The sequence below is a fragment of the Amblyomma americanum genome, chromosome 10 (assembly GCF_052857255.1).
Source record: "Amblyomma americanum isolate KBUSLIRL-KWMA chromosome 10, ASM5285725v1, whole genome shotgun sequence".
Taxonomy (NCBI): Eukaryota; Metazoa; Arthropoda; class Arachnida; order Ixodida; family Ixodidae; genus Amblyomma; species Amblyomma americanum.
Genome location: NC_135506.1, coordinates 52,452,242 through 52,518,307, shown reverse-complemented (window position 1 = coordinate 52,518,307; position 66,066 = coordinate 52,452,242). Strand labels below are relative to the sequence as shown.

At 48.0% G+C, this 66,066-nt stretch overlaps 2 protein-coding genes across 3 annotated transcripts; both read left to right on the top strand.

Annotated features, from left to right (window-relative positions):
* The first annotated feature begins 27,079 nt into the window (after positions 1-27,079).
* On the top strand, positions 27,080-30,463 carry LOC144106915 (uncharacterized). The gene is made up of 4 exons (XM_077639874.1): positions 27,080-27,364; positions 28,235-28,494; positions 29,202-29,796; positions 30,312-30,463. Exons 1-3 carry the CDS (start codon positions 27,161-27,163, stop codon positions 29,779-29,781), a joined length of 1,044 nt encoding a protein of 347 aa, XP_077496000.1. The 5' UTR covers positions 27,080-27,160; the 3' UTR covers positions 29,782-29,796; positions 30,312-30,463.
* A 7,762-nt stretch (positions 30,464-38,225) lies between these two features.
* Positions 38,226-65,372, top strand: LOC144107918 (BSD domain-containing protein 1-like). Of its 2 annotated transcripts, XM_077641151.1 has the most exons (10): positions 38,226-38,301; positions 38,472-38,529; positions 44,921-45,037; positions 45,729-45,884; positions 48,085-48,195; positions 49,814-50,003; positions 53,551-53,816; positions 54,989-55,298; positions 62,751-62,848; positions 64,930-65,372. In XM_077641151.1, exons 1-10 carry the CDS (start codon positions 38,288-38,290, stop codon positions 64,957-64,959), a joined length of 1,350 nt encoding a protein of 449 aa, XP_077497277.1. In that variant the 5' UTR covers positions 38,226-38,287; the 3' UTR covers positions 64,960-65,372. The 2 variants fall into 2 exon arrangements, with proteins under 2 accessions (XP_077497277.1, XP_077497278.1); XM_077641152.1 differs by lacking the exon at positions 62,751-62,848.
* The last annotated feature ends 694 nt before the right edge of the window (positions 65,373-66,066 follow it).

The window sequence follows — 66,066 nt, the reverse complement described above, 5'->3', positions numbered from 1 at the left end:
CACGACGAAAGGCATGAGCCAAGCAAATATAACACAAGGTCATACGCCGCAAAACAGATATTCTTGGCTCAGTGGTTAGGGCGCTCGACTACTGATCCGGAGTTCCCGGGTTCGAACCCGACCGCGGCGGCTGCGTTTTTATGGAGGAAAAACGCTAAGGCGCCCGTGCGCTGTGCGATGTCAGTGCACGTTAAAGATCCCCAGGTGGTCGAAATTATTCCGGAGCCCTCCACTACGGCACCTATTCTTCCTTTCGTCTTTCACTCCCTCCTATATCCCTTCCCTTACGGCGCGGTTCAGGTGTCCAAAGATATATGAGACAGATACTGCGCCATTTCCTTTCCCCAAAAACCAATTATTATTATTATTCACTGACGCCAGGCGCCCTACCAAGGTTGGGCGACTGCGGTAGCAACCGTCAAAACCAACCTAGGGAAAGGAGATAGCCAACGCCACGGTTCAAAGCAGGAAGAGCACAGCGGACGCTGAGGAAGATGCAATCGCACTTGCCTCTAGCACGCTCATCCCACCCAGCAAATCACTACAATCATGAGCGATTCTCAGCAAGCCTGCAAGGCGTACCTCAATGGGGAACTCTGCCAAGCGGCCGCCCACATCATGAGGAATCGCACTCCCGGTACTCACAAGGGGACCCCGTAGAATATCTGTTACGGGTCCCAACCGGACTTATTTTTGGAATTGTGGCGGAGAGTTTGAAGGTTGCTTCACTTCCGTCACCGGTTGGCCCGGTATTGCACTGCCTCTGGGATCGGCCTTGGTCTTTATACCGCGCGTCTTTACTATCCTGTCTCCCCCCCCCCCATCCCATCTTTGAACTCTCCTACTATCAGCACGTGATAGCGATTGTGGCTCGGCTTAAGCCAGTGGGCAGGCCTGTGCACTTTCCTTTTCCTTCTTCCTGGCAACAACAGACGACGACCGGTACTCACACCCGTCACCCGTCTGTGGATCCCTGCCCATCGAAGGCATAGAGGGCAATGAGGCGGCTGAGAGGATAGCTCGTGGCCATGCATTCCGAGCCCCGTCGCCATCCACCTCCGAAACTACCACCGCCTACCACTACCATAGACTACCACCGCCTTAGTCGCTGGAAATACGGAGCCCTCCACAAAGACCTCACTCGTGAGGAAGCCACTATATGGCGAAACATGCAAGCCCGCACATTACAAAATTGAGCTCGACACAATAACACTCGGCCCGCGCAATAACCAGCAAAGGCATGCCCGGCCTTCCGAGAGATTTCAGACATGCTCCACAGGGTTTGGAACTGCCCCGAGCGACGTAAAACACAGTTTATCGGAACTCAGGCATGAGCACTGGGAGGCGAAGCTGGCTCACACAGAGCTCCCCCATCCAGCACGAGCTAAACGGTCAGGCATAGACGGCCGTATTCGCCAATGGTTTCCCGGAGCTGGCCGAACCACTCGCGTAATTAATTTATGTTGATAAAGTTTATTCTCTCTCTTGATTTTAATGCACGCATCGCCTTCCGCCTGTCTCTAGTTCAAGGACGACATAAGGTAGCAGTTTTTTACAGCACTGCCCTAATAATTAATTATTGGTTTTTTGGGGAAAGAAAATGACGCAGTATCTGTCTCATATATCGTTGGACACCTGAACGGCGCCGTAAGGAAAGGAATAAAGGAGAGAGTGAAAGAAGAAAGGAAGAACAGCACTGTCCGCAATTTCCATATTCCCAATCACGAGACACTTCAAACTCCTTTCATTCATGCAATCTTGGGTCACATTTTTGTTTAAAAAAATGGTCAATATGTAAGCATTAACTTAAAAAAATTGCGCAGCATGTAAGATGGCTGAATATTTCGTCCAGAACTTTTCAAGCGCTGACGAACCTATGAAGAAAAATTACTATATTTGCTTAAAGCCCCACTGCAGCTTTAAGTGTTCCTTGCCATGGCATGAATCCCACGGCATGTTCAAGGATGGCTTTATGCGCAGTTAAGTGGACTGTTTCCCTACCTCGACTTAAATCGAGCGCAAGCAACCATGGTCTGCAGGTTGCAGACACTGGATACTTAGTCATTCTAGACAATCTCTGGTCACCGACGGGCAGAAGACACCGCCTGCTAAAAATTTAACCAGCGAGAAGTCGCCAGCCAGGCGCATATCCTCTGGGGTTGTGCGGTAAACCCGCCCCCACGAATCTTACTGCCAGCATCCCTCCGAGGAGGGATGGAACCAGCTCCAGAAAAGGCCAAACAAGACCATCCAACTGGCGTTCGTTTCGTGGGCTCATGGGGGCCACACGAAGCCCAACTGCCCTAAATCCCGACATTCTGTGGCAATAAAGTTTTTCTCTCTCACGCTCTGTTCCATTCGCTTTTGTAGCGAAAGCTACACACGCTAGCCGGAGCGATTTCGCCCGTCTTGGCCATGTGCTGCTACTGCGCAAGCGCGAGTTTCGCCACAGGTGCACAGGGCGTGACGTCATAGCTGCGCCGCCGTCGCGACTGCCGCCGATTCCGCCGCCTCGCCCCCTCCCCGCGCTGCTCGTTGAAGCCACGACTATAGCTCTGCGCCTTACTGCGCATGAGCATGGGGTCGAATGAATACGGGTAACGATTCTCTCCGCCGTCGTTAGCAAGCCGTGGAAGAAGAGAAGCCTTGCTCGTTGCGGCATCAATGTAGGCTTCGGGAAATGAACTGGACGGACCCTGAAGTCGTTGCTTGCTATAAGGCTAGCCAGGAGCGTGAGCCAAGAGAGCGGCGGAGACTGTGCAGAGGAGCGCGAAGCGCGACTCGCCAAGCGGCGCCGACAGGATGCGGAAAGGAAGAAGCGGCTCCTAGCCGCTTTCGCTACATATACTAGGCATAGCATAGCTAAGCCACTGCTAATTTTTTGCATCACTGGGCTAGCGGCGCGCTTCGCGTACGCTGGAGTTGGACCTTCAGTTCCGCCGCGCGCAATGCTTCTGGGATTTTTCGCTCACGGCCAACGCCAACGAAGGCACCGTCTTTTCTGCGACACGGGCCCTAAACGCTAAAACAATTTTTAAATCGCCGCGGTCAGGTTCGAACCAGGAGTTCCCGGGTTCGAACCTGACCGCGGCGGCTGCGTTTTTATGGAGGAAAAACGTTAAGGCGCCCGTGTGCTCTGCGATGTCAGTGCACGTTAAAGAACCCCAGGTGGTCGAAATTAGAGTCACTAAATAAAGACTTAGAGTACCGGCACTCTTTTCTCCTATTGTTCTGTGCCGCCGCCACGATCATTGGTCAGTTTGCATCACGTGATATTTGTTTACACGGCGACGGTTCATGGGGGCTGCCATTTTGTGGCTTATGCGTTTTCAGTCGGGCAACTGTGGTAGTCCTAGTGCTGCGACGCTGCGAGTGCTGCCGGTGACCGACTCAGTGACCGGGGATCCCGCGCCTCGCAGCATTTCAGCTGCACAAGAGCATACGAGGATGCCGTTTTGCTGCGTTGTTGGCTGTTTCAACTCCCAGAATGATGGAAAACGCTTCATGCGCTTTCCGTTGGGGAAAAATGACGGTGCTCGACTCCGCGCATAACTGCAACTCGTGAGCCGCGATGATTTCGAGCCAACTCCGCACTCCAGATTAAGCCGCTGTTTGAAGCAGTCGCTAGTGCGCCGAGCGTTATTTTACCTCCAGCGGGGTTACCCTTGCCTTAATCACCGTGAATTGCTCAGCCGGAGCGCTCGTATATTTCTGCAGTAAAAGTGTGGAGTAACCGCGACGATACCCGTAGTAGCATTGTATTCGACCACTGCCTACTATGAGCCATTAGCAATACTCCCGCGGTGTTGGCACATTAGCTTCTACAAAATAAAAGCAAGTTTAAAAGACAACGCCTGAAGTGTTATAGCAACAGCACCTACTGAGGAGGCGATCGCCTATCGCAATATATAATATGTAAGGCTAAAGAAGAAGATGCGTCTGATGATTTGAAAAGACGAAGACGAGGTGACAGTGTTCTCGAGAGTTTTTGCCAGCGCTACGCTTGTGTGTCTTTTGCCGATCTGATCCCAGACTGCTGCCGTTGCCGTTCCCGTCGCCCCAGTACCTCGTAATAAACCCCCCGTTACATTTGGTGGAGGAGCCGGGTAAAAACATCGGCCCTGGAGCTCCGTAGTCGTGCTCTCCCGGCGCGCACGATGCCTGAGGACGTCCAACACCAGGCCGTACAAGTGGGCCACGCTGTCATCTGTGCCGGCTCTCTTCGTCAACGGGACCGGACCATTTTCAGCGGGACTGACGAGAACGATGTGGAAGATTGGCTCACATCGTACGAGCGGGTGAGCGTATACAACAAATGGGACGATGTGACGAAGCTAAACAACGTCATCTTTTATCTCGCCGGTGTGGCTAACCTCTGGTATCGCAACCATGAGGCAGATATTCAAACCTGGTCCATTTTTAAGACTAAATTTGCAGACGTATTTGGTCGACCGGCTGTCAGGCAACTCCGAGCCGAACAGCGATTGCGTGAACGATCTCAGCAGGCTAGTGAAAGCTTCACTAGCTACATTGAAGATGTCGTCGACTTGTGCAAGCGGGTCAACGCTCGTATGTCGGAAGCCGACAAGATCCAACACATCTTGAAAGGCATCGATGACGACGCTTTTCAGATGCTTCTAGCGCGCGACTTGCGTACCGTTGCTGAAGTCGTCACGCTGTGTCAAAGCTTTGAGCAGTTGCGCAAGCAGCGGATTCTGACACGCCAGCGGCCACAGCAGGTTGAGTCGCTCGCTGGGCTCACGCCTGCTCCTGACCCCTCGCTGCTACAGCAGATTAAAGACTTCGTGCGGGAAGAAGTGGCACGTCAACTTTCCTTTCTGCCGAGCGCTCACGACCGACCATCATATCTGACTCCAGCGCTCCGACATACAATTCAAGAGCAAGTTGCTGAGGCTCTTCCACCGGCTCATCCGTTACCACCTGTCACGGTTCCGCTGACATACGCTGACGTTGTCGCCAGACCACAACCTGTGGCGGCTCCGCTCACATATGCCGAAGCCGTCGCGAGACCGCCTCCTGTCGCGGCTCCAGTGACATATGCCGATGTCGTAGCAAGACCGCAGCCGCCAATCTATAGTGCGCCTCCGGCGCATTTGCGAGGGCCAGTGGCTTACCGACGACCTACTCCAAGGGTCAGCGATTCCTGGCGCACAACGGACAATCGGCCGATTTGCTTCTTTTGTGGTCTCCCAGGTCATGTAGCTCGGCATTGCCGCCGTCGTCTCCCGGACGCGGAAATTCCTCCCCAAGCTCCTGGGTACTGGCCCCCACCGAGTCAGTACTCTGTACCAGCTGCGCCGCCGCAAAGTCGTACTTCCTCGCCGGACCGTTCTACCCTCTCCAGCCGCCGGCCCTCTTCTCCACGACGCCGGTCTATTTCGCCTATGCGACGTCGCCCCACCGCTAACCAGGAGGAAAACTAGGCGCCGCAGTTCCTGAGGCGAGAACTGCGTCCACAACGAACTTCGAAAGGCCTCATCCGTCAGCCGCTAACCTCATTGAAATTTCCGTCGACGGCGTTTCTGTCATGGCGCTTGTCGACACTGGTGCTGCCGTTTCCGTCATGGACGCAAAGCTGTGTAGTTCTTTAAGAAAAGTAAGGACGCCAATTGCTGGACTCTCACTGCGCACCGCCAGCGCTCAGAACATCCAGCCGTCAGCAGCGTGTACCGCTCGCGTTGTAATCCAGGGGACCATTTATGCCGTCGAATTCGTCGTACTGCCCTGCTGTTCTCATGCTGTTATCCTGGGCTGGGATTTCCTATCGCGCCATGCTGCTATCATCGATTGTGCTCGAGCTGAAGTCGAGTTCTCTCACCTGCCCGAAGCTGTCTTGGACACTGCCCCTCCTGGTGCCTGTGTTAAGGCCCTAGTTGCCGAAGACATTGACCTGCCTCCCTGCTCTTCAGTCCTCGTACCCCTCTCTTGCGGCCCTCTTCGCGACGACACTGTCCTCTTCACTCCGTCCCCTATCTTTCTGCACCGCAAGTGTCTGCCTCTGCCATACGCTGTACTGACTATATCCGCTGGCCTCTCCGTACTGTTCGTGTCTAACCAATTCTCGTTCCCCAACGCCTTGCGCCTAGGTGAATGTCTCGGTACGGTACAACCATTCGCGTCTCTGCTCATCCGCGAAGAGACGGACGACGCGCCGCACCTCTCCATAGCCGCACTCAGCCCACCTACTGCTGCGCCCGATCCCTCCTCAACCGAAGCATTCCTTCGCTCCATCGACGACAACCTTCCAGTGCCGCAAAGGGCACAGCTTCTCACTTTACTTAATCAGTTTCGCTCATCATTTGACTCACATCAAAGTTCCTTGGGCCAAACTTCCACTGTCACCCATGCCATCGACACAGGTGACCACGCACCGCTGCGACAACGTCCCTATCGTGTGTCTGTCGCCGAGCGCCAAGTTATTGAAGACCAAGTCGACAAGATGCTCCAGAGCGGCGTCATTCAGCCCTCAAGCAGCCCATGGGCGTCGCCTGTGGTGCTCGTCAAAAAGAAGGATGGCTCCATACGCTTCTGTGTAGATTACCGCCGCCTTAATAAGATTACGCGCTAAGATGTCTATCCCCTCCCGCGCATAGACGACGCTCTGGACTCTTTGCAAGGGGCCGAACTCTTTTCATCTCTTGATTTGCGTTCCGGATACTGGCAAGTTCCTATGAAAGAAGCCGATCGCCCCAAAACCGCCTTTGTGACACCGGATGGCTTGTATGAATTTACGGTGATGCCCTTCGGGCTTTGTAACGCCCCCGCGACTTTTGAGAGGATGATGGACACCATTTTGCGCGGACTTAAGTGGAAGACATGCCTTTGCTACCTCGACGACATTGTGGTCTTTTCCCCGCACTTTGACACCCACCTCTCCCGTTTGAAGCACGTCTTGACCTGCCTCTCTGACGCCGGCCTGCAGCTGAACTTAAAAAAATGCCGTTTTGCCGCTCGTCAATTAACCATCTTAGGTCATGTTGTCTCTAAGCAGGGTGTCAGTCCCGACCCAGCGAAACATCGTGCTGTGGTTGACTTTCCCAAACCTACCTCCATCAAAGACCTGCGCAGCTTCCTGGGTTTGTGCTCATATTTCCGCCGGTTTATTCGCAACTTTGCGTCCATTGCTGCGCCTTTGACTCAACTGCTGTCTGGAAGTGCGGATTTATCACTGTGGTCTCCAGCGTGCGACGACGCATACACCACCTTGCGCCGTCTCCTCACGGCGCCGCCCATTCTGCGCCATTTCGACTCGGCCGCTCCTACCGAAGTTCACACGGACGCCAGCGGTGTTGGCCTCGGCGCTGTCCTCGCCCAACGAAAACCTGGCTTTGACGAATACGTCGTTGCTTATGCGAGCCGCACACTCACACCAGCAGAACGCAACTACTCCGTAACTGAAAAAGAGTGTTTGGCGATTGTATGGGCCCTCGCGAAGTTTCGACCGTACATTTATGGGCGCCCTTTTGACGTTGTGACCGACCACCATGCGCTCTGTTGGCTTTGCAACCTGAAAGACCCCTCCGGCCGCCTCGCTAGGTGGGCCCTTCGCTTGCAAGAATATGATATCCGCGTCGTGTATCGCACCGGCCGCAAGCATCAAGACGCCGATGCACTGTCACGCTGCCCCCTTCCAGCCGAGATCGCCAGCCTTTCCACCTCCGACGCTTCGCTGCCCTTGCTTCGCCTCAGCGACATGCCTTCAGCGCAACGCATGGATCCCTGGATCACTTCCCTTCTCGACTTTCTCGCCAACCCGACGGCTGCTTCACCGTCACTTGCGCTCCGCCGCCAAGCTGCCCATTTTGCGATCCGTGACACCCTACTTTATCGCCGTAACTACAACTCCGAAGGTCGCAAGTGGCTGCTCGTTATTCCACGTCACTTACGCTCGGAGATATGCGCATACTTCCATGCTGCCCCCCACAGCGGTCACGCGGGCGTTTTCAAGACCTACACCCGCATACGGCTGCGCTACTACTGGCGCGGAATGTACACCTTTATCATGAAGTACGTGCGCGCATGCATTCCCTGCCAACGTCGCAAGACACCTCCCCATCGTTCGGCTGCTGAGCTGCAGCCGTTACCATGCCCTCCACGCCCGTTCGACCGCGTTGGCATTGATTTATACGGTCCGCTTCCATACACTGCAGACGGCAACCGTTGGGCTATAGTAGCGGTGGATCACCTTACACGATATGCCGAAACTGCTGCCCTTCCGGCTGCCACAGCGACGGACGTCGCCTCCTTCATTTTGCACCGATTCATCCTTCGCCACGGTGCACCTCGTGAACTGCTCAGTGACCGAGGCCGCGTGTTCTTATCTGAGGTGGTGAAGGCGCTTCTCAAAGAGTGCAACACGATTCACCGAACTACCACCGCCTATCATCCGCAGACCAATGGCCTCACTGAGCGATTTAACCGCACACTCGGAGACATGCTCTCCAAGTACGTCGCTTCTGACCACACGAATTGGGATCTCGTCCTTCCGTACGTTACTTATGCGTACAATACCGCTACGCAGTCTACCACCGGATTCTCTCCTTTCTTCCTACTTTACGGCCGCCAACCCTCTGCTACTATCGACACTATCCTCCCTTACCGCCCTGATGAATCCGAATATCGGCCTGTTTCCGACGCCGCGCAACACGCCGAAGCCTGCCGCCAAATTGCCCGGTCACTCACCACTGACACCTAGCATCGCCAGCGCTCCCGCCTCGACCAAGACCAAACCCCACCGAACTACACTTCTGGTGCACTTGTGTGGCTCTGGATCCCTTCAGGAACTCCGGTCTCTCCTCAAAATTTCTTGCGAAGTACCATGGTCCCTACCGTGTGCTGGAGCGCACCTCTCCGGTTAATTATATCGTGGAACCCCTCACGCCGTCTCCTGATCTCCGCCGCCGAGGACGGGAGACCGTTCATGTCCAGCGCCTCAAGCCCTACTACGACCCCGCCGTTTTGCCATCATCCTAAGTCGCCAGGATGGCTCCTCTTGTCCCCGGGGTGATTGTAAGGCTAAAGAAGAAGATGCGTCTGATGATTTGAAAAGACGAAAACGAGGTGACAGTGTTCTCGAGAGTTTTTGCCAGCGCTACGCTTGTGTGTCTTTTGCCGATCTGATCCCAGACTGCTGCCGTTGCCGTTCCCGTCGCCCCAGTACCTCGTAATAAACCCCCGTTACAAATAAAACATACGAACAGCGCAACGCTGATTGCGCAGAGTCAAGAAAAAATAACCCAGAATAATCAACAATAACCTGGAATATTTAAGTTCATAACACAAGGGGTGTCTCTGCACGACGAAAGCATAAACTGAAGGCAACAGCTGTACCGTTTGCATCCGTACGGCTACGATCCCCGCCGCAGCGCAGGGTGGCTAACAGCGTTGTTTACAAAATGGCCGGGCCAAAGTTAGCGGCGAGGTCGCCGAAGCGGAAATCTGGCAACAATAATAAACAACAAAATGGCCGCCCCTGCTTACCGCCGTGCTGCAGTGACGGTACTCTAAGTCTTTATTTAGTGACTCTAGTCGAAATTATTCCGGAGCCCTCCACTACGGCACCTCTCTCTTCCTGTCTCCTTTCACTCCCTCGTTTACCCTCCCCTTACGGCGCGGTTCAGGTGTCCAAGGATATATGAGACAGATACTGCGCCATTTCCTTCCCCCAAAAACTAATTTAAAAAATCCTATCTTCTTACCCGCCGCGGTGGCTCAATGGTTAGGCGTTCGGCTACTGATACGGAGTACCTGGGTTTGTACCAGACTGCAGCGGCAGACCGGCCGCGGTGGCTCAGTTGTTAGAGTGCTCGACTACTGATCCGGAGTTCCCGGGTTCGAACCCGACCTCGGCGACTGCGTTTTTATGGAGGAAAAACGCTAAGGCGCCCGTGTTCTGTTTGATGTCAGTGCACGTTAAAGATCCCCAGGTGGTCGAAATTAATTGCCGGAGCCCTCCACTACGGCACCTCTTCTTCCTTTCTTCTTTCACTCCCTCCTTTATCCCTTTCCTTACGGTGCGGTTCAGGTGCCCAACGATATATGAGACAGACACTGTGCCATTTCCTTTCCCCAAAAACCATTATTATTATTATTATTATTATTATTATTATTATTATTATTATTATTATTATTATTATTATTATTATTATTATTATTATTATTATTATGCGGTGGCAGCGTCTCGATGGAGGCGAAAAATGAAATGAAAATTGGTTTTTGGAGAAAGGAAATGGCGCAGTATCTGTCTCACATCTCGGCGGCCGCCTGAATCACGCCGTAAGGGAAGGGACAAAGGAGGGCCTGAAAGAAGACAAGAAGAAAGAGGTGACGTAGTGGAGGGCTCCGGAATAATTTCGACCACCTGGGGATCTTTAACGTGCACTGACATCGCACAGTACACGGGTGCCTTTGCGTTTCGCGTCCATTGAAACGCGGCCGCCGCGGTCGGGTTCGAACCCTGGTACTACGGATCAGTAGCCGAGCGCTCTAAACACTGAGCCATCGCGGCGGGTGGAGGCGAAACGCAAAGGCGCCCGTGTGCTGTGCGATGTCAGTGCACGTGTTAAAGATCCCCAGGTGGTCGACATTATTCCGGAGCCCTCCACTACCGCACCTCTTCCTTTTTCTTTCACTCTCTCCTTTATCCCTTCCCTTACGGCGCTGTTCAGTTGTCCGCCGAGACACATATACACACAAATGGAGGTTTCGGTAGTGTAATGTTGGGTTGAAGCCTACTGGAGGGCTGTGTTTGTGGAGCTTCTAGAGCAGGCAGGCAGGCAGGCAGGCAGGTCAGGGCCACGGGGTGTGTACCAAGCTTTCCCATCGGTCCTACATTTTACAGACGCGGACAGCCCAAGAGGACAAACGACAATTTTTCGTGTTTGTTACCTCTCCTAAGCCCCTACACATGACAGCGTAGTCCAATTTCGTATTGGCTACACGTTCACCACAGGCAACCGATTTAATATGTATAAAAAATATCTAGCAACAAAGGCGTACAATTTATACACGGACGCCACATTGTATCTCCACAGAAAATTGACAATGGAACAAAAAATCGTCGCGACAGTGATGTGCTCAGACTATAAGGAGATCACTTGCGCGCCATAGCCACTGAGCCACTGCGGCGACGAATGTTCTTGACTCTCGCAGACAGGTGTACATTGCGCAAAATCACCACAGGGTACGTCGCTGCCTGCGACAGGGATCTGCTCACTTGCGCGTCGGCACGGGACTTCACGGTAAGTGAAGGAGAGGGAATGGATGTTGCTCTAGCGGCCGCGGAGGGTTATCGCACAAATAAGTACCTAACAATTCTCACAGATTCAAAAGAGGCATACCGTAACTACATTAACGGCAGAATAAGCCATAAAGCACTCCAAATTCTCCTTCGCGCAGGCTTACCCAAAGACCCAATTAGACACACCATTTTCTGGATACCGGGACACACCGAAATAGAAGGTAACCGAAGGGGCGATAGAGTCACTCGCGAGTACACTAACTGAGCTCTCTTGAACGAAGACCCGGAGGACTTCTTGAGGGTAATCCCGACGTACTCCGACATTCTAAACTATTACAAAGGGAGGAGACCAAAATATCCTCCTCCCCACAACAAGCTAAATCACAAGAAGCAGTTTACTGACGGAAGTTGCAAACTGGAACCTTTCCTAATTTTCATATCCTGAGCAAAATGATCCCGAACCAATACAGGAACATCTGCCCATGGTGCGGTGCAACACCCACCCTATATCATATCACCTGGGAGTGCGACAGAAATAAAGCATTCCATGGCTCAGAAAGTCCGAGTGCGTAGCAGTGGGTGTGTGCTCTCCAGCGGCAAAAACCCGAGTGCGGAACAGTGGGAGGGGATGCTCTCCAGCGAGGACCCGGCCGTCCAGCGCGGATTGGTGCGGAGAGCCTACCTGGCGGCATACCTCAGTGGAGCCCTGGACCAGGGGCCCCAACCCTGTTAAGACGGGCTGCAATAACTCATCGGAAGATGAAGAAGACAGCCCGCGACCGCTAATAACACATTTTAATATCAAATATAAATAAAGTTTTTCCTCCTCCTCCTCCTCCAGCGGCAATCCAATCCCCCAACAAGGATTGGTCATCCCTGCCCAGCGAGCAGCCAAGCTCAGCGGTGCCCTGGAATAGGGGCGCCGACACTGCAAGACAGAGCCGTGCCATCACCAGGAAGATGGAATAACTCTGTCGACCGTAATATCTGTTAAATAGAGCAATAAAAGTTTATCCTATCCTATCTTAGGTATTTGACGGGCTGCAGAAGCCCCTGTAGCCCAGAGGATCCCCACAATGGTACAACATCCTGTGGCACCTGGGATTGCACTCATCGGTCACAGATGGACTCGATGTGGGCAACCGACCTGAAGTTTCATATTAGGTCCCGCGTCAGGACAACATAGGCAATTCGGGCTGCCGGCACTGAGCCCATTTTGGACCCAATGCGGGCAGCCCACGTTTCCTGCTTAATGTGTTCCGATCTGGTATGAAGTTGGGAGAGCTGCAGGTAGCCTAGTGCCCCCTTGGAGGGTGGCATAGTTACAGAGACGTACCCTGTAGTGATTTTGCGCAATGTACACCTGTCTGCGAGAGTCAAGAGCATGCGTCGCCGCGGTGGCTCAGTGGCCATGGCGCTCGGCTGCTGACCCGAAAGATGCGGGTCCGACTCCCGGCCGCGGTGGTCGAATTTCGATGGAGGCGTAATCAGACCTTGCGATATCCCGAAAAATCGCCTGATTAAGTAAAATCGACCTTGTCCTTGTTCGAAAGAACCGTTTTCATGCTCCACGAATATAATAATAATTGGTTTTTGGGGGGAAAGGAAATGGCGCAGTATCTGTCTCATATATCGTTGGACACCTGAACCGCGCCGTAAGGGAAGGGATAAAGGAGGGGGTGAAAGAAGAAAGGAAGAATGAGGTCCCGTAGTGGAGAGCTCCGGAATAATTTCGATCACCTGGGGATCTTTAACGTGCACTGACATCGCACAGCACACGGGCTCCTTAGCGTTTTTCCTCCATAAAAACGCAGCCGCCGCGGTCGGGTTCGAACCCGGGAACTCCGGATCAGTAGTCGAGCGCCCTAACCACTGAGCCACCGCGGCGGGCCAACTGCATGAAGCGCAGGTGTAGAAAAAAAAAGCCTCACTGGTAACCGCAGCTGAGCAGGCGTCGAACATACAGGTGTTCACAGCAGCTTATGCAGGCGTGTGCCACGATTAGTGCAACGCCATCAAAATGAATGCTTTCTTAATTTTAAGAAATGCCCCTCTACAAGATCAATCAATAAACCAATCAATCAACCGATCGATCGATCGATTGATCTATTGGTTTATTTCGCGCAAAGGAAAACACTTCACAAGTTAAGGCCTGCCAAATCATAATTGGGCTTCTATGGCAGCGCCTGGCAGACAGCGAAAAGTCACGTGAAGAGCGTCATATACATAAAAGAGGATAAATAAATGAGTGTAGGAGCCGCCGTGGTGGCTGAGTGGTTATGGCGCTCGGCTGCCGGCCCGAAAGACGCGGGTTCGATCACGGCCGCGGCGGCCGGATTTCGATGGAGGCGAAATTCTAGAGGCCCGTGTGCTGTGCGATGTCAGTCCACGTTAAAGAACCCCAGGTGGTCGAAATTTCCGGAGACCTTCACTATGGCGTCTCTCATAGCCTGAGTCGCTTTGGGACGTTAAACCCCCATAAACCATAAGCCAAACCAAATGAGTGTAGCAAAATTGTTATATTTTCCTTGCGAACTCCGTAAATAATATTGCTCAAATCAGTGAACTTAGCAGCGCGTCAAGCGATACACCCGTGTGGACAGTCTTTGTCACCCGTAATAATTTTTCTCCTTGTGTTTCTAGCGTCATCAGAATTTTTGAAAGAAACGTAATCCCCCAATACTTTGAGCACTCATTTGATAAATCGTGGTGTTTATATTTGAAAAGACTCGAACACAGATTTAAAGATACTCGAACACGCATGTAAAATGTACATGCCTGTAAGAACATAACCATTAGTGTTTTGCATTCCACACCTAAATAACTATCTTCAGGCCTACAGAGAGGACTTAAAGTGAAAGAAATTATGTTTGAAGAGAAATAGGAAGACACGTCTTAAAGAGCAGAAACCGTTATTATAATGCAGGCAATCCAACGAATGTCGGCTATTTACGCTTTTGCAGGCATTTACCAGCAAATACCCAGAGCCCAGGACCATAGGCTCAACAGCCGAGAAACATCGTTATTCTCACTGAAGAGAGCCACCACAAAATAAAAAAAAATAATTGCGCGTTTGTTTCTGGGAGTGGGCTTCATAGAATGCACCGAAAAATTTTATTCCGAGGCCAGGGTTTAATTATGCCGAAATGTCAATTGAAGCTCTTCACGTGCGGTTTCCGGCGGCATAAGTGGCAGTAATATATGCGGCAAGCATCAGAGTAAAAAAAACAACCCAAAAACGATCGAATTCCCGGCGAGAAGTGCACTGCGTCGGTGTTGAAAAGAAATAACGAAAAAAGTACACAGCTAAATGAGTTCAAACACTTTTCAGCCGCTTGAACTCGAAATAATGAGGAAGGAAGGTCAGACCCTGTAGCAAACCAATTATCTTCGAATCTCACAGAAATTACCTACTTCATCTCTTTTTATTCTGTTTTCGCTAACCTGCTGGCATTTTTTAAATATACAATCTGGACTGTGCTTTTAAAGCGCTCAACATAACCTTTGGAGATCAAATTTCCTTAGCAAAGACGAAAAGGTGAGCTCACCAACGCCGCTGACGATGTGCCTATTCTTAACTTCCTATAACCTTGCCCGTTTTGCTTTACATTGCATTATCTTTGTGTTTGAACATAAAGGAGATTTAACCGTAACCATGAAGTGTTTGTTATTCTAGCTTTCGAGGGCGCTATTGATTAGCCTTTATTTTTCTAACGAAGATCATGTCATACGTGCTCAGGGAGGCATGCGCAATTTAAATCAAGTGTTTAAGAGAACCTGCTATATGTTGTACGAAAGAAATTGAAGCAGTGTCGTTAATATGGTTGCCTACAGCCAGCATGAGCTCGCCGCGGTGTCTCAGTGGTTCAGTGGTTAGTGCGTTCGGCCACTAATCCGGAGTTCCCGGGTTCGAACACGACCGCGGCGGCTGCGTTTTTATGGAGGCAAAACGGCAAGGCGCCCGCGTGCTATGCGATGTCAGTGCACGTTAAAGATCCCCAGATGGTCGAAATTATTCCAGAGCCCTCCACTACGGCACCTCTTCCTTCCTTTCTCCTTTCACTCCTTCCTTTATCCCTTCCCTTACGGCGCGGTTCAGGTGTCCAAAGATATATGAGACAGATACTGCGCCATTTCCTTTCCCCAAAAACCAATTATTATTGTTGTTATTACAGCCAGCATGAAAATATTTAAATGATGATAAATTAACTAAGGGTGGGCTAATAGTTCTTTCGCAAAACTGAATCAAATACGATTAGAATATTATTAGCAATGTTCGGTACTAGTGGGAATGTTCGTGCAAAACAGCGAACCGCTGGCGGCATTTCTGCGCGAGAGATGCGTATGTTTATGTGTTTATGGCCGGGATAGAACCCGCGTCTTTTGGGTCAGCAGCCAAGCGCCATAACCACTGAGCCACAGCGGCCACAGCTGCGTATGATTTGTGGCCTCCTAGATCAGGCATCAAAGCACCCAGTTTTCCCTTCCCGAGCAGCCTTTCGTGACCAATCATTAATTCAACTGCCACGGTGGGTATTTTCTCACACTCCGGTGGACAGGCTCTGATGACGTCACAAAGTCACGCGACCTAGGTGGCCCACCTGCTTCTTTGAGGATTTTTCGTGGATTTTTCGCTCATAGCTAACGTCGCCGCTTTTCTGTGACACGGAATCCTTAACGTTGTCACGTTAAAATTTTCAAGTTAGGCGTTTTTAGGATGCTCTACAACTGGAAACTGAAAGTTTGGCCTAAATTGGAAAGCTGATAAGTTTGGTGGTTACACATAGCTAATTAGAGAGAATGCAAATAACGCTCGGAGTTTCTTAGCTGAGTGGCCAACGGTACAGTTCCAGTGGCGTCCTCTTATTTTGCACCGCTATATATTTAAATCCGAGCGCAAGTTGTATGGCACACCTTATATTTCTTCTTTCACAGTGATTACTGACATCAAAATGGATCCAGGGAACGTTGCAACCCTCCTTGTACTCGTAAGCACTTACTTTGTACGCACATCAGCGCCCATGCATCTGTGTTAATCACGAAGTAACCTTGCTGCTTTGTAGACGTTTTCTATGCACACGAGCTGAATCAAGTGCCTGATTTTACTATGCTCATCTTTACATGCCGAATTCGTTTTAACGTGTGTGCTTGGAGCAGGAAGTGAGGAGCACCGCCCACTTACTCTATCATTACCATCGTACCGGATGACAGTGCACTCACGAATGACGCCTTTTCCCCGTGAGGTGGTGCGCTCAAGGAGTGCACAAAAATTTGTCTCCACACGCAAAACTATAGAACACGGACGCGCATATATGGGAATAAAAATGGAGTAAATTTCATCTAGCACACTCACTTTTATAAAGGGTGTGCGCTAGAGGTCAGTTTACTCCCTTGTTACTCGTTTATGTTTAGAGTACATTGGCCATGCGAAATAGGTGTGCCCTGCTTCCCTTTGCAGCATTCAATAACCTCTCAATAGTGCGCCAGGGCGGTGCCAGCCGCTGTCTGTTTTCAGCCAGTGGAGCGCATAAGAGGTATAGAGAAGGAGACCAGCGCATGCGCACAGCGGCAGATGCGAAAAGGGTGGAATGAAGATCCCGGGTCCCTTTGAAACTTACTCTTTTACAGGAGTTGGAATCTACAAGTTTGATTGAAACTGTTTACTATTCCGCAACACCTCAGGGAAATAGTTAATTCCATTATTGTTAGATAAATCTCAAGTTTTCCGGCCATCTACTGAGGCGAAAAACTAGTTAGCTCTACCACACTCGCCCTCCTCTAGTTAGCGTGCAGAAACCTGAGCCTAACCATATTGTCTGCTTAGTGCAACCTTTCCACTTTGTCCCTGTACGTTGGTTGCTCGCAATTCAAAATGCGGAGGTGGCGGCTGTGTAACGACAGTCAAAATCGTCTTCCCTCTTGTATCATTTCGGCGGAAAAAAACGCACTGTTGCATACACAACTGTATTACAAAAATGTATATTACAAAACGTGTCCCACATTTACTTCCGATTTATGTCAAACAGTTGGAAAGCGGAGACAGGCGGCTCTGTTCGCTATAAGGCGGTAGGTGTTTTTAAACAAATAACACAATTTTTCAGAGCGGCTGCTGCGTTTACCCCCCCCCCCCTTTTTTTTAGTGGGGGGGGGGGGGGGCGGTACAATCGGAGAGAAAACCCAGTTTAAACAACACCCATTTGGACTTGCAGCCTATGTGAAACATATGCCCACTGTTCAGCCTACCCGAATCCCATAGCACCATATCTAGATGGAGTGCCGATATTGCGTTCCGCCAATCTTTTATGGCTGAGATCCCATCTGGATAATAAACTCTTAAGCCAGCATGGATAAAGAGTATGTTATCCAGCATGATGCCAACGATGATGCCAGCTTAGACGCTGTTATATTGCAGGAATCAATCTATATCTCCGTCGGCCGCCACGTAAATTGCAAAAGATATCGGCCTCTTACATTAATAAATCAAACGCACAGTTCTGGAGCCTAAGCGCCATTGGACTTGAGAGACCATTGAATGTGTTCGCACGTAGCCACCTCTTCAAGAGTTGTGCACCTAAACAGGGCGATCTGAGCCGCCTTCCATGTTGGTTGCTTTTTCTAAGCTTCCTACTCCCAATGTCCACATAACCTCAGTTTCTGGCGTCTCACTATGAGAATATTTATAAGTTTCATTCAAATATATGTTCTGCCTCGGGTTCATTTATTTAAATATGCGTCATCAGACGCTGTTGCATGTTTCTGAAGATACACGGAGACCCATAGTGCGCAGCATGGAGAAAGGCCACAGAGGAATAATTATTGGGCCTTCGACTGAAAATGTTTTGTGTTCGTTCAAAATGTACATTGCTCAACGCTGACACACCGATCTGTTGCTCAGGTGTGACAAATACATATTTATAACCTATAAAATTAAATTGTTCGCACAAGTCCCAAACGCCAGCCTTAACACTTTCCTTTCATCGTCGCAACATATAGAAATTATTTCCTTCTTTTTTTAGTTCTTGGCTATTTTTTACTTAGGGCACCTCGAACTAGTCCTAAAGCAAAAGGCAGTCTGTCCCGTCGTTCGTTGGTTCGCTCCTTCGTCTTCTCATCCTTCTTGCCTTCTTTCTTTCGCACTTTTTTCTGTATTTCAATTTTTTTATGGGGAACGCCGAAAGCAAAGTAATCATAAAATAGGGGCTTACGCTTGGCTTTAAATTTTACAGGTAACCTTGGCGACAGCAGGTAAGAGATTGAAATTGGCTCTGAATTTCAACTACGCTACGCATTTCAATGGCACTTTTCTTTTAAGACACGCTTTCGGCAACGTTTGAAGCATTGGGGGTGCTGAGTAAGTGAGCGGCTTCGAAGAGTTTGGTTGATCAGTACAAACGCTAGCCACGTGCTGCAGGCATTTACAAAAGCGCTCCCTTGTGGACAGCCATAACTCACGCCGTTCTACTGTGTGCACCCGGCGCAAGCATGGTGGAAGTGGCACACTCTTAACAGAAACGAGTAATAAAAACTCACAAGACGGTTACGACTGTGTAACGTGATGTTCAGCGATAGCTGTCTAGGCGTTTGGTTTTGGGGATGTATTCCTGGCGCACTGGCGTAGAGGTCAAGTCATGCACCCCTGCAATGGCAGGCGGCTGTCCCGAACTAAGCCACCCGTAGGCTTACAACGACTAGCGTTGACCGGCGCAACTAGTGGGTTCTAGCGCACCCACCGGTTACGCAGACGGTGATGAGAAAGCCAGGTACGGGTGCCTAACGGCTATCGCTGTAAAAGGGAGTAAGCTTTCCTATAGGCTTCAGCCTTTTATAAAAGGGAGTGCGTAGGAGGACATTTTACTCCCATGTCGGCACATGAGTGCTTAGAGTGTAGTTCCACGTGTGCGTAACAGTCGGAACACCCATATGCCCAGCAGCAAATATGCGGACGTCCAGATTAAAAGGTCTACATTCATTCCTTTCATCGCAAGTTTGCGAGGGCCTCATTGTGCGGTTAAGAGAAGAGCGCTTCGATCAACTGTTGAACAAATGGACCCCCACCCTCTGTCCGGCTGTCTTAGGCGCTTGGGTAAGATCTTCACTCTGTCCTTCCCTATTTATGTCGTTCCCTTTTTCCCTAACATGGGGAACCATTATAAAGACGTGCTGCTCCGGGCCACCTGTCCATCCTTCCCCACGTTAAATCTTTCTTTCTCTTATGCCTCAAGCAATAAACGTCTGAGATCATGGTAACGAAAATAAACTTCCAGGCTTTTCTCCACACACTGGAGTTAAGTGAAAGTACTTTGGTGCATCCTGAAGTACCTCTTTCCGCCCTGCATTGTCCGCGTGGGTGACCCACGCCCTGGATAACACTATCGCCCACGGGTTGAATGCGTCAGTTTTCGTGCTAAAAATTCGATGGTTATAGAATCTGCCTCTAAGGAAAGCCCATGAAGAGCTATAGTTAACAAAAAATGTAACAGCTTCAGAGGCGGTCGGAAAGCGCAGCCTAATAGGATGTTGCAAAAAAATAAAATAAAACTCACCTTCTTCACCCTATTCCCGCACTCGCTTCCCTCAACACCAGGTACATGCAAGACGGTGAGCCTAACGAAACAAGCGCAGAGATTCTTCTCGAAGAAGACATACGTGGACAGCTGGGGCTTGACGAGGAGTTACAGCTACTGGAAGGAAGGGAGAAACCGCACCGGAGAGTAAGAGCCACAGCAGGCTGTCTTTTAATCCTTTTAGTAGCTTAAATAGGTCGACGAATTGTCAGATGCAAACACTGCAGTCATGGCTCAAAACTCAGGCATGCTCTACATGTCAGGAGCACCAGAAGTTCCTAGAAATCGTGCCAGAAAGTTCATTTGAAATAATAAGCGACTACTGAACCGGAGTTCCAGGGTTCGAACCTGACCGCGGCGGCTGCGTTTTTATGGGGGAAAAACGCTAAGGCGCCCGTGTCAGTGCACGTTAAAGATCCCCAGGTGGTCGAAAATTTTCAATTCAATTCAATTCAATTCTTTTATTTTTCCAGAAATAAAGGATCCTGGAAAGGGTCAAGAGCTAAAAGCTGTCTCGACAGCTTGACTAGGCCCATGACCCCTTCTACAAGGCAGTAGTGGTTTACAGCAACAGGTAGTGTCCATAATAATTAACATCAATTAAGAAATGCAAAGAACAATGAGTTATACAATAGCAGAAATGCAATTTAATTATTACCTAAACAGCATATGATTTCAAAAATGTGTCTACAAAAACTGTACTTATAGTTTTGAACACAGCACAATACCAACAAGAGAAGTTAAGCAGACAGAAATATAAAGAAAAATAGAATACATACATGTTCTTGAAAAACAGCACTTGCAAATGAAAACGTAAACACGCATAGTCATTCATTCTTTGAATCGAAAAAACATTCTCGGATCTTTTACGCCACAACTCATCACACATTTATGCTCATTTAGAATAAATGGCAGATTATGCTGTAGTGACTGAAATTTATAATTATTTCGAAATTTCGGGCGCACCCAGACATCATCATTACGCGTGGATAGTGTAACATGTCTTCTTTTTAGAGATCCTAGATTCATTAAAAAATCCTGAAAAGCTACAGTGGAAAAGTAAAATGACCGGAGCAGGCGATATGGATACATATATTCAGCACTAATGACGTTGTAGCTTATAAAAGCACTTCGCGTGGGAGACAGGTAATCAAGGTTTGCAATATGTCGCATGATTCTTTCTTCTTTTACTCCCTCCTTTAATCCTTCCCTTACGGTGCGGTTCAGGTGTCCAACGATATATGAGACAGATACTGCGCCATTTCATTTTCCCCAAAACCAATTATTATTATTATTATTAATAAATAATAAGCGCTCATTGAATGAAACAACTTTTTATTCTACATGGCGCGGGCGTATGAGAGTAGGTTTTAATGTATTTTAATGCATTAGCATAAGAGGTCCCAGTTCAGGAAAAATACCAGTCGGCTGTGTTCTCCGAAGCTTCCTCCTGCCACGGTTGACAAGTGGCGAAACGATGAGAGGGAAATCCCCCTTTCTTTTTTGAGTGAAGTGAACGGACAGGCAAAGTGAGAGAGGGAAGATGAAGAGAGGGAGGAGGCGACGGGTGACGGAGGCTTTTAATAATTGTTTTCCTCACTTACTCGCTACACAAGGAGAACACATAAGCACATATAAGAAAACCCAGATAGCATACGCCTAATGCTTACGCATTTCCTTCGCATCAGTCGCATTGATCGTCTACACATTTTTAATACGCTAGCGCTAATACCTCTACTGACTGATTTCTCCGCACAATCTGTCTGGCGACGTGGGTTGATCGGTCGCCACTGTCTGTCTGGCGACGCGGCAACCTGGGACTTCCAGGGATCTATCAATGTAAAGAAGAAAATGACAGATTCCTCATATATGGACATTGACCCATTAACGTAATCGAGTCATAAGCTTAAGGCAGAAATTAAGTGCCCCCCCCCCCCCCCGTTTTAGTGCGTCAGCACTAAAGCCCGACTCATCGATTTCATCAACCTTTGTCTGAAGCCTTTTGGACCTTGAAAACCAAAGTGCTAGCATACCTAATTCGCATTTGGCTTAACCACGCTGAATCGCCCATTGTTTTTATTATTTGAAGTTATATAAATATATTTATTGAAGTAAATTGCTGAGAGGTTGTTAAAAAAGAAAAGCATCGTTTTACACTTCTGAAATAAAAATTTTCCGAAGGTTTCTTTCTCCATCGGGACGAAGAAATGAGACCGAAAGCGGCACCTCTATCAACAGCTGTATGCTTCTATGCTACCCGTTACTGACAATGTAATCTTCGAAATATTGTTTTCTTGTAATACAGAGACTAACTTAATTTACCCTGATCCACTTTTCCAGAATCAATTACACTTTTGAATTATTTTTGAATCGACCCTCAAGATAAGCGCTTGCTGGCTGTGTTAGTCTTGTTGCTTTATTTAAAACTTCAAATTAAGTCGACCTATATAGCACCCTGCGCTTTTTTTTTTATAGGACAGTGCTTGTGCAACAGGGTAAAAAGCTTTTGTGTGTTCAAATTTTTATTAACTTCTGCAAAACAAAGCTATCTTTAGCATTAGTAACCAAATTAGTAATGATCGCATAATTTTGAATTAACCGAGTCGTTCGTGGCATTCGTCGACAGGTACCCAATCAGAGGCAAGGTGGATAACTATCAGTGCATCGGAAATAAAAGTGTAGGAATAAAAGGCGATCTCGTCCGTGCGCACTGGGTAATGAGGGACGCTTTGCAGAGTCCTTTTCGCCTTCATGTGACCCTCACTGTTCCCGTGACACCGAGCCAAGGTATGAAACCGTTCACCCTCTCCTTTGACCTAAACAACAAGACGAGAATAACGGCACAGCACTCGAGGCGAAACCTTACCAGGGCTGAACCCCGTGCGATTCACAGAATTCTCAAGAATAGGGTGAGTTTTTTGAGTCGCCTTAGCTATGCCTAAATATTATCATTGTTGTAAGCACAAGCGAGGCGTATACAGCCGATCACATGACATCTCTCGCTTAGACTAGAGACTTTTAAGAGCTGAGACAGTCACTGCGTTTACTTTTAGTCTCAGCGACTGCCTAATGTTAGTGCGATGCACGTATTTGCATGGCATGGAAGCCAAAGGTTGGCTATGGTTAGTATACTAATTACGCCACAGCGTAAACATCTTAGCCAAACTGAGCGGTCCTTCACAATTCGAGTAGCGATACGCGTGGGCATGAGTCACGCTCGTAACCACGCTTCCTAGTTTCTTCTTTTTTACTTGTTTTCACAGTTTATTGAAGGAACATCGGCGCACTTAATGAATATGGGTTTGAGCGTGTTTTGCTTTTCATTTACGAGCTCAAGAATTGCAATGACTTTTTTTTTGCTTACCGATAGGCTCCTTGTCTATAAAATACTCAGCTTGCCTTCAGTTTCAAGGAAAAATTATTCGGTGACAGACGTGTAACGCACATGCATCCACAAGTATTGGGATTACCAATTTTTTACACCGAGCATAAAAATGAAAGTGTGATATAATTATCGTTGCCTATTGTTTGCTGTTTGAGAGGAAACTGGAATTTTCCTGTAACACGCGATTTTTTGTTTGCTTGTTTTCAGACCTGCAACTTCGCCTTCAGGGTGACCTTCGACGGTTGGTTCGCGTACCACATAAATCGGTCGATAGGAGACGATGATCCTTACTACGTGTCGGCTGTCGTCGGCGATTTAGAAAATAAGGCTATAGGATTGATCCGAAACGAAGACAAGTTGACCTACACGATTAGAGGTGAATACACAGAAGTGTACCAGACACAGGCTGTGAGGGGTCCGGAGAGAGCAGTCTGAACTCACAAGAGTGAATACCAATTCAGTGAGCTGCGCTCTAAAGAATTTATAATAAAAGCTTAAAATGGCGATACAATTCATCCCTCAGAAATGGTGTCTTCATTCAACGGGTGTTGATCCCAGAGAGATAGAAAGAAAAAGAGAAGAGGTAGGGAGCTCAACCAGGATGGTGTTCCGGTTGGCACCCTGCACTGGGGGAGGGGGATGAGAGAATGTTCAATGGAAAGACGGAAAGGGTGAGGAGCACAATCGCACTCTGTCACACAAGCATGTAGCTCTCAGATAACTAAATAGTGCTTTGTAAGCTTTGAGGGACGTCGAATGCTGTGGCCACAGTCCAGGGATCTTATCCACCGTCAAAAGGCGAGGATCAAGGCGGTCCAGATCACAGCATAGCACGTCTTTCGGTGCTAAATGCAGGGTACTCATTCAGTACATGTGCGACGGCATCTTCAAGAACCCCAGGTGGTCGAAATTTCCAGACATTTACTATGGTGTCCCTCATAAATAATAATAATAATAATTGGTTTTTTGGAAAAAGGAAATGGCGCAGTATCTGTCTCATATATCTTTGGACACCTGAACCGCGCCGTAAGGGAAGGGATAAAGGAGGGAGTGAAAGAAGAAAGGAAGAATAGGTGCCGTAGTGGAGGGCTCCGGAATAATTTTGACCACCTGGGGATCTTTAACGTGCACTGACATCGCACAGCACACGGGCGCCTTAGCGTTTTTCCTCCATAAAAACGCAGCCGCCGTAAAACGAAAATTGGTTTTTGGGGAAAGGAAATGGCGCCGTGTCTGTCTCACATATCGGCCGACGCCAGAACCGCGTCGTAAGGGAAGGGATATAGGAGGGAGTGAACGAAGAAAGGAAGAGGTGCCGTAGTGGAGGGCTCTGGTATAATTTCGACCACCTGGCGATATTTAACGTGCACTGACATCGGACAGCACACGGGCGCCTTTGCGATTCGCCTCCATCGAAACGCGGCCGCCGCGGTCGAGTTCGAACCCAGGAACTCCATATCAGTAGCCGAGCGCTCTAACCACTCAGCAACAACGGCGGGTGCGTCCCTCACAGCCTGAGCCTGTGTTGCTTTGGGGCGTTAAGTCCCCATAAACAATAAACATCCACATGTGTCACAGGCAGGGCAACACCAAACCGGAGACGGCACTACAATGGTACTTCTCGTCGTGAGAGAGACAAAGGAATTTTAATGAGATGAAATGAGGAGAAGTGGCGGTATGTTAAGAGGAAGACGGAAGTGTGGTCCGCTGTCCAATGAACTGCGGTGAGGGTTTGAAAACTGGTCCGTGTTCCACAAACCAAGTGTGTGCTCCCTCGCCAGCGTGCGAGGCCTAGCCCCTGCGTCAATCCTCGATACAGGACTAGTGGCATAAAGTCAGTCGTTGCGGGAATCCTGTGCAGTAACTGGTCACGAGGCGTGTGTTTGAGTGTGGGAGTGATGAGGGTAGACGTGCGTCCTCCTTGCGACTGTGCGTCCATTACGGTGACGTGAGGCCGTTCATCCATCCACATAAGGCCGGCGTCCGGCGTTACAGGCGCAGCGAAGGAGATAACCGAGAGGGAGAGAGTGTGGAAGAGGGAGAGTGGGAGAGCGCTGATGACGTCGGCAGCGACGACGATATGATTTCGCTGAACATCGCCCATACAGCTAGCGCTATAAAACCCGGGGCTGTTCTGTGGAGGTTTACCGGCAGGAGGCGCCGCCTATAGGAGCTGCGTAGGAAGCCAGTGGCGACGGCCTGAGCCCATTTTTTACAGGGCTATCCGGTTTAGTCTAGCTCCCTCGGGTTGGCGTAGTCGTGAGTGTTAGAGGTGTACTGCTAGCAGGCACCGCTACTGCGTGATCATCCCGTGCATGCAGTCTTCGCATCGTTTTACCTCCGTCATCAACGAGTGTGGTGTGCGGTCGCAGCTAGACGCCTCGAAAGGCCTTTCGGTACATTCTATTAGATCTCCCTCAGAAGTATCGATCCTTTTTCTCCAGTCGCATTTGCTGGCGACTTGAACGTCGACATCAAAAGAGCAAGCAATTTGGCGTCGAAATGGCATCACGAGACGTCACACTGGAAACAACACAGTCGACAACATGAAGAAATCTGGAGTTTAATAGGCAGAAAACACACACACACACACACACACACACACACACACACACACACACACACACACACACACACACACACACACACACACACACACACACACACACACACACACACACACACGCGCGCACGCACGCACACGCACACACACACACGCACGCACACACACACACGCACGCACGCACGCACATATATATATACCACCCATGTATGCCGGGTGTTTCACCTAAGGTGCTCTGCAATTTTTAAAAAGCAGGATTTTTTAGTTAGAAGAGTGCCTTTCTTCGTCAAAGCTTTGGAAGCGGGATATCGCACCAGAATATTGCTGAGACGTGCTAACTAGTAGGCTGGGTAACCTATATTAATTATTTAACTCTCTAGCTATTACTGTTAGTCTAAAGCCGTCGAGTATACGATAACTATCGAGTGAGGGAAACAGCCACTGTTAAACTTGTTAAAAGTAGTGCGTTAGGACGCCAATGGCGACCGGACGTGATTTCAACCCTACAGGCGCAAGCTGCCGGAAAAGGGAGCAGAGAAGCGAAGGCTTTAAGTGCCCTTCACCCCACATCGATTTTAGCGTTGTGCAGTGGAGGCCCATGCAGCCAATGTGCCTACAGGTCACGTGGGCCACGAAGCTTCCCCATGTAGTCCATGGGGCCCAAATACAGTATGTTGCCTGTAGATCGCACGACCCGCCTGAGGGTAACAGAGTGGATTCCCAGAGGAAGCAAACGCAGCAGAGACTGTCCGAGAATCAGGTGGGGCAATCGAACAATCTACTAGAGGCTTGAAAGCCAGCTGGTATAAAGACTATGCGTGCAAATCGACTTACGTGTCGCTGCCGATCACCCTCGTGGGCCACAGTTCTTTAAACGTTCCAGTTACTAAAGAAAGAAGCGCCAGCGCTGCCTATAGATATTTCCGTCGGGCGAGGATATGTCACAACGCCTCCTCTCTGGGCGGTTGCAAAACGGTTCCGCCTCCACCACGCTATAGCGCCAAATGCACTCAACAGCCCAGCGAGCAACGTGGCGACACCCACGCACGCAGTCCTCAATGTAGAAGTCTGTAAAGGTGGGCAGTCAAGTACGCGTAGTGAAATCCGCGCCCTAAAACCTCCATTTTTTGTTTTCAGCACCTCCGACAGCCTAATGCCAATGTCACACGCGCCTTGGCAATCAGCTATACATTCCAAGCCTCGAGCCTTTAAGAATGCCGGATTTTCTAGCGCGGCTATGAAACTACTATCATCATCGTGATTTTGATCTCGGGCACGTGCTGAGAACGTGCTAGGGGCGGCAGCAGCAGAAGTTGAAGAAGTGTCTGGCAGAGAAGAAGACGTCTTCGGCTGCAGCAGCGGTAGCAGTGGAAGATAGACCGGTGGACATGTCGTTCACCAAAGAGGACGAGCTGGGCGACTCGCAGGTGGCGGAGCTGCGCGACCTGTTCTTCAAGTTCGACACGGACCGCTCGGGCACGGTGGCCTTCGAGCACGTCGACGAGATCCTGCGCACCGCCGCGCGCGTCATCACCGACCCGGAGTTCAAGAAGCTCGTCAAGAGCACCGTGCCCGCGGACCTCGAGAAGAAGGTCAGTTCCGGCGGGATCACTTGCGCACTCTTCGTTCGGATGCAGGGTTTCATATGTGCGATCAAGCGTACAAGTAACGAAGCGTGCTTTTGTTTTTGAGCTAATGGTTCGGTTTTCTTGGCGCAAAGGTGCAAGAGCCAGTGGGACAGAGGAGTCAGTGACCTCAGTCATCCTCCTTGACTCTCTTGGAAAATCATCCAGATACTTGTCTAGATCGCGCGCAGAATTCGCTGCGTAGTACGCTGGCAACAAAATAGAAGACGACAAAGGAAAAAGAAATAAATTACTCATTTTAGCTGAACACGCAATTCTTGTATTTTGTCCGCGCCGTCTGCGCTGCAGAAAGTTACTCGATCGCCTGCAGTTGCAAAAGTGAGGCTTCCGTGAGCTTTTGCACCTTAACTCTGCTCTGGACCCCTTAGATTCCTGTAAGAACAACTTGAGGTACAAGCCTCACTCATGGTTTATTTCAGACAGCCATCTGTCAATTCGGTGCCACGTGTCTTGACCACGGCGACGCGCAGCAATTTTGCTCTGTATGTTTATTGAATGTTGTTGCCCTCCAGTGGAGGTAGTCAGGATGATGATGATGGTGATGATAAGTGTGGGGGCATCTGCGAAGTTACTGCTGCCTGACCTTGAAAACAGTCAGGACGACAAAGGGCCAACAGAAACGAAATACAGAGCGGATGAAGCAGCGACGAAGGTCATCAGCACCCCCCCCCCCCCCCCCCCCGGAGTGCGTGGTTCGAGTGCTGCTGCAAAGCGTATGTAATGGCTCTCTCAAAATGATCTGTGCCAAGTACGCGAATTTTGGCTTGAAAGTACGTCGCAGGCCGTGCATCTTAAACTGGACACACACACGCGCAGGTGCAGTTCCCCGAGTTCGTGGACATGGTGTCGAAGCACACGCGCGCCTTCAACCCGGCGTCGGACCTACACGACGCGTTCCGCGTGTTCGACCGCGACGGCCACGGCTTCATCACGACGGCCGAGCTGCGTCACGTGGTCACCACGCTGGGCGAGCGCATGACCGAGGAGGAGGCCGACGAGCTCATCCGAGAGGCGGATGCCAACAACGAGGGACACGTCGACTACGAGGAGTTCATCAAGACCATCTCCAAGCCGCTGTACGCACGACTCGCAGTTTTCTGAACAGCAGCGTAATAGACCGAGTCAGCCATAATCAATTAATTTATAATAATTGGTTTTGGGGGAAAGGAAATGGCGCAGTATGTGTCTCATATATCGTTGGACACCTGAACCGCGCCGTGAGGGAAAGGATAAGGGAGGGAGTGAGAGAGGAAAGGAAGAATTAAGGAGGTGCCGTAGTGGAGGGCTCCGGAATAATTCCGACCACCTGGGGATCTTTAACGTGCACTGACATCGCACGGCACACGGGCGCCTTAGCGTTTTTCCTCCATAAAAACGCAGCCGCCGCGGTCGGGTTCGAACCCGGGAACTCCGGATCAGTAGTCGAGCGCCCTAACCACTGAGCCACTGCGGCGGGTTGGCCCCGGTGTTCTTTTCGTTTTTTAGTCTTGTACATCGTATCCATCTCCTAACTGCAATATTTATATCCTAAGTTTTAATCCTTTCTATCAGTAATCATCTCACTTTTTGCATTTAATTGCTCTGACACCATAAAACCCGAAATTCATTCATTAGAGAGCTTTAGCCGTACCTTACGGTAAACACGGCAAATACGGCAACTTCTACCGTACGGCAAACGTTGGCTAGGCAAGCCTGGCTGCGGTAACAACGGCAACGCGTTGCTGTATTTCCCGTACGGCTGTCCGGCTACGTTAAAGATCTCTGTTCATTCGCTCATACGCAGACCTCCAGGTGAATACGGCGTACCACCGAAGAAGAAGGAGGCCCCGCCAGCGGCCGAGGTTCCGCAGGAAGCGGAGAGCGCGACCACGCCCACGTCTGCCGTCCCGGCCGAGGCGCCCCCACCAGGCGAGGTCCAGGCGCCGGCGGCGGCTGCCGAGACGAGCGAGAAATCGGGACCGACGTCGGCACCCGCGGAGTCGTCCGAGCGGCCCAGCGAAGGGGCCGCGGCAGAGTCGGGACAGGGATCGAAGTCCTCCGGGAAGGGGTCCGGGTCGGGATCTGGAAAGGGCTCCGGAGCCGGCTCTGGAAAAGGGTCCGGAGGCGGATCTGGAAAAGGGTCCGGAGCCGGATCCGGAAAGGGGTCCGGAGCCGGATCTGGAAAAGGGTCCGGGTCGGGATCCGCTAGTGCGTCTAGAAAGTCATCCGGAAAGGGCTCAGGAGGCGGGTCAGACAGCAGCCCGGGCGGTTCTGCGGGCCCAGCCGGCTCCGCGGGCCCGGCTGGCACCGCAGGCCCTCCCGTCGAGGTGGTCGCCCCCGACCCTCCAGCTGAGAAGACCAGCGGCAAGATCGAGAAGAGATGAATCGAATGCATCCAGGTTGGTGGACAGGTGGTGTCTGTCGGGCTAATTGCGTTACACGGCTGAGCCCGAAGTTGAAGGTTGGATATCTGGCTACTGTATCCGCATTACGGCAGGATCGAGACGCGAAGGCACTTAATTATACACTTCGGCTTGCACTCGTAAGCAACTGGGCATGTGTGCAACATGCAAATGTGATGCCAGAAACATGATCCGCGCTTCTCCCATCCCGCGGGATCTGCGACACCTCACGGGTTTTAAATACGAATGCCTGGCAAGTGCCACTGACACCCCCCGATTTCACCTCGGCGTTATTTCGTATATTATGCTGACAACACAGTTGTTGACAACACTTTTTTTATCTCCACTTATTTCAAACACTCACTTTCTTTTATTTAATATACGGATCTCTAGCACAGTTATGTAAAGTTCTGGCATTAAACTGTTGCTGTAAAACGGAGGACGAACAATGAATTATTTCTGACTCTTGCATTATGACAATTCGATTCTTACTTTTTTTGTAAATGCTGCAGGTCCGTGTGAAGACAGCGTCCTGTAAGGGCTGGCACAGGGCTGCCGAGAACAGTAAATCACATGTGTTTTCCTGAGGTCGCCATCTGCGGCCGTCGGTGCGACCTCCAGCGGACAGAGACTCAGGGGTGCAGTGTCCTCGAAAAATAAAATGAATGCGTCAACTTAGTCTAGTTTTGATTGTCGTTGTAGTCGGATACAACTCACAAATGATCGAGTCTACAAATATCCTTCAAATGATGCGCTGTAACCAATAACGTCGACCCGTCCTCGTCACGTCTCTGCCAATCGCCTTGTCCGAGCCAGCCACGTGTGGTATCGCGCTACTACTGAGCATCTTCCGGTCGCTTCTAGGCACACACTGCCCACTCGATTCGGCGACTAAAGCGACGTTGTCCGATAATGTGGTGGTCAGAGGTGGGCAACCTCATGAGGTTTCGACCACACGAGGTCGACCTCAACCTCACGTCGTGAGGTGAGGTTGAGGTGAGGTCGGCGACTGCTCGAAATTTTCTGAGTGAGGTCAGGAAATCAGACATCAACCTCACGCGTGAGTTTGAGGTTGAGTGAGGTCGTCATTCAGTGAGGTCGGAATTTTGAGGTCGAGACTTTTTGCAGTTGCCACGTCTTATTCAGACGAGTTCCGCTTCCGAAGCGGAGTTGCAGCGCATCACCGCAGTAAGCATGCAATGACGCTTGATGTTCTGTTTCTGCTGTTTGGACAACCGGATTCCACAGTTCCCTCTTAGCTACCGGTGCTGCGCCGTAATGTCCGTTCAGTCCAAGCCTACAGGAAGACGCACCCCTCTGGTCTTCCCGAAGGGGTGTTACTGTCACGGCATGCCACTCTCCCTCCCCCTTCCCTTGCTGGCGTAGCACCTGGCTGCCTGCCGGTCGGCTCAAACTCCCGGGAGCGCGCAAAGCACGTAGCTCACGTTGACCCGCGGAAGCTTTGTTTGATGCCGCAAACAAATAAGTTCAGTTCAAATAGTACGCTGTAAATCAGCCGCAACGCGGATGTCCCCAAGCAAGACTGCTTCGTGTCCATGCTCGTTGCCGGCGCTGACGTCAGGGCTCTTGCCTTGCAGTCGAAGAAAGGGGATCCTGCTGTACATTACAAGCTGACTTTACAGAAGCTGGAGTACTCGGCACAGGGGAGAGAATGTGATTCAGGTGGTTCCGGACAAGAACATCTGATGATTTGATTAAAAAAGCACAAAGCCAGAAAAACCTGTATAACACCGTCGAAGTTTTTGATCTGTGACTTCCCCTTTCGAATCTCACAGTAATTCTGTATATTCTCGTTCCGAAATGCAAGCAGATGCAAATATAATTTCACTTTTTTATCCTTCCGAATAACCTCTTTTTTGGTCTCCGGTTCCTCGTTCCTTCTCGGAAATTCGCTTATTAAGCCGAAACACCGCAACACGAGGCGAACGCACCAGCATAGCGGTGTTGCAGCGGCGAAAAACTGCAAAACTAGAATGAATGTATGGTGATGTGGTAGCTGATTCCTTTTCCTTTTTTTTAAATGAAGATCTGTGAATGGAACTAATTACATGCTCGCGCTGTGCTGCTGAGTCGCTGTTTCAAACCATCTAATATGACGTTTAATGGGGCACACTGTTGTTCGCTTCTGTTTTTAGTGTGAGATTTTTGTTTGTATGTTTCTAATCACTCTCTTTTTTTTTTCTTTTCTCGTATGGGATCAGTTAGGTTGGCGGTCTGCATTGCAGACGACCAGGCACTACACGTTATCTTTCCTTTAACTGTTTTGCAGAGACCCATCGCTCACCTTAAACGGCTTCCCGGAATGCTCGCGCGGAGCTCGTGGGTAAAAGAACGTCAAGGATGCTGGCGTACCATTGATTAGTTCAGTTTTGGAGGAAAACAAGTGATTGACTTAAAGCAGCATCTCTCAGACTGGTTGACGAAATGGTACCCAGAATTCTGTTGAGGCGTATGAGTACTTAGGCGTTTTTTCCCCCGGGGGTGGGGGCTCGGAAAAAGATTTCGCCGCGGGGAAATTTTAGGGGAGAGCCGTGGTGCTCTTGACAGAGAGAGCGGTTCACGCTGCCCACTCTAGGCCAGTTGTTTTTACCCGTGCTGGCACACGAGTCAAATAGTTGGCACAGTGTTCGAAGACGTTATCCTGTAGTTTCTTTCAAATATGCCGCGGGTTCACCGAGTAATCAGAGAATTCCCGGGATTTCGAAACAATTACCATCGCCACCTGGAGGAAAGTGGCGGAAACGAGGGAGTGTCATGACCTCCCAGGAACATCAACATCATCATCCTTAATTATTAGATGCCGGTATTCCTATTTTTCCGCGCAGTAATTGTCTTTGGTTTATGGGTAATGTACGATATTTAATCAATATTCTGGTAACATTTAATTTGGTAGCGGTATATCAGACTTCTCCGGGTCATAAGGTTACACTGTTAGCATCATCATTATCGCCATCATCTCGAGAATCAAAGGCATGGGTCGTTGCATGATCTTTGCAGTATGTCACACATGAGAACTGACGCGTTTACCAGCTGGACAATCCGAATGTCATTAATGTGGACCGGGTTGTGGGCACTCTTTGTAATACGTCATGCGCGCATGTGTAGTAGTGTGGGATCCATATGGATCTTGAAATGGGGGTGGAAGAGGGGTGGATGGGTTCCTGGTATGACGAGAATTTACATCGTTGTCACGTGAGTAGGTGTGATGTCATATTACAGCGTCGTCACGTGACTAGGTCTGCTGGAACATTAAATCGCTGTCACGTGACCAGGTATGACGTCACATTCACGGTATGACGTCACTAATTATAATAATTGGTTGCATAATTAGCTAATTACGTTAATTACATTGATGATTTATGTGACGTCATTATCTTCGTCGCGTGACTCGGCTCGTGGACGTCGCATGGCGCCGTTTCATGTGGACACTTTGTTTTGCGGATATGACCTTGAAAGTGAGCCATCTAAAGCTTTCGCATTAATAAAAGAAGCCGCTCGCTTCTACACAGACATAAATACAACGTGCGTCTCTTGGTGCACTACAGTCGCAGCTTGTTAACTGTTTTCGAAGGCAACATACAGAGGACTGAAAAGAGCATTCTCGCCATGCTGGAAAGAGCCTGGGAATCGAAATATACTGATATGCGTCTGCATAACCGCCGCATTGGAAAATACATCAACGACCAGTTTCTTTATATTCGGTAACTATTCTCAAACCTGAAAAGAGTATCGTGAATACCCTCCTCCTCCTCCCAATTTCTGGTAGATGGTGTAGACGGGCTGGGTTTGCCAACTGCCGGTTCGTGCGTGAATGAGCGAGAGGCTTCCAATACGAACAAGTATACACGAACGAGGAGGTTGCCAAATACTGACACATATAAAGTACTCACCGACGTACTGGTGGTAACCGCGTGTGGGGCACCCCTGCTCGCAGGCCATATACTCTCTGAGGGTTCATCCCAGGCAATAAGCTTCTGCTATTGCGTGCACATAAATAGCGTCTGTACACACCTTATTAAATAATATCATCATCATTTTGGCTTTCCTGTCTCACAGGATTCTCAGATTTGTTTTTAACTGAAAAAAACTTTTTAATCTCTTTTTGTTTTGTTTTTCGTTTGTTTTCTGAGGTCGAGCAGCCGACCTCAACCTCACTATTTGAGGTTGAGGTGAGGTTGAGTGAGGTCAGAAGTGGCCTCAAGAAAAGTGAGGTGAGGGCGTCTAAGGAGACCTCAACTGATGAGGTTGAGGTTGAGTGAGGTCGGCAAATTGTTTTTGAGGTAGAGGTGAGGTCCACATTTTTGAAGTCAAATATGCCCGCCTCTGGTGGTGGTGGTGGTAAAAACTTTATTATGGCAAAGGTGTTTAGCCATTTAGGGCAATGAGGATACGCCGGGCTGTCCAGAAGGGTGTGGGTAAGGGTGGCCCATGTAAATGCCCAGAAAGGGCAGGCCGGAGACGTGGGACGATACACTGAGTAGAAAGGGAAAAGGAAGAGTGCGGGTCTGGAGTCTCCTCCAGATCGCCTGCAACCTGTGGCTTATAGGAGGGGTAGGGTGGCTCTTCGGTGGGACACTCCTGGCGATAGGACTCTGAGAGCTCGGCAATGAAGCATGCGCTCCCGCGAGTTTCCACGCACGAACCCTCGGGTTAAATTATCGGCGGCCTCGCAGTGGAGTGCGTGAGGGCTAAGGCTTGGTTCAGGGGAGATTGGGGTGATGATCGAAGGCGACTGCACCAATTGTAGTGCATGCACCGTCGACCCGAATGGTGCTGGTTTATATACCCCCGATGTCTCTAGATGGTTGTGGCTATGGGTGATTTTCTGCGCCCAAGGAGAGAGGGCGCCTCAAATGATCCAAAATGGCATTGTCGCGGAGGGCTGTACCCCAGTGCTCGCCATTTGTTTTACAATCTCACGGTAAATCCGTGTTTGGCCACGGCGACCGCCTCGTGTCATCCAAACAATCTCGTTTCTCGAGGGCGTAAAAGAAATGAACGAGACACGAATCATCTCTGCCTCCCGATTCTTGGCCGATCCCCCAGTGTGAGTATGTGCCATCTTTTGAGACGCTAACAACAACAACAACATTTGAAAACGGCCAGCGTGAAAGCGGAGAGGAACGGTCGACATCTGCTTTGCGGGGAATTTAAAATAAATCGCACCCGCTATGAAGACTGTTAAGGGGGTGACTGACAGTACGAAGCGCAATTTTCGGCAGTTTTCATGGAATCTAAGACGCAATGATTCTCGTGCGGCATTCACAAAAACAAGTATCAAAGTTCGACAAACCCCCGGCGTTTGAGCTTTAACTGAAAAATCTGTACCCTTGCATTCTCTATGACAATATATTTTATTACTGAAGCGCTACTTAAAATCTTAACGTAGATTTATAATCGCATGTACGGGTGGAAAGCGAGAAATATGATTAGCTTTTGGTTTTATTTGGTTTAATGTCCTAAAGAAACTCAGGCTATGGGGACGTACGCCGTAGTGGAGGGCTGCAGATAACTTCGACCGCATGGGGTTCTTTAACGTGCACTGACATCGCACCGTAGACGGGCCTCCAGAATTTCGCCTTCATCGAGACCGCCGCGGCCGGGATCGAACCCGCGTCTTTCGCATCTGCAGTCGAGCACCATAACCAATGAGCCACCGTGGCGACGATAATGACGTCACCTATTTCGGCACAACGTTTCCTCGTAAGTAGTGGCATATATATATATATATATATATATATATATATATATATATATATATATATATATATATATATATATTCTTCCATCATTCTTCCATCCGCTATATATATGTATATATACGCGATATTCGGAGGTCGTGGGTTCGGATCCCACCGGCGGCATGGTTGTTTTTTCTGCTGCTTTATAAGTAGTTTCCTTTAAGAAAAAAGCTTAATAGAAGTATTTTTCTCCCACTAATCAGCACTCTAAAATTAAAAAAAACAGAAAACATTCCCCATTGCACCTTGGTTTCGGTGACTGTTGGCTTCCTTCATGTATTTGTCAAACGAGCCCCTCATTTTCCCTTAACTTGTTTGCTACTATATATATATATATATATATATATATATATATATATATATATATATATATATATATATATATATATATATATATATATATATATAGCGGATGGAAGAATGTATGACGGGTATGATACAATTCTTTTTGTCCGATTCTATTGGATTCTTGCCATTTGCCCGTTTAGTGCCTGATTCTAATGACAGCGAGGGCATGAGGCAATAACAAAGTGCAAAACGAGCCACACTGAAATGGAATTTAATTTAAATAGTTCTATCATGTTACGCTCATGTATCATGTTGTTGATAACAAAGCACCACATCAGCATAATTATACCTGCCATTGGACGCAAATATATTCGTTCTTGAAATGTTCCCGTGAATGATATTTGTTCACATGCAGCGTCTTTTATTTACACAGGCATTTCTCGTTGGAGCAAATCATTTTGTGAATCAAGCTCCACTGCCATGAATAACTGTGCTGTCATGGTCGTGGAAGCGTTGAAAACTGAATTCCTATTTCCATGTTCTTCGTATTGCTGGCACTAGAAAATTAGTTCGCAGTGACATTTAGCGTCTCTTTTATGTATAGTAATGGTGCAACTCAAGAAGGCGACGGCAAATGCCCTCAAAGAGGCTCTCCAGCCAATGGCGTTCACCGATGGCCATGACATCGCGCTTAATCCCATTTCACGGAGGAACTTGCCAGTAGCCGCTGAGTTTTTGAGTTGTATCCGAGTGTAGTTATCGTACAAACAACTGTGTAACAGCCATCATCAGATATTGTAGCGATAGCTACATTACGATGATCCATAACAGCGCGACAGACTGGACAGAGAAGAGAGGACACAACACAGCGCTCTGTGTTGTGTCCTCTCTTCTCTGTCCCGTCTGTCGCGCTGTTATGGATCATCGTAAGCACCAACTCGCCCAACAAATGGTATTGTCGAGCTACGTTACGGTAGCATTTCGAGCCTTCAGCGTGGCGGAGCCGCCAACATATGTGGCGGCGCCGCCACCCCATGACTGTGCCGCCACGCTGTCACGTGGTTGGTCACGTGGCGCGGAACAGCTGCCGGCGCCGTGGCTGATCACGTGCTCGCCACGTGGTTGGTCACGTGACCAAGTTCCTCTCGGTCAGCTGTAGCTATCGCGTCACTCCAGCTTTAACCAGTGCTAAGCTACCGCCATTTTTTTCCGCAAATTCTCAGAGATCAACTTCTGAACGGGCCGGCGATACACTCTATCAATCGGGCAACGGGGGAGACGAGGCTCTTCCGAGCGCGACCGAGTGCTCCGATACTTCGTGCAGGCTAGCTATAGTTCACTGCGTAGCCAAACATGGTGCCTATTTCATGAAAACCGCCATTCCTCGTGGGACTTTCGAGGGTCCTCCCAAATGAAAATTGCACCCAGTTGGAACTATCCAAAACCAAACAGACTCCCATTCCAATTGCATTCAGCTGAAAATTCTCATTAAATCCGCCTGCAATGCGAATTGGAACAATGTTGGCAAAGTCCCGAAAACACATGGAGCCAATAGACTGTCGCAGCTGGGCTTGAAACGATAGTCCATCGACATAACAGTGGTAGGCCTCCAAGCGCGGGCAGCGCGCAGTCAGACGCTCACAGCTATTCGTGATGATAAACAATATTGGAGCAGTAAAATAAGAATTAATAATTTATTTGCTTTAATTTGCTATTTGAACGATGCAAATTAGCGGTTTTAATTAGCTAATAATTAGAACGAATATAAAGCTAATTAATACTTAGTACCAAAGGAGGCTCACAGCACAAAGAACTCATTAATGCTGTTGATATTAAGCGCAAGGGACCTTCGATGGCTTCAAGGGACGTATCATTGTTCCTATCGCGACACTGCAATGATCGGCGGATTAGAGCACTCTACGAAGGATGTTTCGCGGGAGCTTCTATGTGTTTTTTAAATTGGGCGGGCTGGTGGAGTGTTACTCATCTGTTGGTGAGATCGGTAGATGAACGCGGTAGTGGCGGTAGGCCAAATGATGTTGCAGGAACGAGAAAATAAATAAATTGCCCAACCAGGAAAATAAATTTATCTACTCCGCGCAAGGCACACCCAAGGCACACCTCGCCCTGCAAGCCATTCGGCCGATCATAAAAATACTAAGCTTTCAAAAAAGGGTGTGTGAAAAGCGGATTTTTCCGCCAAGATAACGAAACCGAAACTAATGATGCGATCACGCACTTTTTCACGTTCTTGTTTACAAGCACTAAACCTAACGACAATACATATTTTACTTACAGAACTAACATGAGAATGTTATTAAAAACGAGATTTAACAAAAATATTTGATAAAAGTAATTTATGTTGCAGTTTCGGTTTTCTGTTTGTAAACTTCAACCACACGAGCGTTCTCTGTCGCTGTCATCGCAAACATGTAAAGATGGCCGAGGGCACGTAAGTCTCCGCGATTTGTGAAATTCGCATTGCGCCTCCTTTTTTACAGTGTCTGCGACTAGTAATAGCGTTTATTTTTCCTTTCTGCACATTTCCTGACCTCGAAGCGTTGTCCTTTTGGCTGTGTGCAGCGCGTTAAAGAACTGTTGCCACGATTTTTCTTTGCGCAGCAACCCGGACGAAGGAACGCCGTGGTGGAACAGTTGGTTGCAGACAGCTAAAGACAAGGTAAGGCACGAGTTGCACGCCGCAACGTTGCCTTGCCAGGCCTATCAGGGAGTTAAAAAGTGATTGAGGTCGCACTTGCGACTATCGTTACGCAACCGGCATCCACTACTTGGCAGAGAGGCGCGGCGAACACGCTAGCCCAGAGCTTCGGTGTGCTCTGTGGGGCCTGCGCTTTGGATCGCGTTATCGACGGTTTTCTAGCGCTTCGTTCCCCCCTCTCGGCATTTTCATCTTCGTTTTCAGAGTAGACTGCATATCTGGTGCCTTATCTCGTTGCCACAGCCGCACGAGTCGTAACCGGCGGCGTTCTATTGAAGACATTTAGCGTTCGTTGCACCCGGGCCAAGCGAGCAAACCGTTTCCTGGCGCCGTCCTTTTTGTGTTTTGGAAGCGAAGACGAACCACAGGCACTGTCTCTGGCGTCGCAGATTGCGCCACTCTTCGAACACTCTTGGCATCGTGTGTACGAGGAGTTGACATCCTCTAATTCGCAACTGTCGCTAACGGCGGAGGAGCGAATCTCGGCAGCGAGAGTCGCTAGGTTTCTGATCATGCCTACACGCTGCCGACCTGCCTGCAAACACGCGCGGAAACTAAAAACAAAATGTTTATGTTGTAATGTTAGGTCAGGATGATCGTATTCTGACCATGCTGCACCCTGCAAACCCGTGTCGTAAATGAATGATCGTAATTTGGACTGTTTTGCAGCTGTGTCTCGAAGGGGTGATCGCGACTGTTAACAGCTATCGAACGGTCGTGAAGCTTGGAAGGATGTTCGCTTCTTCTGCGTGCCCCCCGTTTCCAACTCCGGATATGCGCCCCGTGAGGCGACCCTCGCACACCCGGCAAAAGTGTACTCGATGATATCGAGGCAGGGCTAATCGCTCGTCGACATAACCGCGTGCACGAGCGCCCGGACGGGATATTTGACCACGCCTCGATGCAAATTCGCTCTCTGTTTCTTGTATTGAACTCGTTCGCCGATTATACATTGTCGCGGCGACCAGCGCCGAGCGATTACTCATTCGGTGTCTGGACCTGCCAGGCGCGCCGGGTATGTTGGCCAACTGCGAGTCGTTTGTCGCACGCTTTTACGGGTCGACCCAGCTGTTGCGGTCGAGGCTGTTGTTTTTATTTCTTTTTCCCTTTTTTGTTTCGTAATAGTTCTAATTTCTTGCATGTTTCGTTGCCTTGGCCCCCTGGCAGTGACGACCACCGGGTCACCTGATTGTAGAGTTTGCGACGGTCGTGGAGTTTAAAAAAAAAAAAGTGTGTTTGTGTGTGTGCTGTGAACGCAAAAAGGGGGGGGGGGGGGGGGGTGAAGACACCTGCATTCAACGGCGTTTCGCAAATACGCTGTTTCGGTGCTTAGTTGCAGTATCTTTTCTTTTTTTTTCTCATGCTGCTGTAACTTTGATAAGCGGGCTGCTGCCAGGCATGTCCCTCAAGATTCTTACAGAAGTAAGCGTTAATTTGGGGTTATCAAGCCCGTCCTCTGGAGAGCTTTGCACACACAAACATCTGCAGAGAATGCTGAAATAAATGCTTTGCAAGTGCTCTTGTGATGCCTTTACTTTGTGCCTGTGGTTACTTTCAGCCATTCTTTTTTTTTATTGGATCTCTTTGTTCTTTGTTTAAACCCTGAACTTGTTCACATCAGGCAGTCATAAATTTACATTTGCTGGCATGGCAAAACATGGCTTATGGGAGTCGTAGGAAATGGCAGGGAAGAGAGAAGCTGGATGGTTAGTGGCTAATTATGGCAAACTTCGTTTTCTCATTACTGATGTGGACGTATCGTTTTTGGTTACAAGAGCGCTTCTGGAGTTTTTAAGCTCCCGTGTAAATAATTGGTTCCATCCATTTTGTAAAGCTGAACCAATGCGTTATCTCTTTGAAGTTCTTGGGAAGTGTGAACAAGTGTTGACTTAGCTTCAGTTAGGTACACAGCATCTTTCCTTTAACGCAGGCCTATTTTGAACTAAAGAAAAGATTCTGGATGTCTGAGCAGACAGAAGTAAAAATATTTTGCGTCAAAAAACGATTAATTAGATCCGGAGTTCCGAGGTTCGAACCCGACTGCAGCGGCTGCGTATTTATGGAGGCAAAATGCTAAGGCGCCCCACAGTGCACCTTAAAGATCCCCAGGTGGTTGAAATTATTCCGGAGCCCTCCATTACCGCACCTCTTTCTCCCTTTCTTCTTTCACTCCCTCCTTTATCATAATAAAACTTAAAAGGAGGACGCCGACCAAAAGTAAAAACATTGTGAACAAGGCTCGTACCGTACCGGAGCCTTGTTCACAATGAGAAGGATTAGAAAGTGCATCAGGATTAAATACGTTTGAAAAGAGGGCGCAGGGAGCGTGCGTATACAGGAGTTAGATTTCCAGTGTTGCGATTGAGGGTGCGATTAGTCGTTTGAATGAATAATGATTCGAGGTGAAGGCGATGGTACAGATTCTTTTCAGTTGCCAGCACGTGTGCCCTACCCCATAGAAGGAGACATCTTATGTCTCCAGAAGGCTGGAGGACCAAAGCTCAAGTGTCGCTATTCAGAGGAAAAATGTTTCATTTCAATTTAAGAAAAAAATGGCATGTCAAAGCATTAATCTGCCTTTTCGAAAATGAGGTCAGCCGAGTTACATAAGCAGTTACAACTGCTGTTTAGCTAAACAACTGTTCTGCTTTCTGGATGGCGCTTCCATGTCACTTTACATGAAACTCGGTTCAACCTGTTCATCATATGATCGTGCCATTTCCAGCCCATTAATGAGCAGCAATAGGTGCGCATTTTGTTATATTTGGTTTCAGACTCTAATTTTGTATCACATTTGTCTAAAGTACGATTGCTGTGCCGGCTTTGTGTACAACGCAGCTGCACACTGCAAAGAGCCAAAGAAATTCAGAGCCGTGTTTTGTTTTAGCACTTAACTGCAGTTTTTGCAATGTCACTCTGCATGTAGGTGTTACTGTGGCATGGATTTGGCTGGCATGGTAGTTAGCCTTTTAAACCGGTACCACTGTTCTCACTTGAACTGAACTGCCGTTTAGAGGTTAGTGGTAGTATGTGCTGCCATGCAACGCTGCTTAACTGTCATTCATATCTGAACTGAACTGCCATTAAAGGTATGTATGCAGCAGGGATATTACTGTATGTTGGTTAGGGTTATAGGCATGACTATAATATCTGCACCCTTCTATCCCCATCAGCCTGAGGAGGTTACTTGCATGTCAAGCGCTATCAAGAGCCGTATTGATACTGTCAGAGTCCTTCAAGGACTCTGATACTTTGTATGAGTAAGGTCCTTTGTTTTGGGTTTTATATTTTTTTTTTTCAGTATTTGGGGGTGAAAATTGGGTGATATTTTTATGTTCGAACTGGGGTTATGTTCAAATTTGGTTATTCAGCAAAAATTTCTGTAATTCGGGATTTTTTCAGGTCGTTGCTGTGCGGAAAAGGACAATTTACTGTAAGGGGGGATACTGGGCTATTCATGAATAGACTGCTATGCCAGTTTTGATAAAAATTTCAGGATTGGCATCTTATCAATGAAGGTGTCCAACGATATATGAGACAGATACTGTGCCATTTCCTTTCCACCAAAAACCAATAATTATTATTATTATTATTATCTTATCAATGACTATATTCTAAATTTCATTACCATAGCACGAACAGAAACACTTAAAGCTGTCATATAGAGAAGTTAGTTCTGTCAGGTTAGGAATGAGATAATTTTAAAAATAATGATGATATACTAATTGTTTGGGATTATAATGATGATATACTAATTGTTTGGGATTAGATACCTTCTAGATGGTTTACAGTTCAGGATAAGGCTAGTTGCGTTTTTTTTAATGCTATTTCTGTAAAAATGCCATGACTTTTAAAATGAATTAAATTTTTTCCGTTATTATATGTCAGACATCTGATCATTTTTTTTTTGTGTTAGAAAAAATTTTGAAATCTGATAAGTACCTCATCTTGTTCCTAACAAAATTTCAGTCTAGAAACCATCTTTAATTGAGTGAGCTATTTTTCTCGATATAGTTTTGAAATGATAGTTTTCCTAACGGTTTGTTTCCCAAAAAGTGCAAACAGAAAAATAGCTTCAAAGATTTCAGTACGTGCTATTTAATTTTATGGCCTAAAATAATTCAAGTGCCCTGCTATGTAAGTTGTGCCTACCTCTTCCAGCACGACGCTGCTTTGTGGCAATTGCTTCGTTTTCTTTTTTCTCAGCTGTAAAGCTCTCCAGTGCCCTTGTCTATGCTCGTAACATGCTTTTCTTGGCTGCTTGGTCAGTTAGAAAGATAAGCAAATAACCAGTGTCGAACAGAGCCAAAACGAGGTCTGGCTTAGCGATACTTCGAGTGTTCCAAAAGCAGCTTTGGAAGGTTGCATGTTGTGTTTCTGTCAATCCAAGCTTCTGTTTCGGTTTTCCAGCCATCTGCAGTTGCCGTAGCCAAAAATATGCTTTTTTAAAAATTTTTCTTCAGTGGTCTGGTGTAGACTCGATAGAAGGTCTCCCATGACTAAAAAGCGCGAAAAAGCAAACTTTCTAACGTGGACATTCACTTTGCGTTCGGTTTCTTGCCGCTGTGTGGCCGTGTCTTGAAAAAAGCGTTTCTGGGCGCTTTCGACAGCGGACATGCAGCACCGTTTCGCGAAAAGAAGTCATTATCTTCTTTTCAGCTGCGCAGATAACTAGCAAAGTTGGTGGGAAGTTTATAAAGTCAGGGATCCAACACGGCACAAATTTAAGAGCAGGTTTTTTTTTTTTTTTAATCGTGATTTTAGCCCTGCATCACCCGTTAAGTGCTCATTTTTGTGCTAGGCACAAAGTACCTTAGTTTTTTCTCAATATATCGCAAAAATTAAAATGGCAGGTTGCACACACAAAAAAAGCTGTTCACCAAATTTGCTTTTTTTTCTCATCTATTACAATTATTTCATCATGTAAACTATCAGTCTTGTATGCAGCACATCACATGCTTGTAAGACTTGCCTGCCTTGTACACTTCAAAAACAGTAAGTAAACATCAAGGAGGCTATTTTAAATGGGCAATAGCTCTGGAGCAGGATGTTGTTGGCATGGAAAGCGCTTGATACATAATGCCAAATAAATGCCTGGTCAGCACCTGTTTTTGGCGTCTTGCTTCTCAGAGTTAGTTTTTGAATGTATCCTCAAATTAAGCCACATTATGAATAACAAGCATGTTAAGAAAGGTGTGACGTTAAAAGAGACCGGAAGCGGGCAGAGTGGGTGAGGAAACAAACGCGGGTTAATGACGTCCTAGTGAAAATCAAGAGGAAGAAATGGGCCTGGGCATGGCATGTAATGTGAAGGCAAGATAACCACTGGTCCTTAAGGGCTACGGAGTGGATTCCAAGAAAAGGCAAGCGTAGCAGAGGGCGGCAGAAGGTTAACTGGGCGGACGAGATTAGGAAGCTTGCAGGCATAGGGTGGGCGCAGCTTGCAAAGGACAGGGTTAATTGGAGAAACATGGGAGAGGCCTGTGCCCTGCAGTGGGCATAGTCAGGCTAATGATGATGAAAATGAAGGTCGGCAGTTGAACGAACGCTTCTCTGAAACGAGCCCCTTATTCCCTTGCCCTTGTGTGTTCACTTGGAGGGGCATATTCGGGTAGAGAATTGGGCTTAACCAGATTTCTTAAGAGATGTGTTGGGGGAGGGGCAAGAATCTAGCTTACCCTTAAATGGAAGGGCTCTGTGTATGGGTGAAGGTTCTTCCCATTTTGAATTTTAGAGAAGGACTGATTGAAAGCCCTCTAATCATAAGGCTGACTGAAGTTTAAAACAGGCACTCAGGACTGCATGCATGTGTCTTAACTTTCAGTCTGTGTCTGTTGTGCGTAATCTTGTACCTTTGATAAGACGTGTGAATGCTCCCCTGTTTTTCTTAGAAATCTTAGATGTGCACTTCACGTAACTGCAGCATTGTAGTGCCTTTAATTTAATGATTTATTACATTTCTTCCATCTAGCGGCCACCAATGTCGAGATGCTAAGGGCTCAAAAGTGTCATCCAACATTTCCATTTTATGGCATTGCAGGATCGAGAGATACTGCTTTTCTGGAGTTAAAAATGTAATGATGTCAGTACAGTTGTTATTCTTGTGCAATAAGTGTGGTGTGCTGAATCATAAGTATTCAGTGATACTGCGAAGTAAAACTTCACTGTCGGTTTTATGGTGTACATGTTGGAGTACAATTTATTTTTGTGCAATGAAAGTGGGCTATTATTTGGGGATGAGAAAGCTTGTTCAGTAATGTTTGATGGGGTTGTTTTGTCAGTGTTTTGTGTTTGATTTGGGATTTGAGGATTGAAGGGGTTGTTAATGTTGTGCGCTGACATCCATGTGCAGTCATCGACAGCCTACGAGTTCTTCAAGCGGGACCTGACGGAGTTCTCAAGCACAGTCCAGCAGGACACGGCCCAGGCGGTCTCTTCAACGGCAGCCTTTGTGCGGGACAAGCTCAAGGTCAGCAGGCACGACTCCTGTAAAGGGACCAGGATAGGGTCTTTCCCTCTGCTTTTTTTTTTTCTCATGTGTTTCACTTGCCCTTTGTTGCTCGGCAGAGCTCAACGGTTTGAGTTAGTGCGACAGGATCTGCTTTGTTTGCTTGTTTGTTCTATACTCCAGCTCACAAGTTAGCAGCGCTGTGAAGGCTGTGGTGATCTTAAGACATTTGGAACGGCGTGTGCTGCGAAACGTGTTCCTCCTTGGCCTTTATCCCATGATTAGTGGCACCATCTCTGGGCAGGAAAGAGTATCAGTGTTCAGCTCCTGAATTCAGGACATTCGATGGGTGCCATGTTTATGACTGGGATTGCACCACTTCGTAGCAGGCCTCCTCAGTGCTGCGTTCGTGCTGACTTTCCCTGCTAATAACCAGTGAATGAAAGGCTCACTCCACTTTTGATGCATCATCCTGAACTATCTTTTCAATTATTGCAGTATTTGCTGGGAAAATAGTCGCAAAACTGCAGAAATATTCAGGAGACTATCTGTTGTCTCCCTCGGCCCTGATTGGACGAATAGAGCTCTACCTTTTACAGCGCTGCAAACAACTTGTGAGATGAAGTATAAATGCGCAGTCGCAGCCTGTGAATACACAGTACCTGCCTGTTACACGCTTGATCACCTCTCTGTATTAACGTGTCATGTCCAGCTGGATGGGGAGAATTCGGTGACATCCAAGGCCAAGGAGGGGCTGACCTCACTCATCGGGAGCATCAGTGAGGCCTTGTCACCCACCTGGGATCCGGCTGACGACGAGCTGTCCGTCATCCACGACAATGAAGTGCACCCAGTGGACCGCTGGCAGGCGAGTGCACCACGAAAATATCATTTTCCTTTTTTTTTTTAGCACCACGACTGCATAGGCGCTTGCAGCAAAGTGCTTGAAGGGGCCTGGATGTCGGGGACTGCACTGTGGCTTTGACCTTTGTGGAGACTGATTCCTAGGGCTGTGCACTAACAAAATTTCCGGAGCTCTGTCGCGTTTTGAAGTCATGCTAATTTGAGGTGAATTAATTTTTCTCTGGCCGAATCTATAAGGGTGGTTGCTCTGGCACATGCAATGCCGGAAATATTAGTTGACTGTATGTGCCTACTTTCCTCTGTTGTGCAAAGCCTGGAGATACATCTCTTTGTCTCCTGTGCCCATGATTGATGGAGGCAGCTGCTATTATTGGACCGCTAAAGTTTACTAGAAACTTAAGGCTGATGTGTGGGAGAATTACTGCCACTACCTTGTCGTTGTCTCACGTTTTTTTTGCAGATGCTTGTTTAACTTTTTTTGTATAGGAAGTCATTCTTAAACCCACAGTTAACTTTGCCATTGGTGCTGGAGTTGTGATGCTAGAAATGTACATCATGAGCTTAAAATCGGGTGCGGAGCAGTGGCTCAAAGGAACACCTGCACTGCTGTTGCTAAGTGTGCTCTTTTCTTTGTTTGGTGCAGCCACGTTAACAGCTGCTTCTGCTGCCTGCCTTTGTTGTGGAGGACGTCCCTGGTAGCAGCAGTTAGTCGTTTAGTCGCACAAAAGCTGATGCCCAAGTTATAAGTGAGCCTTCTGTTCTATGCTAGTTTCACAGGGAAGCCCCGCTGTTTCAGGCCTGTCAGCTTTGTTTCTGTAGCATTATTTGCGCCGTGCGTATTGTGCATCACGTCTGGGGCATTTGTGATTTGTGTTGGAGGTGCATTTCGATGCGATGTTCTGGGTGTTTCGCGAAGTGCTGCTCTGATTTTGTGAAAACATGGCATTGGCATGCGGACCAGTTGGTTATTTTTAGATATGATCCGACAGCAGGGTTGCCGGTCAGAGGTTGGTAGAGTGCATTTCTGTGCATTTCTGTTCATTCTTCTTAGTTGCACACAGACGATGCTCATGTCTGCTGGCCCCCATTTAACCTGCAGGATTTAAGACTCGGGATTGGGTGCACTTTGCGACTGATGTACATCTAAAACCTGCTTACGTAGTATTTTTTAAAAATTGTTTTTCTGGTTTACCCTTATTGTAGCTTCCTGATTCTGATGTAGATTGTATGTTATGTATTTACGTTCTGTGGGGTGGGGCGCAACGGCACAAAGCTTTGCATGAGCAGTGAGAGACGCCATAGTCGAGGGCTCTGGATTGATTTTGACCACGCGGGGTTCTATAGCGTGCACTAACATTGTACAGTGTGCGGCGTTTTTCCTCCTCCATCGAAATGTGGCCACCGCTGCCGAGACTTGATCCCATCACCATGCAGAGTTCTGATATAGATTGTGATTTCTGATCTGACCTTTTATATTTGGGACCGAAAAGCTGACTTTGTAGGAACGGAAACGGTGCAACCATTTTTGTTTTTCTGAACTGAAGTGAGTGGATGTGTTATGGTAGTAGCACTGCACCTTCGATGGAATTTCTGCTCACAAGTGACAGGATCGGCTTCAGCGTTGTCGGCCACCTTATGTCTCTTCACTTCCTGCTTTTTGGCAGGCATGCTGTGGTTTTATGTCTTTGTGTTCACTCCAAATGTGCTTATCATACCTCATTTCTGGTGTGCACTGTGCTTGTAGCATTTCTTTTTGTCATGTGAACTGCCTTGTGGTCAGGATGGGCATTTGACTTTTGTGTTCACTGATTATATGAGTTGCATAGCAAATATATATATATATATATATATAACTATTGTGACCGGGTCGCACAGCCTCAAACTTAGATGTCTTAGTGGGCTTACACATTATTGCGCACCTGTCACTTTTCATAGCGTATGCTCTGGTTGAAAGGAAAACTAACTTTTCATGGCTCCCTTGCTGTATAAGTTGTTAGTCGCCGTGCGTATACCATTCATGTGAGTGCGGCTCACAGCCACACAGTAAGCCGCATTTTCTCTCTTTCAAGTGTCACTCGCTGTCGGAGGCTTATGACTTTTGTCACTTGCCTGTGATATTGTTGTAGCGCTACATGGAATTAACAGTTCGAGTGCATTGAGGTGCCTGTGTCTAGATAATAACGGTGGCTTGGCAACCTTTTCAGGCATGCCTGCACTCAATTCTGGTGGATCGCAACACCTACTGCCACGAGCCGGACTCACCACCAGAGGTGTACGAGACCTGGCTGGAGACCTTCAACATGAACGACCACAAGGTCAGCTGAGGGAAATCGTGTCAGTTTTTCTTGCATATAACGAGGTCATCGTGTCTTCAGCTTTGTTGTGTCCTAGAATAGCACCAAGGCCTTCTCCTTATGAGCTTCACGTGTCTTTGCCTTGTATCAGCGGCTGCCAAATTATACAAGTAAATTTCATTGCCTCATCACTTCATTTGTCCCCCTGCTTCCCCTGACTGTGGTTTGGGGTTCCTTCCGTTTGTGGGAGCACCTCAAGTTTTCCCATGGTTGTGACAGTGAATCCTATGGAATAGTAATAACCGCAAATTTTCTCAAGTTGAGAGGAGAATTCCCAGTGTGAATATTTTAGGTGGGATGCACGAGGAACAAGATTAGTTGCAGAGAGTTAGATGTGAACTGTGATCTTGAATTGACTGCTGAGTGTTGATGAAACGTTTGTGACCCAGATCCTGTCTGAGCGAGCATATAGTAGCAATTCAAATTCACAAGGCCTTCACAGGGTATCAGTTTTATCAGTGAACAAGCATTTGAAAAGTTACCAAGTATCCAAGAGTGCTGTTTGTGCTTTCAACATTGTGATCAGCATGCATTTGCCAAGACAAGTCACTAGCCATGTTAATTCTGCAGACACATGGGGGGAAACATGGGTGTTAGTTTGAAGGGACAATGAAGGGGGTGCCAAGTCTAGCTCGAATGATAGGTTAGTAGTGCTTCGTGACAGGAAACACGTTGTCCTTACCAAGAATGGTGGTTGCATAAGCCAGCAAATGACACAAAATTAAAACGTGTGTTGCAGCAACTCTCACAAATTCTGGTTAACTGCGCCCACTGGAGTGAATTCTTTGCTGGTTGTGATTGGGTTGTCACTTTTGCACGCAACAATATTTTTAGGGGCGGGTGTTTTCAAAAAATAGGAAGCGCTGCGATTGCTGCCAATGAGCAAGGCTGTGAAGTGTCTGCGTGCCACACAATTGGCCTGCACAAGGCTGTTTCATGTGGCAACTTTAGAAGTGCAAGCCAAGAGCAGGCTCCGCTAAAGGATCATTCGGTTGCGCTCTTTCTCATATGCTGGGACCATTGTCTAGAGAGGTCTGCGCCACAGCATGAAATGTGGTACACAGTATTGTGGTGCCATTTCTTGCTAAACATGTGGGTACAATGGTTTTCTCTGACTTGCAAGAGCTCAGGAGCTTGCGCTGCACGAAGATGTTGAGACACTGCCCGCAAGAGATGGGGGGGGGGGGGGGGGGGGGGGGGGGTAATTATGGGGATTTTTGTTAACAGTCGTCTTTTTACACAAAAATGGTAATAATGACTCTGAAGTGCAGTATCAGTCTATTGTAGCTTCTTATTTCCATTAATGTTCCCCTTTAAAGTGTCCCATAAAGTCTACTGCTCTAGTTGCTAGGGGTGTGCTGACCGAGAGGTGTAATACCGAGAATAATTGTTCTGCAGCACAGCTGTGATGCTGAGTAGTGCATGTTCAGGTCATGGCTACGCTGCAGCGGCATTGAGCAGAGCACAGGTGTCACTAGACGGGTGCAGGAGGTGCGGACCTCGCCGGGTGCCGCTCATCTTAGTGACACCTCTCGAGCAGCAGCTGATGCCATCCTGCTTGCATCGAACGATGGTGCAGGACGAGATAGCAGAGATCCTGCTCAACCACGCGGAGGTGCAGGGCCTCTACGATGAGCTGGTGCCGAATGCAGTGTCGCACGAGGAGTTTTGGCAGCGCTACTTCTTCCGCGCCTTCCAGCTGTGGCAGGCTGAGGAGGAGCTGGTCAACAGCGTGCAGCAGTCGAGCGAGCGCCTCTCCATCAGCGGCGGTCAGTCGTCCAACACTGGTCTTCCCCACCTGCTTTGCTTGGTTGCAGTAGTTGTAGCCGTGTGGCGTTTACCTTGATTCTGCTGTAGGGTGGTGAAGTGAGCGGCAGCCACAGCAGCAAGCACTTGGCTTGACAAACGAGAAATTCCCCACAGTCTTCGTGTAGCTTGATCCATTGGGTCGAAACAAGCAGTAGCCAGTTAGTTGAGACATGGTGCAGTAGACATGTCAAGAAGGCCACATGTCAAGAAGGAGAAACGCTGGTACAAATTTGGCTGTGACTGGGCTTGGTACTCAAGTACCTAACACTTGTTGCTGGACTAGTTGGTGCATAGTTCTATGTACAAACATGAGCACAAAATAGGACACATTCACAAGAAAGGTGGACAACGCACTATTTTCTTGTTGTCTTGTTTTCTTGTTGGTATATTTTATTGTTGTCTTGTCCGCCTTTCTTGTGAATGTGTCTTATTTTACGCTAACGTTTGTACATAGAACTAGGCTTGGCTTGTGTTTAGGCACTTGAGCCCGCGCTGAAGTGCCTGTGCCCAAGCTGAGGAGGTGGAAGTGCTGATACCATAGTGCACGCAAAGTCTGCTGATACATGTGGCACTGGGTGTGACGTAAGTGCTCTGTTGTGAGTGAGTTAAATTTCTAAATAATAAACTCAAGGCAACCAGCACTTGTTCACTTGATGTGGTTCAGCTGTTCTAAGAGCTGCCTGCAGTGAGTCTATTAAAGAGTGGACATTTAGGACGTGGCGTTAACGTCATCTCTTTTTAGATTCTGACGGCCATTTTATGTCTTCTTTTTAGCAGTAAAAGGGACACTGTAGTACTTGTTGTGCCCAATTAATGGCCAAGGTCTCTGGTGGAATAGCAGTTTGTTGTTCTCGCACATCGGCAACTCCCTCTTGCCTGCATCTTTACATGTATATGTATCGCAAGAGTAGCATTACTATTTCGTGCAACTAGCCTGCAGGAACATGGCTGACTTATAGAAGCCATGACATATGTGCATGTGAATGGGGTGGAAAACATGAAGCTCTTCCTCGCTGCAACGTATCACAGACCCTCCGAGCTGCTCAGGTGTGTCAAAAAAGTCCTTGCACATGCTGCAATTTGTTGTAAATCGGCTACACTGCATACAACTGTTGTTTGATTCAGTGTGTTCAACTTCATTTGTAATCTTTCAAAGGCATACCGAAAACAAACAAGGTCACACATGCAGACATCAGCAGCAGTGGCTGCAAGTGTGTGCCACACCTAAATTACAGCCCTGACGGAGTACTGTTAAACCTGGATGTAACGAATCTCCTTGTAGCAAATGTCTCGATATTGCGAAGTTCCCCATCGTCGCCCCCATTGAAGTGCATTCATTTGTAATCTCCACATAACGTTGGTGTTGACGCAACTGACCTGGATGCAACGAACCTGCATTGCCGACTGTCTGTTAGCTAGGGCGGCAGTACTTGAAATTTGGCTGAACCACATGAAAGTTTCATGACAAAAACACGGAACTCTCATTAGAGGAATTCCCGCGATCACCACAAGCAAACACAGTTGACTGCGTGCCGTGCTTCTGCACTGTTGGCGTCTCTACGTGGCAAATCGAGCATTGCCTGCAGCCTTTACTTTTGTAATGCCACACCAAGTGGCATTGCAACAGTTCATGCTCAAAAAACAGCTCAGAACAACAGAACATAGCGAAGAAAACATGGGACGAGCAGTGCGCACCCATCACTGCCACTCTTTTGCTTATGTGATTCTGGCACCAGTAGCTGCTGTGTGCTTGGGGCAAGGACTGCAAAGAATGTCGGCAACACGAGGTGAAGGGTCCGCTTGTGAGGGGACACGTGGGGAAAAGTCCCTCCAACTGTCCCGTCTCCTCCACTTTCCCCAGCTCATGTGTAGCGGCATTGTACAAGCCGCTGCGGACACGGCGGCTGCCGCCGTCGCACTCGCGTTATCAGCACGGTCGCAAAATGTTTCTCAGCGTTTATGACTTTGAGTAACACGACTTTACTGTGAACATTCGAAGGTGATTTCACCTACAGTTCTAATTTTGGTTTCCATTCTGCATTGGCCTTTCAAATCTTTCATGCAAAAACTCCATGTAATGGAAAATTGTAGACTTTTTCTCAGTTTTGTTATATCCAGGTTTAACTGTGCATTTGGTTGTAAAAAACTTGCAGTCTGAGTCATAGCACCAAAAGTGTGAAAGCGAGCGACAAAGGCCTTTCGTCATGCCATTTGCAGTACTGCCCTCTAGGTCCCGACCATAATAAACCCGTCACGTTGATTAATCCAAATTTTGGGGGTGTGCAGATCACTGTGCCACCTGTGGCGATTAAGAACCGTACAGTTCAGAGAATGTTGCTGCTTAATGTTGCTAAGCAGCATCAGTAGTCTGTGATGGGAATAGTAGGGGGCATCTCGGAGCCTGTATTCTTAGGGTGCCTCGATGTTGATGCCCACTGTTTGGTCAGAAGACTTCATTTTGAGTCACACGGGGGTCAGAGTGGGAGAAATTAAGACTTTGATGTCTGGGAATGGTACTAGTACTTAACTCTCTCGTATCAAATTTGTTGAAAATGCTAGAAAAAAAATTGCTGGTGGTTTAGCTCTGATTAACCTTGGTCGGAAGCAAAAAGCTGCATCTCCCTAGCTATGTTTGTAATCGAGCGACTGGTGGTCTCCACGGCAGGTGTTGCATCGAACACACCTGGAATTAGGCCGAACGTATCAAAGTGCACTGACGTTTTGTGCAGAATCCACTTTGATGCCCTGTGCATGCGATTCCAGCAGACAATTCCCCGCTTGACCGAAGGTCAGGGTCAATGTTCAAAGTCGAGATAGTTGGTGTAACAGCTGGCTGGTGTCGCTGCTGTAGCTGACATCATGTGTCGAACCTGACTACCACCAGTTATGCTCCTGGTTCGACCTCTAGCTATATTCAAGGTCAAACTTGCGCTCCCGCTGACGGCTCGAAAAGCAGGCGCAGTGAAGCTTTTCGCTTCAAAAATTGTTGGATGTGGTTAAACGAGCCTGTGCTCTAATATGGCGGAGGTGTCCCCACCCTGCCAAAGGAACTGCATCAAGGCACCCTACATATTCTGGAAGTGCCTGCTGAGTAAACATTTCCATTTTTGGTCTGCACTGATTGGTTGGAGGCGCAGATATGAAGGTGATGGCTGTGTGATGGCAGTTTGCCCATCTTTGTTGTAATGCCATCTCACTTGAAACTGCACTTGCCATTGCATCGGTAAATTTGTAAAAGGGAATATGTTGCAAAGTTTTGGCCATTTGTGCATACTTATGGTTTATATTACTGCTTTCGAAACCAGAAAGAGATGGCTGTGTTTGATCTAAAGACAGTGAGAGCCCCTATGCAATAGACATGCTCCGAGACTGTGGTAGTCTTTGCTGTTGCCTGAATGCATCACCAGTTTCTAAGTTCTGTAAGCTAGCTGTGAAAAGCTGCTCGGGCTTTTGAACTGGAATTCCATGCAACTGGTGCAATTGAGAGTGTGTGTCCGCCACCCGCAGTGGACTCGGATCACTTGCTGGAGACACTGGCGGCCAGCCCTGGTGGCGCCCGTCTGGGTTCCCGGCCGATGGTGGTGCCTCCAAACACGCCCAATGCTCCGTCAGCCGAGCAGAGCGGCTCCAACTCGCCTCAGCCGGCCAAGGCGACGGCCACCCCTGCAGGAGATGCCGGCTGTGATGTCATGGGGCCCCTGACCCCTGAGGAGAGGGAGGAGCAAGAAGGGGACGAGGAGCAAACGAGGACACTGCCCAACAACCCTGGCAAGGTAGATATATTGGGGGCCACACTATCCATTCTACACCATCCATTCTTCCTTTGACAGCGATAATGAGCGGCACCCCTGATGTCGGGCGGGGGGAACTGGTGTCTCCTCGCCATCGATAGGAGATGCATGAAATGGTTTGAACGGACAGACAAGTGGGCATGCGGCGGGCAAGGTGGGGGATTTTATCGCTATCCCCTTTGAATCTGGGTGTGGTGGCTGGAGCCGTCTTGCTTAGCTAATTTTGGTAAAATCTGACTGAGCCGCAGGCGTACGCGCCAGGTGTCAGTGCCTGTTCTTTGTAGTATGTATCAAGGTCCACTTGTCCAAGAAAATTCATATACAAATCAGTTCCTCTAATGCAAATTGAAATTGCAAGCCATTTTCCTTGCTCGCTTGCTCGCGCTGGCAGTCGCTCTCCCTGAGAAGGGGTAGATGGAGTGAGAGCGAACTTCCAGCAACCTCCGGAGCGCACGCGGTGTCGACGTGTGAAACTACAGAGTCGTTAGAAGTTCGGTTTGCTGCCAGTCAGCTAGGCTGCATGCGAGTATGGCAGCCAAGATGGGGCACCGTTTTATCGCCTACAGCTGCTGGCCTTGCAATTGTATTATGTGTTGCAAGTGCAGCAATGCCATCCCACGGGAAACTACATAAAGAGCGCGGCTGCGGGTGTGCGCGCGTCAGCTTATGTAGTAAAACTGCGCTGTTACGTTCCCGGGTGCTGTGTTTTTATGAGCCAGTCTCGTCCAATTCAGCTTCCATAGAAACCCGCGCAATAAGCAGGCGGTGCGAAAACGGCTCAGAAGCGTGCATGCATGCCTGCTGTAAACGCTCCTGCTTTATTGGCTACTGCGTCACTTTTGCAGACAGCTGCCAAGGGCTTTTAGGGCATTCTGCACATGTAAACAATCACGAGCCCCAACTAGAAGAAAAAAATTAAAATCTGCTGACAATGATATGCATTTTTTTCACGCGCTACCCAGCTACTAAGTTACCAGGCTGGCACCTTTCTGTTTTTGCATCGCCATTAATTACGTGAAAGTGGGTTCTCCAAAATTAGATGGATTTGTCCTCAGTCTCCATTTAAAACCATTTCCTGTTCCACTCGCTGCACTGACATCATCACTCCAGCTGTGGGCCTGTGCGCCATCATCAATCCTGCCCAACCAACGCAGGTGCTCGAGTCGAAGGAGTTGCCACCCGTTTCAGCTGCAGCGGTTCTGGCTGCCAAGCTCTCGTCGCGAGTCAAGGCTGCCGTTGCAGCTGCTGACGACTCGGCTTCGGAAGAGAACACTTCTGCAGCTGCAGCGATCGACACTACTGAGTCAAGGTCACAGTCGGCCGAGGTCAGCGGTGCCGAAGAACGACTTGCTGCAGCGCCGTCGGCGACTGCAGAAGCCAAGAAAGCAGCGGTGCTTTCGCCTGGGGGAACTTCGGGAGAGGCAAGCACGAAGGGCCCTGACTCTGAATCATCCAGCGGAAAAGGTGAGGGGCTGCTCTTGTGGGATCTACCTTTCTGTCTGATGACAGCTTTGTGCGCAAACTCCTGCCATTGATGGATGAGTACTGAAATGCTTTGGTTGTCTAGAAAAGCAGTTGCATTGTTTAAACCTTGGGGGTGGGGATGTGAGAAGGCGAGAAAATGGCAGGGTAAGAGGGTTGTGGTTTGTGCGCCAGCAGTATCTTGTGTTTTTACTTCATTAAACGTCTTGGCATAACTTTAGAGCAGTGTCCGTTATGTATACACCTGCAGTCGGAACCATATGAAACTATGTTAGCAAAAAAAAAGGCTGGATCTCATTGGCATATTTGCATGCAGTCTGGATTAAATACATACAACCTAATTCTGAGCATTCAAATAGTAGAGCGCAGCCTTAAATCTCGGGCTGTGTGTTCCTTGTATGCAAAGAAATTGTTATTTTTTTTCCATTATAGTTGTGTTCCACAAAGTTCTGACTGCGAATCATAAGTGAGGAGAGTGGGGCGCTGTTATAAGAGGCAGAAAGGGAGCAGCTTGGATTAGAGAACAAATGCAAGAATGGTGTCAAAGATGAGATCAAGAGGAGGAAGCGGATGTGGTAGGGCATGTAAAGTGCAGAATGGGGGATCAGTGGTCTGCAACGGTAACGGAGTGGATTCCTTGCAAAGGAATGAGCATCAGGGGGCGGCAGATGGGAAGACGAGATTGGGAAGCTTGCGGGGACAGGGCGAAGGACAGTGATATTGGCGATCAGTGGGAGAGGGTTTTGCCCGGCAGTTAACGCAGATTGGTTGATGGGAAGAAAATCTTGTTGGGTAGAGTATTGCATGCTTGGTAGTTGGCCTATGGGTGGAAGCTGTTCTTTGCTGCTTACATTTAATGGCATTGCTGTTGACCATATATGCTGTGCACTTTCATGTGGGATTGAGTTGTGTGGCGTGTGCTCGCTTGCCAGTTGGCAGTAATTCATAATTTGTACCCCTGTCATATGAGGCAGTCTTAGTGCTCGCTGAGCCCATGACAATCAAACTTGGCGGGTATCACCCTAGGCAGTCTGGTGACTCTCAGTCACTGTTCAACTCACAAGCCATAGTAGACCCAAGGAGGTCCATGAAGGATATTGCAAGCTCAAGGGCCATTGAGAGCAGCCTCCAATCCTGTTTTACATTGAGAGTATTGGGGTATTACAGTAGAACCTCAAATATATATGACTTTCAGGGCACTGCGTGAAATCATGGTATAATCTGGGTGTTCCATAATTGTAAGTCTCGCACTGTGGATGCATTTTCACAATAAACGTACTATCTTACTCGGGCTCTCAATATATAAATTATCTTTTTTTCTTCCACGCATTATGAAAGCACCCGTTTTCAACCTGTAAGAATTCATGCTGATAGCATGCTGCCGAGAAGCACTTTGCCACCGACGAAGTGCATGTGTGCTCCCATTACTGCGTATTAAGCAGGGGTCACATGTTTCTTTGAAATTGATGCTTTGGGTAACGCTCCAAAATACGGCTGCTCTGAATCATTGAAGATGTTTTGCTATGCACAGTGTATGAGCATGCCGGCAGCGTGTTGTTCTGTTGAGGCTGCCTAGAACAGCCTGCACTTAGGAATTTACGCAGCATGTCCTAATCGTTTGCTCCAGAAAGTAAAAAAGAAAGCAATCAGTGTGCTTATTGCAATGTTCACAATGTTTGCGTGTGGTGCAAAACCAAGACTAGAGTGCATCCATGCTGGCGGCATGCTTCCCACAGCGGCATGCCAATGGCACATAGGGCACATCACTTGCATGGTGTCGCTAGGCCTTATTGTTTTGCACCAAAGCCACAGTGGAAAACGTTTTGAAACCACGGCTCATCATAAAAGGTAATCGTGTTACCGTTTGCCAATGCAATAAATTCTCATTGAGATGTATACAGTCCACGACCGAAAATTCGGACGCCTGATTTTACGGACATGGTTGATTATTAGGATTTTTTCGCGGCACCGCAACATGGCCGATAGAGCCGATGTATAAGAGCATCTGAAATTTCAGATGACCGCAACTGAGTGCTCGATTTTTCAGACCTCGATCGCACTCGCTGCCAGTACCCTAGCCGCCATATAATGTGTGTTTTGGAATCTCATTAATTCAAACTCCAGGAGAGATCGAAAACTTGATAAAAAAAATGAAATTCAAGCTTAAAGGGAGCTTCTTAACTTATGATGCTGAAATTCTGCGTGAGTCTGTACATTGCACCCGTGTGGTTTCGAATTTTATACTATTGTTGAATATCTTCCGTCGCACGAACTTGACGAGTAGTCAGAGTTCGCGGAACTCATCTGTGCCGAGTCTTTCGTCCTGAATAAGGAAAGAGGTAGCAGCGAAGCGCGTGGGAGGCGTATGGCTTAACGGAGACAGTGAGCGCGGGAGGAAACGGTGGTGCAATTCGAAGCGAGGTCAGCGTACCCGCGGCAAAACGCATTGCAACCCTGACTTTTTCTATTGTAAAACCGTAAACAACTGGCATTTCGATGACAGGCAAGACGCCTCTTATTATACGCAAGCCACCGAAGAGTGCGTATCGCCGAATACGATGCAGATTTCGGCTCTAGTCGCTAGGCCTGATGACGAAGGCCGACGCCGACGTAACGATTGCTTCGGCCGTTTCTCAGTTCTTATTGTTTCTCCATCTTTGTGTTCTTGTTCCAAGCCCACCTCGTGGTCACAACGCACAGCGCAGTTCCCGCAACGGCTTGTTCACTTTCCCATTTAGACTTTGTCCCAACCCGCGCGTTCATCGGCTACATGCCGAAGGCAGCACAGCCAAGCCGATCTCGTGAAAGCAGTCGCCGCCCGTCATCTATGCACATGTCGCGTGGCAAAATTTAGTCATGAGGAGCTTTAGAATGTGTACAACACAACTGACCCCTTCTTCCGGCATATTGACAATAATTACGCGATTTTCTTCCATGAAATCTGATTTTCCGGACTGCCTGATCTTTCGGTCATTTTCGCGGTCCCTAGAGAGTCCGAAAAATCGGTCGTCGACTGTAATGCCTTTGCATGCAAAGTGAGTGGAAAGTGAGCCAAGCTATAAACTTCTCATAGAGACGGTCCCGGGTCGCTATCTGAAAAACTCATTGCAGGCAGATGTGCTCTGGATTGTATCATTATGGGCACATGTCTCTGTGCTAATTCCAACTTGGAATACCCTGGGCTGATGTAATGTCTGAAATGGCCCACCAGCCTCAGCATGAATCCCTCTTTTCAGAGCTTCCTAAGTGTGGTTTCCCGTCACGGCACTTTTTTTTTGCAGGACTTATGCTTAGCTTGCAATTCACGTAAGAGTGCAAGTCTAGTGCTCATTTTTGTGCCGCATTCAGCCTGAGCTGAAGAGGAAGATAACGCGATTCCTCTTAAGCAGTATTTCTCAAGTTGCCATTTGGGGCAGGGTAAAGGAGGGTATTTGTCAGGTCCTCTTCAGGTCTGAGGGACCACGTTGCACATTCAAAAGAGACTCACAGGAAAAGGCCAAGAAGACGGAAAGAGTGCAATAAGACGGAAAGAGCGCACTGCACCCTTTCCGTCTTCTTGGCCTTTTCCTGTGTTTATCTCTTTTGAATGCGCAACGTGGTTCTTCAAAGCAATGCACCAACTAGCACAACAAGAAGTTCTTCTAAACTACCTCTTCAGGTGCCGCAGCCGTGTTGGTTACATGGACCGCCATGTCGTGTTTGGTTGGAGCACCCCTGGCTAGGGTTTCATTTGTGCAAGACGTTTTGCAAGCATTTGCACCGTGCTGCCATGATGCTCGTCATCTGTGAATTGCGAGTGTGCCGAGTGTGCCGAGTGTGCCGAGCGTGTGGGCGGGTAGCGGCAGCCGTGCCCGCAAACCGAGTTGTTGCCGTCTTCTCGACAGCGGTCTTTAAATCAGTATGAAGGTGGGCTGAATCGTCAGAGCGCTCTCTTCCTATTGGGTTGAAGAGCCAAGCTTTTCTTTCCTTAGTGTGCTTGAACTGTTTCTGAATTTTTTTATCACGTCACTTCTATTCTTGGAACTTCCCAGTCGCGGCTTTTCTTCATTTAGGTGCATACTAGTTGCTTCCTGCGTTGTAGAAGTTACAAGCAGTGTTTTACATGTACACATTGCACTCTTGCTTTGTCTTCTTCCTTTTACCTCCTGTTTTCTTTACTGTAGTGCTGTGCCTTATTGCGAACATGACTCTTCAAAAATTCTTTTCTCTTACTTTTCTTTCTTCTCTTTCGGGGGCACGTTTAGAATCTTCCATGACACCTTTTTGTTGCATGCCTTACCTAGCCTGTTGACTTAAGGGGGGAAGAGGGTCTTAGAAAAAAATGTTTGTTAATGAAGTCACAATAATATAATCTTCAGGGAACATGTATTTTTGCGTAATGATTCCAAATATGTAATTTAATTTTATCTGCAACAAATCCTCGTGCACTTATTAAATATGTTATGTAACTTTTTGTGGAGAGCTTTCAAGGAATTCTGCTGCAAAGAACTTGCTAGAATGCATGCCATTGGTTTCTCTTGACATTAAGCTATGCAATAAAGGTAAAATTATCATCCTACCTATCATAGAAGCTGAGTTATAGAGTTTTGAAGTTGTCACTTTAAAAACAGGAATACAAATTTTTGTTCGCGTTTGTGAAGTAGCAAGTTCAAAACCCTTTAACTCGACTTCTATGATAGGTAGGATAATAATTATACCCTTATTGCATAGCTTGATGTCAAGACTAGCCGATGGCATGCATTCTAGCAAGTTCCCTGCAGCATAATTCCATTAAAGCTCTCCACAAAAAGTTACATAACAAGGAAAGTTACATAACATATTGTATAAGTGCACAAGGACTTGGTGTACATTAAATTAAATGTCATATTTGGAATCAGCACACAAAAATACATGTTCGCTGAAGATCCCTAATTGTGACTTCATTAATGAAAATTTTTCTAAGACCAGCTTCCCCTCTTAAGCTTATTCATTTAGTGAGAAACCTGTGCTTTTCCTATGCCTGCATTGTCTTCAGCCTCCGCAACGCTGCCCTAATTGGGCACAGTTTGCATATCAATTGGGAGAACAGTGGGAAAGGGAGAAATGTCACGAATTGCGGCTCTTTAGGCAAAGTTACAGAAGAGGTGGGAAATTTTGGCTCATGTCATGGCCAGCCAGGGAAACTGATTTCCCTTTTGGTGTATGTTTCTTCTTTACCACTCGGGCTTGTTTGTTTGGCCCATGTGATATAGTCTGCCCATGTAATAGAGGCACCTTTCAAATTAGCGCCGGCTTCTTTGCCAAGAAAGTGCATTTGTTACGCAAGTACGGCTGGCATCAGTTACTTTTGGGCTTATATGTACACTCATGGTAGTTGCCACATCCTTCAAGCTGTTCGTTCCCATCTTCTCTTGTTTCAGCTTCTGCTGAGTAATGTTACTTGACACCTACAGGTAGACTGTCTTCAAGACAGCATTGAAGGCACCATGAACATTTATTCATCCTATCAGAAGTTCATCTTATCACAAGTGTCTCCCAAAAAGGGATGCGTGAATATACTGGTTGTTTCCAGCCATCTGCTACACAAACACGGAGCGAAACGGGCTTGCTGCGAGGCGACAGTCCCAAAGAGCATTATATTTGGGCTATCAGTGGTGGAAAGAGATGATAGCAAGGGCATGAATGGTGCAGTGGGTAGTAGGCTGCTACCATGCTGGGGTGTGTGGTGATGCAGTGCCGGGCTGGTCGAAAACTTGGGCCCATCTACATCCGAACCGCTTCCACCCGAAGTCTAAGAGCAGGTGCACCCCGCGCTGTGTCATCTGCCGGAAGCTGCTATGTGCAGGGCTGGACTTGGGGCTTTACTTGAACCGCTGCATTCAATGGCCTTATTTTTTTTCTTTCTTGGAGAAAGCTGTGCAGTTCGTGGCCACTGTGAAAGACGTGTGCTAACTGAGCAGCAAACTATGAGGCAGTTTATGTGAAGTGCATTTGCTTCACATTGTTTGTATGTCCAGGATTCTCACATAACCGACCTCATTTTATCCTTGAGTATGTTTTGCAAGTCCTATTGTTTGCATATTGTTTTTTTTTTGGCATGCACTCATTGTTATCATGTCACATAGATTGACTGTTCACATATAATTTCTTTTTTGGCAAGTACTCATTGTTGCCGCATCACCTGAACTGTCTGTTCATATATCAGTTTCTTTTTGGCATGCACTCATTGTTGTCCCATCATCCGAAAAGTGTATATTTTTTTTTTAGGTGTCCCGCCACAGCAATAGTGTTTCGCATTGCCTGTGTATGGATTTGTTCATTGGTGAAGCAATTTGGTGCCCTTTGGCTTTTACCATGTTCTGGATGTGCCATGGCATTTCTTGTTTTTCTGTGATTCTGTCAGCTTTTGTGGTCTGTCCTGTCCTGTCGATTGTTGTTGACTTGGTCCTGTTATCTGCACGATCCCGTGTTTTCTCCGTATACCCGCTTTCCTGCATCAAGCTGTCCCGATAGTTGCTTTTTTCGTTCTTTCAAAACATTTCTTCATCGTCCTTAATTTGTGCTTTGATTTTGCCGCTGCTTGTCACAGTTGCTTTCTTTCCATTTCCTTTGCATTAGCTCTTTACTGCATACACTCGTGTGAGAGCATCTTATTTTGGTTTCAGTTATTGACCTGGAGATGGGAGATGTACCACTTTATTCTTGCGCTGGAGTTGTGGATGCCATTTCTTTAACCTGTGGTACGAACTCTTCACACCAGTGTCACTGTTGCCACTGCTTAGGCTTCCAGTGCCTTCGTAAATGCAGCCATACTGAGCACGATTCGTTGCGCTCCAAATTGTGTGCCCTATAGCTACAGAAACGTCTGGGCTCATTGCAAGGCATGCAGTTAAATCTGTGAGCAAATGACCTGAGTTGATGCCCTCTTTATAGTCACACTAAATAAAATTAAATCGTTTATTTGCAAATTTTTTTTTATTCTCTCTAACTTTGGGCTGCCTAGTTGAGGGGAGCGGCACTTGCACAAATGCGTCTCTTCGAGTGTATATGGTACTGCTGCCTGCCGACATCTACTCCTTTTCCGTTCTGTGTCCACTCTGGCTTCAGCTAAAGCGCCTCCTGCTGCCATGCCTTTCCTGCTTGTGTTGCTTGCCTTTGCACCCCCCCCCCCCCCCCCGCCCCCTCCTCCTCCTCTGCTGGCCTATATTGACCTCTCTGTGTGTGCTGCCAATCTTGAGTTTTTTTCTTTCGCCTTGCCTTGTGGAGGCTGGCGGCAGTCTGTATTCCTCTGTGGTCTACATTGCTTGTGACCTTTTCCACAACTGCGTCTCTGCCTTGTGCGTAACTGCCCCATTCTCTGTTTTTGTTCTTTTTGATGGCCCCTCCCCACTTCCTCCTGTTCAACTTTTGACCCCCTCGACCTCTTTCTCTCCTGGCATCCCCCCTTCTGTTCAGACCTTAGCGACTGGGAGGAGTTTGAGCTTGAGTTGGCGGACACGGATGTTGCCACCACACCTTCCGTCGCGAAACCGGCCTCCCACTCTGCGTCTGAGGTAAAAGCACGAATCAAAGCAAAATTTTAGAACTGGTTATACAGGGGTCCGGGCACAGTCCTCGTAAACTGTTGTGCGGATCGCTGTTGCGCTGCGGACGAGGTACCAGCACGGTCATATCTGTGGGCAGCTTAGGATGCATTCCGGCCTTTGGCTGCCCTGTGAGCCAACTGAGCATGCAGTTTTTTTGGGTTGGGCGGAGTGGTAGTAACCTTAGGGCTCTACCTTGAGATTCGTGTGCTCCGAAAGCTCAGGATAAGCGATCACAAGGTGTGAGTGGGCGGAATGCAGCAGCCGAGCAGTAAGTAAGTGCTGCAAGGTCACACTGACATGCCTGTGCCCGGTGCGAGGAAAAAAAACGTACTGCTCTCTTCATTGGCAGTAGGCTTAGGGGCAGTGTTAGCACTTTAGATGTAATGTACAGAGTGTGGCTATGACGCCATAATGTCAGGCACTTTTTTTTCCCACTTTACCATCAAATGAAGCTGTGAATACTAATGGCGGCATTATCTTCTGATGCACATGTTACAGATAAAAAAAAATGACAACAGCTGTTTGTGTTGTGTAAGTTCACTGTTGGCCAGAGGCGTACTTGGGCAAGGGCTGAACAGCGTTTGTGGGTTGAACGCCCGTGCCAGCAAAGCCCTTCAGTAATTTTACATGTTGCGGGCCTTTGGTCAGTGCTGTCGTCCCTATGTAATATAGCTGGGTAATTTATCTGCTGCTGCTCGTCAGTGTTAGGAACGTGTCGGGTTCTGTGGAAAACCAGCAGCGCAGTTATCGCGTGTCGCCGCACATACAGTGCCAGCATTCACTATGTGCTTGCCTCCGCAGCATCGTGACATGTTAATTAGGCAAGTACTTGATTCGGCTTCTAAACTTACCGAGAAGAGTGGATGCCCTTCTGCGCAGACATTTCTTTGGCTTGCTCTTGTGTGACTTCAGGCTTTGCACACGTTGCCTGTCAGTGCGGTCAACAATGACTGTTAGTGCTCTTTTTTTTTATCCCGTTAATGAGTGCTAGTTAATTGGCTTGAAGTTTAGAAGGTCTGTAACACATTTATGAGTGCCGTTCTTATGCTCGCTCAAGTGTGGTGGGTGCTTTGCCTTCTGCGCAGCCTATGCCCACATAGGAACAACAATGCTTGTTTAAGTTTTTTTTCTCAAGCGGCCATTTGTTAAAAATGGAATGAAAATCAAGTCAGAAACAAAAACAAAATATTTATTGCTTCATTTGTCCTGAGCACAGAAGGAGGTGCTAATGCAGCATCATGCAGGGATGGCATCTTGTGGCTCGGGAATGACTGCACATGGGATGATTGCAGTAGATATGCTTGCACATGTTAAAAAATTGCTTTTTTGGTGTTTTGTAGTTAAAACTGGCACTAATAGTAACAGCTGAACAGTGGAAGTAATTGTCTTTTCTGGCCACCAGATGGCACCAGCACACCAGTGACTCCTAGGCATCCATTACATTATCATGTTGCTACTACGGAGAATGGCATTTAATCTGTCGAGTGGCCGTAAAATGACACGGAGTATCATTTCTCTTTTGTGACTTGCATGTAACCTTGCGTATCACTTGGCTGCCTTGGTTTAGGTGTTAGGCGTGCACGGGTTTGTAAGCACTAGTTCTAGTTCTGTGCGCCACTTCATTTTAGCTTGGCAAATTCAGGTGCTTTTTGTATGATCCGAACACAGTGTGGCCCATCTCATCACTTGTTGTGCAAGTTAAGAGAAAGAAAGGTCTACTTGTGAGATAATGTACAGTCAACGTCAGTATTAAGCTGATCACTTTCATGCTGGCCGACCAGAACCAGAAACATTTTTCTGATGTGACGATTCCTCATTCTCCAAAAAAGATGGTGGTGAAGGATGCAGGGACGAAGGGGCCAGCTATTCTCATGGATATTGTTCAGTCTTCTTGCAAACCTGAACTGCGGTACAGCAATTTATGCGGTTATGTTAGCTCTAAATGTGGAAAGCGTTATATTGACTCCAACCGTATGGGTTGATGCCATTAGTGCCGAAGGAGGAGACAAGCTGCTTTTGCTGGCCTCTTCTGTTTTTTTCTTTTGCAGGGTGATGATGACTGGGAGAAGTGGGAATGACTGAGGGCACAACGGTGTCTGCAGTGCAACTCGGGAAGGTGACACACACAAATCCAGGAATGTATACATACATGCATATGTACACACGAGAGGCTCCGTTATTTAAAGAAGACAGGACAGTGAGTGTGAAAAAGGTGTGAATTGCTGCAACCAGACCAGCGGATGGGAGCGAGAAGAAAAAAAAAATTGTACCATATCTACCACGACCGCCACCACCTGCGTGCCAGCCAGTTTGCTATTATATATAGTGGCGTGGCTTTATTTTTTTTCCCTCTTTTTGTCAGTAAAGCAAGGGGCATGTGAGGGGAGGGGAGAGGGGAAGGCGAAATTCCCGTGTCTTTGCTGTACATCCTTGGGAGGGGAGCAAAAAGTCTTTGGAGATGTTTAAATAAAGTTGAACTCTAAGAGGCACAGCTGTGTTGTGTTTATTTTAACATCAGCAGATTGACCGTGAACAGGGTGGGAAATGACATATTGGTGTATTTTTGTAGCGAGAACTACACTTGGCTACCAGCCGAGCATTTCGCTGTCGTCCAGAGAGGACAGCTGTGCGCATGCGCGGCGGCCGGAGAGGACAGCTGTGCGCATGCGCGGCGGCCGGAGAGGAGCAGCAGGTGCGCCGTGCATGACGCTTTGCCGCAGCCACGCGCCGACTCCTCCGCTGGCGCCGTGCGTGACGTCACGTGGAAGAGCGGTTGTGTGCATGCGCGGCAGCCAGAGAGGAGCAGCTGGCCGGCCTTCGCCGCATGACACACGTGGATGCCACGTGCTAGCTATGCGCGTAATTGCGCATGCACAGCTGCGTGTATAAAATGCGGAGGTGACATAACGGCCTATCACAGTCGTTTTGCATGGGTGACGAGAAGGAGAGTCTGGCCGCTCATCAGCAGCGGTATCATCAGAAGATCAATTTCTCGCTACGTATAACCTGGCATAGCCGAGCTAAGCCACTGCCAATTTTTTTCATCTCCTTCTGTTGGGTGTCATCTTAGTCAAAATTTGTCAGACAGATAAAGTGCTTCAGATCTTGAGATTTATTGTGAATAGTCATGGTCAAGCTAACCTGAAATGATGGAGTGATGACAAAAAGCTACTGCAACTACCAGC

Bases quoted from the DNA above. Each gene is read 5' to 3' on its own strand.
- LOC144106915 (XM_077639874.1), top strand. From the start codon at position 27,161: ATGTCGTTCACCAAAGAGGACGAGCTGGGCGACTCGCAGGTGGCGGAG. The intron at 27,365-28,234 runs GTCAGTTCCGGC...ACACACGCGCAG, and splicing joins CCGCGGACCTCGAGAAGAAG to GTGCAGTTCCCCGAGTTCGT. The intron at 28,495-29,201 runs GTACGCACGACT...GCTCATACGCAG, and splicing joins AAGACCATCTCCAAGCCGCT to ACCTCCAGGTGAATACGGCG.
- LOC144107918 (XM_077641151.1), top strand. The intron at 53,817-54,988 runs GTAGATATATTG...CAACCAACGCAG, and splicing joins TGCCCAACAACCCTGGCAAG to GTGCTCGAGTCGAAGGAGTT. The intron at 62,849-64,929 runs GTAAAAGCACGA...TTTCTTTTGCAG, and splicing joins CCTCCCACTCTGCGTCTGAG to GGTGATGATGACTGGGAGAA.